Here is a 72,089-nt window from a genome sequence, read left to right on the forward strand (position 1 = left end):
CAAACGCTTCGACATTTTATAAGCCCCTTTTAATTCCCCTCTAGACATGTAACATCCGTATAGAAACTACAATGACCTAGATGTAATAACATTAGAGATTCTTATTTGGTACTTCCCTGCATTAATTCAAATAGTTTATTCAACCGTACATTTGATGCTCTCACACTTCCTAACCTCGGAAAATAAACATATATACTATAGGTATTTCTTAACCCATCGTTTGATTTACTCTAACCTCTTCTGAGAGAAAAGTTTAGTCTTTTATTTTTGAGAATCAAAAAAATCTATTTTTTAAGACAATGGTTTTCGAAATTATTCGCCCAAATTGCTTATGTTTCGTGTCTTCCACCAAATAACCTCCATTACCTCCTTAAAAATTATTTTCATCACTTCCCATGATTCTACTTTCTGAATATCGTTTTAAACCTATTCATCCCTTTTTAATTTTAATCATTCTTTAACAATTAATACCTCTATGGATTTTATATTTCAAAATAATTTTATATTATAACATTTCTACTTAAATATAGGAATTGTACTTTAAAGATTTATTACTTAAAATTTAAAAATAAAAATTATATTTATTAATTTATCTTAATTTAACAATTTTCAATTTAAAAATATGACCTATTCCCAACTTAGATGACTAATGATCTTCAATATAGAGTTTACTTAAAATTTTTTTAAAAAGTTCTTTTCATCCAAACAATAAATATTAAGTAACATAACATTGCATAATTCGCATCCTATTTTCGATGATTTCATTTCGATAATTTACCATAGTTTAATCTAGTATATAATTGAACAACATCTATGAAAGGGGGGAGGATATCTGGGATCGGTTTACCTCAAATATCTTAAGGGACAGATGGAAAATTATTTGTAGACTGAATGTATGCCTCAGCGTGTTGTCCAAAAATGGTTATCACTTATATTTACGACTTTTTACCTTTTTAAAATTTGCATTCCCTCTGTGATTATTTAATAATATTATTTTAAATTTTTAAAATAATTAAATAACAATTTAAATAAATATTTGATAATCTCTTTAACGATAATCTTATCTTATATTATAAAGCAATACTTTAAACTTGTTAAATATCTTTTTTAAACTTTTAAAGGATAATATTAACCATAATAAAATGTTTACTGCTAATTTTCCAAGAATTTTAAAATATTAGTACAAAATAATTCATCACATTTATTATGATATAATATTAATAATAAGTATTTTGACAAGCTAAAATGTAATAAATGGTTTTTGTTTACGCAGGCATCGTAATAACATTGCTGGGATTAGAAAGATTTCACAAAATATAGCCCTTGATTTTATTTTCCAAGTCCATGAGGGGAACTTTGATATATTATTTTAATATAATAATATTAACATATTTATAAGGTAAATCTCATGAGGTTTAACAAACTAAATATTATAATTAGTATCATTTAAAAACTTATGGTTTTTGTGGAATTTAGAAGAGCTAGAGAAGGCTCTCTGTCACTCTATCTTTCTTCTTTTTCTCTCTTCTTTCTGACCCTCTCTCTTTTTATATGCCCACTCTCTTTCGTTCTCTTTTACTTTTATCTCTCTTATCTTTATTTTCTTCTCTTCCTTTCTCATCTATCCCCTCCTCTTATCTTTATTCTCTTCTCTTCCTTTCTCATCTATCCCCTCCTTTTCATTGGTTGAAGTCATCCAAAGGAAAGTTTTAAAATTGTTGAAGGAGGTTCGGTTTTTCCGGTACGAGTGATGAATATGGATATTATCTTCAAGGATGGATATAAACTGATAAGTGATTGTATTTGTACTTTGAATTTAATTTAATCATATATTTATTTCTTATTTTAGTTAGGTTTTAAATTATATTTCTAGAGTACCTTCCCCGTCCCTTTTTTTAAAAATAAATAGGGCCGTAGGTTTTGGGTGTGGGCTGTTCTCTTGGTCCTCCCTATCTGTTCCAGCCCACAGACGTTTAAATAATAGTTTATGAACTATTAAGCGTACAAGTACGTGCGGCTTGCCCACAAACGTGTGAAGGGCTCCTCATATTTTACTTTATACCTAACTTAAATCTTCCAATTAGATGGAATTGAGGAAAACCTAGCGTAGCTCTGTTGTACCTACAACGTTGAGAGGGCGTATGCGCTTTATTCCGTATTCCGTAAGTCATCCAAAATTATTTTTAGATTTGTTACCAGTAACATCTTGTTCCACAAATACATGGGTAAGGACATTTGCCAGTACAAGAGGATCCTCGCCTAAGCATTAATCTGCCATATCGTTTCAAAATATTTTGCCTTTTAAATTTTTTTAAAATTGGAAATTAATCATAGACATGCATTAGTAATATCATATGCCTTATTTTCTCTAATATTTATGGTTTTCCAACAAATAAACCAGCTGTTTACACAATTATATAATTATTTTAAAATGGTTCTTGATTAATCTGATAAGAAAGTAGTGGTAGCAGTTATAGTAAGTGAAATGATATCTAGAAATTGCACGGTTGTGTTCTAATTATAAATTAAAATAAACAATGCAGTTGGTCCATCGTGAGAAGATGAGCCTGTGGTTTAGCCATGATTAGCTATTAAATGGCACAATTCTTAGTCAATAAAGTAGTAAGACTTCATCTGTTCATATAATTAAATCTTTATTCATTATTGAAATGAAATATGCAAAATTTAACTTATTCTGTTTAGCAAATATTTTTGGATGGTAATATTCTAAGCTCCTGACATTATCAATGGAATTTAAATGAGAATCTTTCATTAGAATCAGTATAAAAACTGCTATGCTAAGATTATATAAATACTTCACCATAAGATATATTTTTAAAATTATTAGAATACAAAATTTAAATTAATAAAATCAATTCTAGAATATAAATTATAAGAATAAAGATATATAACACCAAAAAATGGTTATCAAAATAAAATCTAAACTTTTTTTCATGTGTTTTGTCATTAATCGAAAATAAATAATTGAAATATGAACATTAATTTTTCTAATTAGCCTCCATGTATATTAAACAGGCGCGTAACCAATGGGGAGGGAGAAGGGGGAAATTCCCCCCCATCGTAAATTTGACTGTATTCATAAATATCATTTTGAGCTAATAAAAATTTTACCCCCACCCCTCCTTCACCCCCAATTAAAATTTTACCAGAATTTAATATCAATTATCCAACATATTATTCAAAAATATTAATAAAATGGAAAAATATTTAGTCAAAGAGATTGAAATCAAACGATAATTTATTTTATTATTATATATATTTATTCTATTAAATTTAAAATTATTAGTGAGTTAGAATTAATAAGTATTTTTAATAATATTTTAATTATTAATATATATCTATAATTTTTTAAATATTTTTCATTTTTACTTCCGAACAGAAGAAATAGAAATACAAAAGTTAAATAAGGCTGAGCATGAAAAAAAGTAATGTGTCGTCAGAAGCGATATCATTATTGAATTCAATTGATCCATCAGAGTTTATCATTGCTGCTAGTTGCATCAATAAATTATTTTTAGCTCACCACTTTGTAGAAATTTACAAAAACCAAATTTAGATTTGGTTCAGGTTATTGATTTGGCGGAAAATGTATATGAACAGGTATATACAATAAGAATGAATGTAGATAAATATTTTTAATTTATCTAGACGTTGAATCGAAGGCTAAATTTTATGATATAACACTAATTATAGGCCATTATTGAGATGTAAAATAAATATTGGCTCAACTGAAGAATATTATAAAATATCCATTTTCATCCCATTCTTAGATACTTATCGCAAATAAAAGTACGGTTTTTAGATAAAAAGCAAGTCTTTAGCAATCTTCAAGTTTTATTATCCAAAAATCCTTCTTCGTTTTCTACACTATTGGTAAAATTAAATATTTAGCAAAATTTTATTCCTATGAGATTGATACTGAAATAAATTTAATCAATGACTTCGAATTGTGGTATAAACATTTACTACGTTTAGCTATTTTACCTGAGCATGCTATTGATGCGCTCAATTGTTGTAAAGAAACCTTGGCTCAATTTCCTAATATTTTGAAGTTGTTTTATGTTCTTGCATGTTTGCCTATTACAACATGTACGAATGAAAGGACTTTTTCCAACTTGAGAAGGTTGAATTTTACGAAGCTAAATGGGTTAGCTCTGTTGAATATCCACAGAGATTTGGTTCCAACTACAAACGAAATTCTTGATGAATTGGCAACATTCCCAAGAAAATTAAAAATCACATTATAATTATAGAAAATATTTTGTATAATATTGCATTTAATAAGAAGTTAAAAAAAACTTGTTAGTTTAATTATTTTCTAGTCAATATTTTATACACACTACTATTAGTATTTTCAATAAAAAAAATTATATTCTACTTATATTGTATGAGAATTTAAGCTGAGGCTAGATTTTAAAGCAAATTTTTTATAAAAAAAATTACATTACACTTTAATTCAACTTTACATTAAAAAAACTTTATTAAATATAATATACCTAACTTGAAATAAGAAAAAATAGGCTTGTAATAACCATAAGCACGAATTAGTAAATAATAGTTAAAAATAGAAATATAATTATTATTAAATTATGAATAATTTAATAGAATAGCTAAAACATAAAACCCGGCCGAAGGCCAGGTAAAAGGGGTTTGGGAGCGAAGACCCCAAAAAAAATCCCCCCCTCTATAAGAAAATTCTGGATACGCCACTGATATTAAATTACTATTTAATCGTATGTTTAAATCCATGATTTTATAAAATATGTGGTTTCTAGTGGAATCTTTTTTGTCTCATATTTTTAAGCTCTGATTTATTAAATTTATCATCAAATGTAATATTATTTTTTAAAATAATAAAAATTAACGGAATTCGACCATTTAGATAAAATATTATTGGACACCGGTGGACGGTAAATATTCTACCGATTTTTATTAAAACAAGAATGTAAGAAATAGAAATAAAATAGAAATCAAATTTAGTTAAATTACTCCGTTCCCTCCTGACTTAGGAAATACTAAAAAGGGCGAGATTTGGTAAAATCTTTTTAATCAAAGCAATGTTATTATGAAGCCTGCGTAAAAAGAAAACCCTTTTCATTCAATTTTTGCTTGCCGAAATATTTGTCACTAATATTATATAAAAATAAATGTAACGGATTTATTTATTCTAATAATTTAAAATATGTGTATAATTGATATAGTAAACATTTCAGATGCTTAATATTAATCTTCAAGTTGGAGAATGATCAATTTTAAAATATTGGTTAATGAAGTAAAATGATAAAAGATAAGATTATCATAATAGATTATTCTAATTTTTTTTTTAAAGTTAGTATGTTATATTATTTTAAAAATTTACTATAATTTTATAAAATCAACATATACGGAATGGAAATGTTATAAGAGTTAATAGATGTTAACATAAAAGATAACGGGGAATACATATGCTCCCTAAAAAAAATTTATTTCTACTCTCTTGAGATATTTGGAGGCAAAACGCTATTAGACTCCCACCCTCAAAACCTTATTCATTTAGGTTAAACTAGATATAATATTGAAATTAAATTTGTATGCTGTGTTATTAAATTTTTAACAATTGTTTGAACGAAATGATTTCAAAAAAATTTTAAATCTACTTTATTGAAAATCATTAGTCCTCTAAGTTGGGTATCCCGTCAAAGTTTTAGATTGTAAAGTTAAAATTATTTATTTTACTATTATTATTTTTAGTATCTTTTCTTTATTTAAGTAAATATATATAATACTCAAATATATTATAAGAAGGAAGTGTATGCTTTAAGTTTTAAAGTATAAAATTAATAGAGGCATAAAATATTAAAGATTAATGATAGAATAAGGATAGAAGAAGGATAAAAGAAGAATATTTAAGAAGGTATCTGGAAAGTAGAAAAGAGAATCAAGGAAAGATGGAAGTAATGGAGATTACTCGATAGAAGATATAAAGAATAATTTTAGTGGTTAACATTTGAATTAAGAAGAAAAATTTTTTAGTTTGATCAAAAATTGAACTTTCTATTCAAAGAGGTTAGAAGAGAGGAGACGCGTATTTTTTAGAAGTATCAACGGAACTGTATATATTTATTTCCGATATTCGGCGAGTGCGAGATTCAAGAGGAAATCTTAAATTGATTGACCATAAAAACAAGGATGTTTCTCGTTAGTTCTAACAATTCTGATTGGTAAGGATGCTTGCTGATATATAGACTAGAGAAATATCGTAGCATTTGGTATGCCATGAGAAATTACCTAGGCAAAATAGACAATGGAGATATTTCTTGTCCTTGCAGTCAACACTGGTTTTACAGTGTTCTCATTGGCAGGACAAAATAATTTTGCAGTTAAGAGATAGTGCAATAGCGCCTCTTAGCTGCCCTGCATATTGGAGCTAATTGAGATTATAGGAGGGTATAGTTTCAAGAAACTCCTAAACATTGATCTCATGGTAAAAAACGTAAGATCGTCGTCATGAAGGCGTGATTTTAGGTATAACCTTATATGAGTGAAGTATCTCAATCTTTCATTAGAAAGGTCGTTGAGGTTTTAGGAATACAGAATTGTCCCAATATAATCTAGTTTTAACTAATAAGGGGCCATAAAAACTAATGAGTTTAACGTTTGACTGAGAGACAATAATTAATTAAACCGATGACCAATGTGCCACGCTTGAAAATATAAAACACACTCAGGCCGGGGCATTTAAATATTCCCTCAATAGGTCTCGGGTAATTATTAATTGAACGTCGTTAAAATCATGGCGAAATGGTCTCTTTTGAAAATAAAAATGCGCGAAGGATACATTTATATATTAGGTTCAGTGGCGTAGCTAGGAATTTTCCTTAGAGGGGGTCCATACATATAAAAGCCTCCTTCGGCCCTTTTCCCCGGCCTTCGGCCGGAGTTTATCTTACAAATCATAACCATATCTTGATAATATATAATAAATATATTTTTTAAATGCATCAATAATTTGTTTTATAATTTAGTAGATTATTCTCAATGACTTTATTATAATACTATCCATAATAATTTCAATAGTAATATAATATCCTTCCACAAACATCAAAACCAGAAAAATATAAATATTATTGGTATTTATTTGATATAAAGTCACCACTTATAAGTCTTTTGAACAGGGTTTAACATTTGCTCAAAATTCAAAAATCTTCACAGATCGTTGCTCTTTTGAAGATCAAAAAATGCGAAGATTTTTTCGCTAAAAAAAATTTTGAGCTTGCTCAAAGAAGATTTTTGAGCAAAATAAAAAATATTTTTTGTAAAAAAATCTTCTATAATTTTGAGAAAATATTTTGAGAATTTTATAATAAAATAAAATCTTTTGTAAGGAAATCTTTATTAAAATATTTTTGAAATTTTGATCTTAAAATTTTTTGGTAAATTCTTTAAAAATAAAATTTTTGATATATATATTTTTTTATTTTATTATGTTAATGAAAATATTTTTTTTGAATAGGTTGTAAATGTGAGAATTGGTCATAATACCGACTGCATTTTTTTTAATATTTGGAATAAGTAATAATGATTATTTTAAAAATGTAATGTCATAATTTTAATGTTTTATATTTAATGTAAACTATAAAAGTGACAATTGTCATAATACTCATCTCAGAACCTTTAAAAATAATTATAATTAAAAAAGGCTAGTTGAGCATGTTTTGAGATGGTTTCAGTGATTGTAAAGCATATAAAGGTGACAATTGTCATAATACTTATTTCACATATGTTTTAATTGGAAATAGAGAAAAATGATTATTTCAAACATGAATTAATATAATGTGTAAACTATAAAAGTGACAATTGTCATAATATTCATAACAGAACCTATAAAAATAATTTTATTTTTAGGTATTAAATAGGCGAGAAAAAATTTTTTGAGCATGTTTCGAGATGGTTTTAATGATTGTAAAAATTGTCACAATCGTTATTTTTGAACTTTTTTAAAGCAAGTAGATAAAAATTTATTAAATATAAAATTAAATGTGGATGTACCATAGAGCAGTGACAATTGTCATAATCGTTATTTTTGAACTTTTTTGAATTTTTTTGAAGCAACAGAGTAAAATAATAAATTGTAAACATGTTAAATTGAAATTTAAATGTGGATGTACCATAGAAAAGTGACAATTGTCATAATCGTTATTTTTAATCTTTTTTGAATTTTTTTGAAGCAAAAGGGTAAAATTATATATTGTAAACATGTTAAATAAAAATTTCAGTGAAGATGTACCATAGAAATGTGACAATTATCATAATTGTTATCTTTGAACTTTTTTGAATTTTTTTAAAGCAAATAGGTAAAAATATATATTGTAAACCTGTTAAATTAAAATTTCAGTGAATATGTACCATAGAAAAGTGACAATTGTCATAATCGTTATTTTTAATCTTTTTTGATTTTTTTTGAAGAAATTATATATTGTAAACTTATTAAATTAAAATTTCACTGAAGATCTACCATAGAAAAGTGAAAATTGTCTTAATCGTCATTTTTAATCCCTTTTAAATTTTTTTGAACTTACAGGGTAAAATAATAAATTGTAAACTTGTTAAATTTAAATGTGGATGTACTATAGATAAGTGACAATTGTCATAATGGCCATTTTTAATCTTTTTTGAATTTTTTTGAAGCAAAAGGGTAAAATAATAAATTATAAACATGATAAATTAAAATTTAAATGAGGATGTACCATAGAAATGTGACAATTGTCATAAACGTTTATTTTAATCTTTTTTGAATTTTTTTTAAGCAAAAGGGTAAAATTATATATTGTAAACATGTTAAATTAAAATTTCAGTGGAGATCTACCATAGAAAAGTGACAATTATCATTTTTAATTTTTTATTTAATTTTTTTGAACTTAAAGGGTAAAATAATAAATTGTACACATGTTAAATTAAAATTTCAGTGAATATGTACCATAGATAAGTGACATATCTAATTCTCAACTCCCTTTTGAAATTATTTTAATATATATATTTTGAAATTATCACATTACTCATAGTCATATCCATTATTTTTAAATTAGGTTAATATGATCTTGTTGGGAAACACTTAAACCTCTGGGCAGATGATAATAGTATCATATATGTTAAATTTTTAGAGCCAACCGGAACGGAGTTGAACTAGAAAGATGCATCAATATAAACATGATATTTTTGGGAACAACAAATTTAAAAATATTTTTTCTTTAATCTTTTAAATCAATTTTAGATCTTAGAAACTACTATTTGGATATATCTAGTAAAATACGCCCCCCTCTGATTATACTATTCATACAAAAAATCTAAATCAGTCATATATATGAATTTTTATTTATTAAAATTTCAATGTAAACAATAACTTTATAATGAAATAGGTTATATAAATAATTATTTAAAATATCACATTATTTAACAATGTACGATTAAGCTTTATAATTAAAATATCATCAAGTATATCTTTGTCTAATCTTGTCCTTAGAGAGGTTACAGTTAGTGCCAATGCACTAAATGCTCTCTCAACTGAGACCTGGGTGCAAGGAGCAGCAAGAATTATTTGAGATAATTTAAATAATTCTGCATCTTGGTGTTTTCTTGAAACCCAATATTGCAAAATATCTTGTGAGGATGGCAATCTTTTGTTGTATAATAACGATTTTATTTTTAGCTTGATATCGCTATTACATAATTCATAAAATATAGGTCCCTTCTTGCAATCACGCTCAATGTAAAGGTCAAGTTTTGTTTTTTTATAATCACTAGTGGAAGGCATAACTAGAGTTGTATTTTCTTCATGAGGGTCAATAGCTTGCAATTGTTTCCAAGTTGCAAATATATGTTCCTAAAATAAAAAGATGTATATTATAAATTTATTAATTTACCCTGGCCAATATTTTATCTTCTTCCAAAGGATATTTTCCATTTTCATAATGGAATCTAGGATCCATATATATCGCACTACGAAATGCGTCATTTTGAAAAAGATAGCTTTCTCTAATGTTTAAACATTCCAACATACTTTTAGATAAATTATTATCCATTTCCTCCAGCTCCATTTTGCATTCTAGCCATGAAGCAAAAAAATCACCTATTACAATATTACTTTTTTGTAATTTCATTGTGAATTTGTATAATGGGAAAAGGACTGATGTACCTAATAGGATAATATCCCATAAATCGAAACTAATAAAAGTTTCTGGGTATAATTCACCCATTTTAGTATAAAAGGTTTTATTATCCATTAGATTTTTCATCATTAGATAAGTACTATTCCACCTAGTAACAGTATCTAGCGTGGGTTTCGAAACTTTGTCCATTATAAATAATCTTTTATATTTGTGAGATTTTATCAATTTAATTATAATACGAATTTTCTCTAAGTCTAGTTTTAAATATTTTTTGATAAACATGTTTACAGCAAGTTGTATAGTATGTGCAGAACATCTAATGCAACTTAAGCCAAAGCTTTTGCTTATATCATCTGATATATTTTCCTCGTCAATACCCTCTGGTGTTTCTTCATCAGAATAAACGGAGACATTTTCATCATCAATACATACATTTTCCTGATAACTTACACTTGTATTAAATAATATCTGGCTTAAATTGTTTTCATTAGAATTAGATAGATCATTATCATTATTTAATTGATCTCTAGCCATAGTGTCAACCATTTTAAGCATATTGGCGCCGTTATCCACAGTAATGCTATATATTTGTTTTAAATCTATCTGGTATTTTTTTAAAATTGTTTGGATTTCTTCTTTTAGGTTTACACCTGTATGAATTTTTATTAGTTCTATCATTCCTAGTGTTCGTACTTGTATCTGGCCATCTTTTATATACTGAACATTAATACCTAATATTGATTTATTATATCTAGTAGCTGTATCAATTTTTAAAGAAATTAGCTTGTTTTTTAATTCATGTATAATTTGAAGTCTAATTTCGGATGCGGTATATTTTATTTTGTCGACCACTGACCGAGTATTTATTTTCATTTGAAGAGAATGACATATAGGGTCTAGTAAAATACGGAAACCCTCATAATTTACTAAATTTATGGGTAAATTATGGACTGTAATCAACCATACTATACATTCAAAAACCTAAAAAATAATTATTTATTCTTTATTTAAATATTAATTACTTTAGATTTATCGATCTTAATTTTTGGGAATTTTTCTTTTGCTGTATTTCTAGCATTGAAGGACGAATCACTATTAGATTCATCTGCTTTCATTATGTTTGGGTGTTGAGAGGTTATGTGTCTTTTAAGATTTGCTAGAAAAATATATTGAAAAATACATTAAATAATTTATTTTACATGGTATTGACTTCATCTTTTTGTCACACATGCTGCACGTCGCTAAATTTTCAGAAGAATCGATTAAAAAATGCTCCTTTAGAATATCTTTGAGATTTTTTTTATTTTGCATTATATATAAAAAAAAAATTTTGTAATTTTTAATTTTAACTTTCTTGTTTTTTCCTTTTATTTTTATTTTCACTTGTTTATTATATTTTGAAATAAAAAATCAGGAATTAATGTTATATAAAATAAAAAAAATGAATAAAATAATTGTTTTATTGAGGCCAAATAAAACCCCCATTTATAAATTTGGATGGGATACATTTATTTAATGTTTTTTTTATTTATATTTATAAAAAATCAAATGTTAAATGAAGATATAAAAAATGCATTTTCTTTTCTTTTCGTTTTTCCCATTGTCTCTCTCTCTCCCTCCTTTATTTATTTTTATTTAATGTTTTGCCTTATGAATTAAAGAAAATAAAAATCTCAAAAAAATGAAATTTGCTGGTGCCAGCGAGGCGGCACCAGATTGAAAAAAAGTATTATATAATTTTTTTTTTATAAAATTGAATTCAAATTTTTTTTTAATTTTCATTGCTGTAATGGTACCCAAAACCGATACGTTTTCCCCCTTGAAGGAGGGAGTTTGACGGATGGCCTCTTATTCTGTTTATGGCTATTGCAATTTTTTCCTGACTCCAATTGCTATATTTCTTTTGTGGTTTATGATAGGTATCAGAGTTTATTGTAGAAAAATTTATTTGATTGGGTTAAGAATTATTTGTTATACCAAATAAAACTGAATTTGAAATATTTTGAGAATAAGATGGTTCTTCCTGTGAGGAAAAATCTAAAAGATTATATATAATAAACAATATAATGTTAATTGGTACCAACATGTAGATGTAGAAAGATTTAAGAGACCTGGAGATAGTGACTATTTTACTAATTTTGTAATTTTTAATATCTTAAAAAATGGGAATTTTATTTCCTGGGAATTATATTCATAGATTCTTTTTAATGTTTACCTAATAGATTTTAAATAATAAACTAAAGTTAAAATTTTTTAGCCCGCTAATTGTTAAAATTTTGTAACCGATTCGCTCGCACTTTTTAAAATTATTAAGCTAGGCCGCCCATGGACGGGCTTCAGCTAAAAACCTGCTCGTTTCAGCAAATAAATTCTAAAATGATCATAATGATTATGACAATTGTCATTTTTCTATGGTACATCCTCATTTAAATTTTAATTTAACATGTTTACAATATATAATTTTATATTTTTGCTTCAAAATAATTTAAAAAAGATTAAAAATAACGATTATGACAATTGTCACTTTTCTATGGTAGATCTCCACTGAAATTTTAATTTATTATGTTTACAATATATAATTTTACCCATTTGCTTAAAAAAAATTCAAAAAAGATTAAAATAAACGTTTATGACAATTGTCACATTTCTATAGTACATCCTCATTTAAATTTTAATTTTACATGTTTATAATTTATTATTTTACCCTTTTGCTTCAAAAAAATTCCAAAAAGATTAAAAATGGCCATTATGACAATTGTCACTTATCTATGGTACATCCACATTTAAATTTAACAAGTTTACAATTTATTATTTTACCCTGTAAGTTCAAAAAAATTTAAAAAAGATTAAAAATGACGATTAAGACAATTTTACTTTTCTATGGTAGATCTTCAGTGAAATTTTAATTTAATAAGTTTACAATATATAATTTCTTCAAAAAAAATCAAAAAAGATTAAAAATAACGATTATGACAATTGTCACTTTTCTATGGTACATATTCACTGAAATTTTAATTTAACAGGTTTACAATATATATTTTTACCTATTTGCTTTAAAAAAATTCAAAAAAGTTCAAAGATAACAATTATGATAATTGTCACATTTCTATGGTACATCTTCACTGAAATTTTTATTTAACATGTTTACAATATATAATTTTACCCTTTTGCTTCAAAAAAATTCAAAAAAGATTAAAAATAACGATTATGACAATTGTCACTTTTCTATGGTACATCCACATTTAAATTTCAATTTAACATGTTTACAATTTATTATTTTACTCTGTTGCTTCAAAAAAATTCAAAAAAGTTCAAAAATAACGATTATGACAATTGTCACTGCTCTATGGTACATCCACATTTAATTTTATATTTAATAAATTTTTATCTACTTGCTTTAAAAAAGTTCAAAAATAACGATTGTGACAATTTTTACAATCATTAAAACCATCTCGAAACATGCTCAAAAAATTTTTTCTCGCCTATTTAATACCTAAAAATAAAATTATTTTTATAGGTTCTGTTATGAATATTATGACAATTGTCACTTTTATAGTTTACACATTATATTAATTCATGTTTGAAATAATCATTTTTCTCTATTTCCAATTAAAACATATGTGAAATAAGTATTATGACAATTGTCACCTTTATATGCTTTACAATCACTGAAACCATCTCAAAACATGCTCAACTAGCCTTTTTTAATTATAATTATTTTTAAAGGTTCTGAGATGAGTATTATGACAATTGTCACTTTTATAGTTTACATTAAATATAAAACATTAAAATTATGACATTACATTTTTAAAATAATCATTATTACTTATTCCAAATATTAAAAAAAATGCAGTCGGTATTATGACCAATTCTCACATTTACAACCTATTCAAAAAAAATATTTTCATTAACATAATAAAATAAAAAAAAATATATATCAAAAATTTTATTTTTATCCAAAAAATTTTAAGATCAAAATTTCAAAAATATTTTAATAAAGATTTCCTTACAAAAGATTTTATTTTATTATAAAATTCTCAAAATATTTTCTCAAAATTATAGAAGATTTTTTTACAAAAAATATTTTTTATTTTGCTCAAAAATCTTCTTTGAGCAAGCTCAAAATTTTTTTTAGCGAAAAAATCTTCGCAAAAAATTGATCTTCAAAGATTTTTTCCTCAAAATTTTGGGCGAAAAAAATCTTCAAATTTTTATTTGAAGATTTTTGTAAAACCCTGCTTTTGAACGTATAATCTAAAAATAAACTTTTGCTCTGGGAGGAGTCCAAACCCGAAAACCACCCCCGTAGCTACGCCACTGATTAGGTTAGATCATCACTATATAGCAAATTATTTGCTCTTTTGGGATATATTTTTTTTACCTTTATTGTATATATATAATTAAACTATGATGTGGAATCCTTAAAAAAAACAAGGGCTTTCTATCTTTAGTTACTTGGAATTTTTTTTCACACAAATTTCTCAATTTATTTCATGCTTTATAGCTAGGGGCAGTACATAAATAGTTTTCGAAATTTTCTTAATAAGCTGGAAATTTCTAGGAATGAGACTACTTGGTAATTTGTAATCTCTTAAATCAAATACTTAGGGCTATATTTATTCAAAAATCTGCTTTGACAAAAAATAAAGAGTGTTGGTATTTTATATAAATTGAAGAATGCCCAATTATTTCAATAGCAAAATTATCTAAACAGAGTCGTTATTGTCCACATTATCGATGTCTAACAAATTTAAAAATTGCTCTTTGTAAAATATATAAAATTAATAGATTGCGTACCCTATAACCATATATTTAAAATCAAACAATCTATCACTAATATTTATCTTTAATGATTACAATATGAATGATAGAAACTTTATCATTATGAGTCAATTTCCGATCAAATAACGCGTGATGATAGGCTATCATAATGCTTAATGAGTTTATCCATTTTAATTGCATCATAGACGAAGATAAAATCTAACTTATAGATTATTACAATATTCAACGTAAAAATATTGCAATTAAATATTCATTAATTTACATATAAATTTTTAGGATGACAATTTGCATATAAAAATATTTTAACAAAAAAAAAATCTAAATTTTATCACATTATAAAAATAGTCTTTAGCCATTCCCTGGAAAAATTCTGCCCTAGAATTGATAAATACAAAATAGGAAATTACACTTGTAAATAGATCATTTTATCCTCCAATTTTGGATAAGATAGTTGAAAAAAATCCTTAATAAATTTGGCATTGATTAATGTTTAATATCAATATTTACTTCTTTTTTTTTTACCGTATTCCTATACTTTTTCTAAAAAAAAGTAAAAATGATTTTCATAAGAATACTCCAATATTAAAGAGAAATTAAGATTATTTGCTAAATATATATTTTAAAAAAAATTGGCTAAGGACCAAAAAACTTATAGATATTTGCTAAATTAAATTTAGCCAAATGAACAAGCATTTTCATTAACAAATCGCGAAATTTATATATTCATTTTAAAAAAATTAACTATAAAACGATTAAAATATTTTTTTATTAACTTTTAAAAAATGAAAATATTACTCTTTCTTAGTTTCACATTAATGATTCTGGTTTCGATGGTGCATATGCGCGGACATGGGCGCAGATGATTAGGTATATGATCTCTATTACTCGTATTTTATCTTATTTATCTCATATTCATATATAATCATGTGTACAATATTTTATTAAATAGTTCAATCAATCCCCTGAACGTTCTTAGAAATATTTACCATATTTTAGAGAAACATGGGAACTTTATTTTTAATATAAAATATATATAGAATAGTTTGCAGAGAGTATGGTTCTAACACTTATTGGAGTTTTGGGAAAATATTCGGGCTTATCAGGAATGTTTTAAATTTGTTTAAAAATGGAAACTTTATTTAATCTGAAACGAAACGGGTACCAATAAATAAAATTATATTTTAAAAGGAACTGGAACGAAGCAGGAGAAGAAAAAACGCCTTTGCTCTTAATCCTTATATTTCATTTTTTTTTTATTCTGATAGATAATGATCGTAGTCACGATGGTCGACATGGTGGTAGACATGGCCGCGGCGGACATAATTCTACTTTAGGCGATAGAGTTCATGGTGCAAGTCACGATGGTCATCACCGAGTTGGCATTGATCATAATCAACGTGAAGGTCGTCGTCATGGCTCACATGATAGATTTGTTGCTTAATTAAAGGCGGATAGATTTAATAAAATTTAAATATATATGCCTTATAGTTTGTAGTTTACTTATACAAAAATTTAACAATATCATTATTGTAGATGATTAAAATGTTATATTAATTATTATTATTTTTTATTATATAATATTAATTCTTAACCAATCAAACGCAATTCAAATCATACATTTCGTAAATTATTATAGTTATAAAAATATTTCATATAGCATTTATAATATTGAATAATGTAAATATATTTCGCGCATATGCTTCATATTATTGTAAGGAAAATTAATTTGGCAAATTGAATCTTGCAAATATATCCTATATATTATTTTCCGATGGATTCTAATAAAATCTTAAATTGATTACATAATTTCTTATATATTTAAAAAATTGTAGAAAGGTATGATAATGAATATTTAAAAGGAGGAATAATTATTTCCTGTACTTTGATATAATATTTTATAATAAATAAATTGGTTTAAATTGGAAGAAATTAGTCAAATTAAATTATAGTAATTAGTTTTCAATAATATTAATTTTTAAAATGATGCGTATATACTTTTTACTTCTCATTTTTGATTAAAGGTTGAAGTTAAATTTTTTGAAAATTCTATAACCACCTATACGAGTGTCCAGCAGCATTTATATGATAGGATATTCACTGGATGAAAACCCTTCTCATAAATTTATACCTACCCCCCGAAAAATTTTTATTTGCCTTATCATTATAATAATACTTAATTTATTAATTTTAAAAAGAATTACCTTAATTATTAATTCTCTACAACCAACTATTAACATGGAACGTAAAAGAGTTATTTTTAAAACAGGAATTCAATCAATAACTCCCATCTTTACAATGATCACGTTATTATAGTATATATTTTTTGACATGTCAAATTATTTAAAAATTACATCTTTTTTTTTAACTAACATTATCTAAAATTACCTTTTTTTAACAAATATTATCCAAAATTACCATTTTTTTAATGGTATACAAAAGAATTTCGAAATTTTGAAGGAGCTCATATAATTTAGAATGGGGTTCGAGCCCCTGCGCACTCCCTCTAATGACTCTACTGAGTTTACCGATATAACCAAATAGCAGAAAGTGATCCATAAACGGTTTTTTATAATATTATCTATGATAATGCCCTATATATAGATTTGATTAATGTTTAGCAATACTATTGTATTATAATAGTCTATAATGAAAGTATTAATTTTTACAGCAATACATTTTGTTCTATTTCATCTAAAATTTAATAGATAACCCTCTAATCACTAACCTAGTCTAGCCCCCCCCCACCCTCTTCAAAAAAATTTGATGCAAACTGTTCCTATCTCCATCGCTCACGTAGATTGTGTCTGGCCTTGACCATTTTTAAAAATAAATGGACCATGGACATTATAATTATATATTATAATATATTTTCTTGAGCTTGATTTTAAACATGTCCATGTCCCACAATCATCTATATATAAATTTTTGATTTTATAATTGATAGAATTATTATTAAAAATTTAAAAAATACACACATATATTCTGTCTAATGAAGCCCTGGATTTATTGAAAAAATATAAATTAAGGCATTTTTGTAAAGTTAAATATAATGAAAATTACTAATTGCCTTGTCATAATTTTAGAGAGATTCTAATTATCTATTTAAATTTTAAAAAAGCGATAACATATTTCCTATAAATTCTAAAATTTTCGAATAATATTTTAAGCAAATCTTATTGTTATACTAGATATAATTGTACACTTGCATAAGATTAATTCCTGACCTTAAATTTTATTCTTAGTAGTTTTTTTAATTAAATATATAAAAATTTATTTTTCGTAGACTTTTATTCCTATAGATTTTTTTTTGCCGCAGTTTTTTATTCATAAGATTTTTATCTGGCAGTTTTTCCCTTGGGATTTTATTTCCACCGTTATTTTCCTTAACTTTTTTCCCCAAATTTTTTGGTCGTGTGTTTTTAACATATTTTCTCTCTAAGTATAAATAAATTAACAAATGTACTATTAAATGATATTTTTAGTCTAAGTTAAAAATTAAAAAAGAGAGTCGAAAACCATTATACCTTCTGTCGAATATATATTAAAAGAGAGGACGTTTCAGTAAGTTCACCCTTGTCTATTTCAATAAAATTACGTTTTATAAAAGATGAGAGATCCTCGGCAATTTCCTTATAGAAGGAAAGTATCTTCATTGAAATCATAAAAAAATATTTTCTATGTTTATTGCGATGATATAGACACAAGTTTTTATCTGTTGGTTTAATAGAAACTTTAAAGGTAAAGATTAAAAGATTTACCCATAGAATTTAGTTTGAAATCCTTGCCTTTATAATTATTATTTAAAAGTCGAAATTATATTTATCGAATTAAATGAGAGGTGGAGGAAGATTAATAGTTTATTCTGATTTAAGAATTCTTTATGAAAATTAGGATATTATAAATTATAACAGGTGATATTTCAATCTCAACATTATTGCTATATTAAATTTTATATAAAAGTGAATTATTTGAGATAACACCAATGATATATATAACTACATTAATTAACACTTGTTAAATCTACCCCTGGTAAAAAAAATTGAATTAAGGCTATATTCCTATGGCAAACGCTATAAATGCTTAATATTCCCACATAAAAAATAATTATATTTTAGTTATGAAAATTATTATTAAAATTTTATTGGAATTTGTGAGAAAGTGAGTTTAATGATTAGATATGGGTTTGAAGCAATGATATATATATATCATTGGTTTGAAGTCATGTATTTATTATAATTGTCTATTGTTAGGCTAATACTATATTAATTTAACTAGTAGATAGCCATTCAAAAATGACGGAGAATGAGAATTTTATTCGTTTTTTTAAGAAAGATGTTAACTTCTATTTAAAAATCATATCCAATTTATATGATTTTTAAACCCCCCCCCCCTCATATTAAGTTTCAAAACTTTTTCCCAAACCCGGAGATAGTTAAATTTCTAAATAATTTATCAACACATGAAGGGGAAATCTCGGATTTACCAATTAGTGGGTTAACTCCTTTTATCAAAAAATTTGATGAGGGCTATCTATATCTTTTGTTAAGTACAAAAAAATTCTATCTATTTAAATTACAAAAATGCCATTCAATACTAATGAAACTTATATGCAATTTATTTATATATTTTATAACTGAAATATTGAAAAAAAATTTAAAATTAAATATTTGTAGCTTTTTATTTTATATAATTGAAAATAATAAAATTGTTGAGAAGCCGACATGTGACGTTTAATTAATTTGAACAAAAAGTTTTATACATTGATTTTAATCTAATAGTTCTGATATATTTCTATTCCGGGTGATATATATATATATTAATAAATATTTATAAATTAAATTTTGATCGGAGATATTTAAATTATAAAATAGTTGATACAATGTATCATTGAGTTGATACCTTCCCTACATTTTAAACGATTCGGTCTTTTGACCAAAGGTTAATATAATCAAAATGCTGGAAACTGATCAAGAAATAAATTCAACTATTAAACCAAATTGCCTATTTTTTAAGAAGAATAAATCAATTAATACAAGAAAAAGACAAAAATCAATTTCCGGTAACATTATCTTTGTTATATATTAGATTTTATATTAATTATTATTCAGGAAGCAGTTCTTCTGATGGAGAAACACAAATATTCAAATCCAAAAAGATTGCATCTTTTAATCCCCTGAAACAAAGCGTAATTTAAAAAAAAATATTTGCTTGATATTTATTTGATAATAGACACAATCTGGCAAATCAGGACCAAAAAATTATGAATCTTCTGATGATGAACACAACTCAGAAAAGGAAGATTTAATTACTGTCTCTTTTAAATCAACCAAAAGTGAAGTAATATAAATCATATTATTATAATTTATAGGAAGATTCTAGCAAATCTTTTATATTGTATTAAATCATAATTTTATATATTGTGTTATAGAAAAGAGAGGGCCCTCAAGATATGGGCGCAACACTTGAATATCAAGTTGATACAGATCTTACTGTTGATGCACAAGCTATATATCAAAAATCTCTTGATATAAATAAGGTTCATATTCTTTTTATAGCTTAAAAAACAATTACATGTATATATGGCATATTACAAGTGCTGTTAATTTATACAATTAAAATACATCATCTATTTAAATAAAGGAAATGAAGGGTAAGAAAGATGACAAAATTTACAGAGGGATGAATAATTATGTACAATTTATTGAGAAAAAAGATACTGTACTAGGAAATGCAGCTAGCAATTTGGTCAGGTATACATATAAATGATACATGTTTTATATTTCACACAAGGTATTTAAATGTTTTATTATAAGGTATTTTTTTACAATATATATAACTATCTTACAATAATTATAAAAATACTACAAATGCTGAAGGTTGATTTAATTTTTCAGTGCAAAATCAGTCCATAAAATTTTAAAATAATGTAAGATAAGCTTAATAGGAAGCAAACATCAATAAATTTTTTACTATCTTTCTATAATTCTTACTGTGATTTTATATTTTTAAAATTAGAAAGGGACCAATGAGAGCACCTACATTTATCAGATCTACCACTAGATGGGATTATCAGCCTGATTTATGTAAAGATTACCAGGAGACAGGATATTGTGGATTTGGAGGTTTTTATATATTATTTTATAATATAAAGTAAAATAACATACCTGATGATATGACTAGTGTTGTTTAACAACAAAGGTCTAGACATATTATCGAAATCTCGAGGTTTAGGGAATATTTTCTGGCTAAAATATTGAGTTAGCCATTTTTAAAAATCGGCCCAAATCGAGTCGTTTAAGAACACTAGATATGACTTAGGCCTCATTTATTGTAAACATGTTTTGTTCAAGTGTTGCATTATTTAAGTATGATATAAGATCAAGCCAATAATAGGTATAACTTATATAAATAGAGCAAAACGATGAAAACGCTATGATAAAATTTGATAAACATATGTTGTGACATATATTTTAAAAATTATTGTCTTTGGGAAGAATCATTTGTGATTTTGATAGTGTTTACCACACCGCCTGAGCAAAATGCGTTAATAATAAAGGACACCTTATACATTTTTTCAATATTCAAATTCATTAATATACCACTTATTGATATATTTTTTTTAATATCTTTAATTTTGTTGCATTACTTTTCTGTCAATTAATTTAAATTTAAATGCGACATTTGTTTTATGTATTATATCTCATTATATATTGTAGTTTTAGAATATTTATATCAAAGGGATTTTTTTTGAATTTTTAGATAGCTGCAAATTTGGACATGATAGGACGGATTACAAATTTGGGTGGCAACTTGAACAAGAATGGAATGAAGGCAGATATGGACAAGAAGATATAGGTGATAACATATTTATTATATATGAATACAAATAGTCAAATTCTTTCCAATTGATAAACAATAGCCTTTTTTATTATTAGTAAATATTCGAAATATATTATATGTACAGAGTCGTTAAGGAGCACGCCACTACATTTTTTTAAAAACACCTGGAGTGCCCCCAGTATGACTAAATACTGAATTGCTAAAAAGCAATTAATCATAATCAATCAAAATTTTATTATGTATAATTTATTTAATGAAAATTTTTAAAACTTTTTTTAAAATATACTTAAATTATTTTTTTATTAAATGAAGGATACTGATTAAATATCATATAATATATAATTTTATTTTGAGTTAATATTATTATAAAAGAAATATTTTCATAGCTTATTAAAACATAAATAAATTTTTTTCAATTTTAAAAATTAACAAATGTAAGAGGGCGTTATATGCGTAAATATGTAAGTATCATTTTAGGAAACCGGAATGATGATTGGATAGCGCTTTTTTTTATTTGGGTATATATACATATGAAAAATCTAAAAATTAAAAAAAAAATTTAGGTTTCTTTGATGTTTAATTTATGAGTAGGTTTAGAATAGTAAAATAATAGAAATTTTCTAAGGTAAATATTGCTGGCGTTATTTATCAAAATCTCTTAATTTTTGTTTTATATGTGTATATTTACGTGCTAAGCATTATCCTAAAAAATTTTTTGAAAATATTATAATTTGACCAATTGCCGAGCTTAAAACCGACCACTTACTAAATATTCGATTGACCAAATTTACTAGTAATACAATTTGAAAAATGTTGATTTTCGTTTTATATATCTATAAATACGTATAAAACATAATCCCAAAAAATATTTTTAAAATATCGCTATTTGGCGGATAACCGACTCGTAGCCCACCCAATGACTAAATACTGAATTGCTGGCGTTTTAAATCAAAATATCTTAATTTTTGTTTTATACGTGTATATTTACGTGCTAAGCATTATCCTAAAAAATCTTTTGAAAATAATTTGATTTGACCGAATGCCAAGCTTAAAACCGACCACTTACTAAATATTCGATTGACCAAATTTACTAGTAATATAATTTGAAAAATGTTGATTTTCGTTTTATATATCTATAAATACGTATAAAACATAATCCCAAAAAATATTTTTAAAATATCTCTATTTGGCGGATAACCGACTCGTAACCGACCCAATGACTAAATACTGAATTGCTGGCGTTTTAAATCAAAATATCTTAATTTTTGTTTTATACGTGTATATTTACGTGCTAAGCATTATCCTAAAAAATCTTTTGAAAATAATTTGATTTGACCGATTGCCGAGCTTAAAACCGACCACTTACTAAATATTTGATTGACCAAATTTACTAGTAATATAATTTGAAAAATGTTGATTTTCGTTTTATATATCTATAAATACGTATAAAACATAATCCCAAAAAATATTTTTAAAATATCTCTATTTGGCGGATAACCGACTCGTAGCCCACCCAATGACTAAATACTGAATTGCTGGCGTTTTAAATCAAAATATCTTAATTTTTTTTTTATATGTGTATATTTACGTGCTAAGCATTATCCTAAAAAATTTTTTGAAAATAATTTGATTTGACCGATTGCCGAGCTCAAAACCGACCACTTACTAAATATTCGATTGACCAAATTTACTAGTAATATAATTTGAAAAATGTTGATTTTCGTTTTATATATCTATAAATACGTGTAAAACATAATCCCAAAAAATATTTTTAAAATATCGCTATTTGGCGGATAACCGTTTCCTTTAACCTATAATAAAATTTTAAAATATAATATTAAATATATATTTTACCAAAATAAAAACTTTGAGAACAGATCAGACATTTTAATAGCAAAAATATGATTTATAATTATAAAACAATTTTAAATTTTAACGGCTATTATTTAAAAGTATTTATTTATTTATTTGTTTATTATTTTTTATATACTTCTAACTCAAATTTTTTTATTTTTAAAATAATGCCAAATATTTTTAAAATATTCAGGAAAATATAATAATTTCGAATATAAATAATAAAGGAAAATAAAAAAATATTAGAAAGAATATAATCATGGGGAGGGGGTTTAAACGCCCCTTTTTTGAATCTCAATTGCTTATCTCTTAGACAATTAAAATTATCTGAAATATTTGCACATAACACATTTTTAGAGAGTATTATAGATTTTATTTATTATATAAAAATAAAAATACTTTAGCATATAGTATTGCATAAATTTTAAGTGTTAATACAAAAATTATATAAATTTATAACTAAGAATTTATAGTAAATTTGGTCAATCTAATATTTAGTAAGTGGTCGGTTTTAAGCTCGGCAATCGGTCAAATCAAATTATTTTCAAAAGATTTTTTATGATAATGCTTAGCACGTAAATATACACGTATAAAACAAAAATTAAGATATTTTGATTTAAAACGCCAGCAATTCAGTATTTAGTCATTGGGTGGGCTACGAGTCGGTTATCCGTCAAATCAAGATATTTTTAAAATATTTTTTGGGATTATGTTTTACACGTATTTATAGATATATAAAACGAAAATCAACATTTTTCAAATTATATTACTAGTAAATTTGGTCAATCGAATATTTAGTAAGTGGTCTGTTTTGAGCTCGGCAATCGGTCAAATCAAATTATTTTCAAAAGATTTTTTAGGATAATGCTAAGCACTTAAATATACACATATAAAATAAAAATTAAGATATTTTGATTTAAAACGCCAGCAATTCAGTATTTAGTCATTGGGTGGGCTACGAGTCGGTTATCCGCCAAATAGAGATATTTTAAAAATATTTTTTGGGATTATGTTTTATACGTATTTATAGATATATAAAACGAAAATCAACATTTTTCAAATTATATTACTAGTAAATTTGGTCAATCGAATATTTAGTAAGTGGTCGGTTTTGAGCTCGGCAATCGGTCAAATCAAATTATTTTCAAAAGATTTTTTAGGATAATGCTAAGCACGTAAATATACACATATAAAACAAAAATTAAGATATTTTGATTTAAAACGCCAGCAATTCAGTATTTAGTCATTGGGTGGGCTACGAGTCGGTTATCTGCCAAATAGAGATATTTTAAAAATATTTTTTGGGATTATGTTTTATACGTATTTATAGATATATAAAACGAAAATCAACATTTTTCAAATTATATTACTAATAAATTTGGTCAATCGAATATTTAGTAAGTGGTCGGTTTTGAGCTCGGCAATCGGTCAAATCAAATTATTTTCAAAAGATTTTTTAGGATAATGCTTAGCACGTAAATATACACGTATAAAACAAAAATTAAGATATTTTGATTTAAAACGCCAGCAATTCAGTATTTAGTCATTGGGTCGGTTATCCGCCAAATAGAGATATTTTAAAAATATTTTTTGGGATTATGTTTTATACGTATTTATAGATATATAAAACGAAAATCAACATTTTTCAAATTATATTACTAGTAAATTTGGTCAATCGAATATTTAGTAAGTGGTCGGTTTTGAGCTCGGCAATCGGTCAAATCAAATTATTTTCAAAAGATTTTTTAGGATAATGCTAAGCACGTAAATATACACATATAAAACAAAAATTAAGATATTTTGATTTAAAACGCCAGCAATTCAGTATTTAGTCATTGGGTGGGCTACGAGTCGGTTATCTGCCAAATAGAGATATTTTAAAAATATTTTTTGGGATTATGTTTTATACGTATTTATAGATATATAAAACGAAAATCAACATTTTTCAAATTATATTACTAGTAAATTTGGTCAATCGAATATTTAGTAAGTGGTCGGTTTTAAGCTCGGCATTCGGTCAAATCATAATATTTTCAAAATTTTTTTAGGATAATGCTTAGCGCGTAAATATACACATATAAAACAAAAATTAAGAGATTTTGATAAATAACGCCAGCAATATTTACCTTAGAAAATTTCCATTATTTTACTATTCTAAACCTACTCATAAATTAAACATCAAAGAAACCTAAAAAATTTTTTTAATTTTTAGGTTTTTCATATGTATATATACCCAAATATAAAAAAAGCGCTATCCAATCATCATTCCGGTTTCCTAAAATGATACTTACATATTTACGCATATAACGCCCTCTTACATTTGTTAATTTTTAAAATTGAAAAAAATTTATTTATGTTTTAATAAGCTATGAAAATATTTCTTTTATAATAATATTAACTCAAAATAAAATTATATATTATATGATATTTAATCTGTATCCTTCATTTAATAAAAAAATAATTTAAGTATATTTTAAAAAAAGTTTTAAAAATTTTCATTAAATAAAATATACATAATAAAATTTTGATTGATTATGATTAATTGCTTTTTAGCAATTCAGTATTTAGTCATACCCGGAGTGCCCCTCCTTTTTAAAAATGAAGGGCGGGAGCGGGAACTAGCTCCTTTTAGGGCTGGAATGGATTAGCGGCGCTCCATTGCTCCTTTAAATTTATGGTATAAATTAAATTATAATATTAATAATATTTATTAGTATTTTATTTATTATCCATTACTAAATGTTGAATTGGTTTTTCTTCTAATCTTTTAATTATTAAACATCAAGTTTTTTATTTTTATATTGAAAATTTTGTGGAAATTTGTAAGTCATATTAATATTCATTTTATAGATATATAATAAAAAATAGTTTTCGATATTATGGATTTAGAGATCATGGAAGAAGAAATCTAATTTCCATTTCCGTCATACAAAAAATATTTTAAACTTCTAAAAGATGTTGATCCAAATGCATCAAACAAATTTAAGGGCAAAATGCCTTTTGTGTTTATGTAAAAGTATTTCATTTTCAAAAATGAGCAGCTCCAATCTAAAAGCATCTAAAAGTAAAAAATCTTTCTTTACGAAATGATAACTATATTTTTTTTATTTTGGAATAATTTTTTTTTAAATGATTATAATTATTTTTGGGCAATTCATTATAGCTGAGCTTGGGTTGTTAAATATGATACTTTTTTAAATATATTTTAATATTTATTTTAATTTTCTCGTTCAACCTCCTTTTTTATACCTGAATTAAAAAATATCTTTATAAAATACAATACCCTGCTTCCCTCTAGTGCTTCTATGGAGCACTTTTTTAGTATTGTAAGGTTTTAGGGGAGAGGCATGGCAGTTTGTTAGATTATATAGAAAATTTATTTCTTTTAAAGGCTAATAAAAGATTATAAATATTTTGATAGATCATATAATATAAATAAAACTTTTTCATAACAAAATATGATTTTGTTACGTGTACTTTCTAAAAAAATGAAAATCAAAGGAGCGGTTATGGAGTGGCACTCCATTATTTGGAGCGGGAGCTAGCTCCTTTTAAAAATGTAGTAGCGGGAGAGGGGGCTAGCTCCTTTTGTGAAGGTAGAAGCAGGAGCTAGCTACTTTTAAAAAGGAGCGTTAACAACTCTGTATATGTATCTAATATGTCCTTTTTTAAACTTTATTTTAATGTTGTTTAAACTTTATTTTAGTGTAAAAATCTCGATTAAAATTTTTTTTAATGATCTTGATCTGTACATATTACAGTAAATTATTTGATCACCTCACCTGGCCCTATCAAATTATTAATCTACGCAGAATTTAATGCGATAATATTTTTAAAAAAAACTTATTATAAAAATGAAAATTAACATTTTCATCTATATTTAGATATTTAAAAAACCTATAAATCATCCTAAATAAATTTTTAATAGTATTTAATTCTTAATCTTTTATTTAGAATCCAGAAAATATGAAATCCTCGCCGAAATTCTAACCAATGACAACGATGATGATAAGCGAGAAACAGATGATAATGATGACTTGCCTTTCAAATGTGCCATCTGCCGGCAATCCTTCGAATCCCCAATTGTGACTAAATGTCGCCATTATTTTTGCGAATCCTGCGCCCTCAAAAGGTTCAGAACTAATGCAAGGTGCTTCGTATGTGGGGCACAAACCTTTGGAATATTCGCGCCAGCTAACGGTAACTTTATTTTATATATAAACGCGTCCTTAAAAATTAGTACAATTACAAAACTATCGGTAATGGGATATAAAAAAATTATCATTAGCTCTAAATAAAACCATTAGCCTTGGCGTTGATCTATAAAGTTTTTTAAAATTTATTTGAGAAAAAGGAATATTAATTTTTTTGTACATTCACGTAACTCATTATTTCTTAATTATTGCAAAACAATCATTTTAACCAAAAATCCAGATATAACGGCTAAATTAGCTAAAAAGTCGACCAAAAAAAATGGTAGCTCTTCTTTGGATGATTCATCGGAGGAAGAAGGCGAAACAAATAAACACGAAATTTCGGGAAAATAAAATATTTGATACTTTATTATTTAATTAAATTTATAAAATATTTATATTAGTGTAAATAAATAATATAAAATTATATATATAATAAATATTATTCTATTTTTATGTTTAATTTATTCAAAATTACGCTAAATTTTGATAATTTTAGGTAGATTGTTTTCTCGATTAAATTTGCTCACAATTATTTTTTTTTTAATTTTATACATAGTTTTAAAATTTTTACAAAAAATTCTTTTATCCTGTTGTCAGTATTACACAAAAAAAAATTAATTCAATATCATTATCTTAAAATTTACAAAAAGTTACAGAAAAAAATATAAAAATCTATGCATAAAAAAACCAAAATATATTTTAAAAAAATTATATTCATTTATGTGTTTAAAAAGAAAAATACAATTTAAAAATCGTCGGCTTAGATATATCCATGCCATTTTCTCGATAAATCTATTCCCCAATACTGTAAAACTTTCATTTAACAATAAAAATATTTAAAAAAATTTTTTTAAAATAATCCTTTATTTATATTCTTATTTGGTTCTTCAATTTATAATGCGGAAATCGTTTTCTTTTGAAGCTCTTCGACCCTCTTCTTTACTTGGCCACTGGCACACACCTTCCCCTTCAAACTGATTAACCATATTAATATTCCACACCCCTTTCCTATTTTTTTTTTATCTCGCCATAAAATCTGTTCTTTGCTCCAATTGAAACTTTATATTCTCGTGCATTCCAGATACTAACCCGTTTATTTGCGGTTTTATTGCATCCAGTGACGCTATTCTCAGGAAATGTTCTAATGGTGTTAGACCTTCACATATTGAAACATCCTCTTGGCCTGACCATTCGAGCTAAGGATACGGTGATGCTAGTATATGCATCAATTCAGAATTTTTTTAAACTCACTTATGACAGTGGTCTCTGTGTGTATGATTTTGGCAATCCCAAATTTAACCCATAAATCTTCTAATTTTATTGTTTCCGTTAATCCATGGAAATTCTTCGAATTTGATCCTTTTATAATTCCTTTTATCAAAATATAAAATTTATCCAACTTGTTTTCATCACATTTTTTCAATTTGTTTATTCATATCGGCCAACCAAACATTCACACCCCCATCCTTCAATCCTCCCACTCATTATTCAACAAAGTTAACACCTTCCTTCATTTCCAAAAGAATAATAGCACGGTTTTCTCACATTACACAGATATCGGCCACTATCATTCTTTTTCAATACTTTTAATTTTCTCGCTCCATCTATCCATGGCTTCTTTTCCCCGTGATCATTCTTTTAAAATGTTAAACACCCTTTTTCAATGTATTATCTTTAATCCTTCCCAAGTAGTTGTTTCACCTTTTAAACTTCTATTTAATTTATGTATTAATGTATTTTCTCGCTTTTATAGGTACGTTATGTCTGTATAAAATATTTGCTAAATACTTTTTTCTTTAAATATTCAATGGTGTCATTAATATTGATCTTTCTCGCCCCACCCTGTTACGTTATTCGTCTTACCTGGCCTCATAGCAACCCTCTTATGAGTAATACTCCCATCATTTTTCCATATTAACTGAGTCTTAATTTTTAGGATTATTGTAATTAATTATATTAAAAAACAAGGTTGAGTGCTATCAGGTTATTAGTTATATATAGCAATTAAATCTTTAATAGTTGTATAAGCAATATTTTTTTTACTGCCCATATACTCGATAAATAAAATTTAAAAATAATATACATACCATTACTAAAAAAAATGAATGCATACCTTCATTTCTTCCTTGAAAGAAAAAAAATTTGTACATAATTTTACTTGTTTAAAATAGTTTCTCCAATTATTTTAAATTTATTCTTTCGTTGTGTTTAATTGCACCTATCGCTATGGGATTTTTTTTTAAAGAGGAAATTTATTTAATTTACATAAAATTTATCTAAATTAATTTTTAAGATTTTCACCTAAATTATATTTAATCCATTTAGTTTACTATACAATAACTTATATTTAGGGCTCAATTTCAAAAATTAGTTTTAAAAGATTTTTACGCAATTTTTTTTATTCAGGTTCAATCAATATTATACAAAAAAAAATTAATACAATATCGTTATACAAAATTATAGAAAAAAATATAAGTAATTGTTATATTTTTATTAAACATGATTATATATATAAAAAAATTACATTTAATTTTACTACAAAAATAATCAAAGCATGGCATATGCTTTATAAAAGTTAAAAATGGATTTAATATCGTATCAGTGAAAAATTTAATTGAGAATTTGTGGATCGGAACAGCCATTTTATATACTTTGTTCCGATAACACCTGTTTGCAAACCTGTAAATTTATGATTTAAAAAAACAACAAATATCATTTATATCACAAAATGGTGAATACTCAAAAACTGTAATATAATGTGTAGTACACTCATATTGATATAATAAATCATGTATAAGGATTATAAAAATAAAAATTTGATTTTATATTTCCCTTTAAAAATGAAGTATTATATAATATTATTGTGCATTGATTTTTATATATAGTATTACTTTTTTTGCATCATGATTTATGTTATTTAATTAAAATTCTTAGATATCAAAATCAAAAAAAATTTTTTTTGGTCATTTCTAAAAAACAAAATAAAATTTCGTCTCTAAATAATTTCATAAATGAACCTTAAAAAACAGGTTATAAATAATTTGTATTAAATGTCGGTTGTCAATTTTATCACATTTATTTTAATAAGTTTTGTGCTGAAGCGCATGTCCTAATTGATAATTTAATATTGAGCAAGAAAATATTACTTTAAGCGGCCTTAAATTTCAAAAATAAAAAGGTGGATAAACGATTTTTAAAAAAAATTATAGAGTATTTTATTTTAAATGTTTGATCAGCTGATAATTTTAATCTTGGTATATATCTTGCAAGCCTTCCCAGTAAAGGGATCTTCTAACAGCTTTTTTCCACATGGTGTATTTCTCTTGGCGTTCTTTAATATTTATTTTTTATTGAAGATGAAATTAATAATTAATTTTTAAATAAATAAAATAACAAATTGTGTGTGACAGTTTTAAAAATAATGATAAGTAAAAAAAAATACCTGGCAAGGATATGTTAGGTTGGAATTTGGTGAACTCAAAGTAATGAGCTTGAGCTCCTTCTATGTCATACAAATCGATTCCTTTGGCGTTGGCTGCAGCCATGGCGGCGCCCAAGGCAGTATTTTCTAACATTTCGTGTCTAACTATATCATTTTTTAGGTGTAGGAAAACAATACCACAAGCAAAAACAATTTTAAAGATAAATTTACTTTGAACCCATTTTTATTTATAAGTTTTTGTAGTGATAAAAAAAATGAATAGCAAAAAGTCTATATTTCCTATTTTCCTCTCTGATTATTTTGATTTTTTCAAATTGCATTATTTATAAATCGTTGAATGTGTTATGGTGTGGTTTATGAGCTTGATGATTCATCAGCTTGAGATTATAACCAAAAAAATTTCTTATTCCTACCCTTTTATAGAGGCCAATCTTACCCCTTCGGTTATCGGAAGTCCCTAAGGAGAGTCCTTGGCAAAAGTATGAACCCCCCCCCCCCCGAATAATAAGAAAATCTAAATATCTTTATTTACCAAGAAATTTTATGAGGGTAGTGTATAAAAAAGTCAATCATTCCTAATATTAACATTATATTCTTCTTGTAGTTCTACCTATTAAAGCTATATATGAGGGAAGGAGTTATAATATTCTACTCTACCATTATTTATATTCCCTACAAGTCCTAGTAAGCAACACACTTTATTTTATTCTTTAAATTAAAATAATTATAGTTTAGATAAAATATAAACGAACTTATATCTATCCCAGCTATATCGGACTGTATCTGCATCAGCGTTTTGTTAGTGGCCATTCCCCCGTCAACGTGAAGAGATTTTATATCGTGAGAATTAAGAGTGTCTTTGTTCATAGCGTCTAAAATCTTTGAGACATTTTAAAAAATTTTATTGGATTTAATAAAATAAGTATTTTTTTACAATGTAAGTGAATACCAAGTAAAGCGATACTTTTTTGTATCGGTGATACTTTTACTATGTGTTGGCATGTATTATCTGGGTTTTGATTCTGAAATTTTTATTAATCATATTTCTCCCGTTATTCAAAAATAAGACAGGTTCGGTTCGTATTTTGTTTTTCTTAGATAGGAAAGCATCCACTTATAGGTTAGATTAAAAGTTCCGAACTTTAAAAAGCGCATTATATGTATCAGATATAATAGATTACTTTTTTAAAGAACATAATTTTAAAAGGTTTTGGATGGAAGATAAAATATATAGATTACCGCTTTTGGGATTTGGATTTTGGAATTTAAAAGAATTGGCAGGTCCTTGTTGTAGGGATTGACGAAAAATATTTTAAGTTATAAGTCAAACATGAGATAATTTTGTCTCCGACTCTTTATCATGAATAATTTATTTCGCTCGCCACAAATACACTCTTCTTATAGTTAGCTCTTAGTCCCTTGTGTAATGATTCTTTCTAACAGAGCTATCAATCATTGATTATGATCGTCTCCAATTTATTTCCAACAATCAGTACATTATCTAGATAATAGAAAATCGAATCTACCTTGAAAATCCTCAGCCATACCTTTGAAACACGGGCGCCGGCAACCTTAAACCAAATGGTAACCTTAAAAAACATGTTTTACCATCTCAATTAGCTAAAATCCCTTCCCCTCTGGGCAAAGGGTACTTCATCTGAACCAAATCTGGTTGGGAATGCCTCCAAAATCTTGGTAAAGAGTTATTTACGATCCGCCTTGCTCATGGTTAGCAATTTAAACCACTCGCTAGGTGTTACTGATACCATTATTCCGGTTTTTTGCCACCGATCCATATTTACTTCATCCCTCCATTGAAACGTGATATGTCTTACCCTGATTATAGTTAGAGCGAATTCGCGCTAACTCTAAATTCAGGGTTACGGGTAGTAAATACGGCTTTATAATTTTCTTTTATTTTAATATTTACTTCAAAGTCTTTTAAGAGATACATAATAAATGTATCGTCACTTTAACTTTGATAATTACTTAATTGCATATTATTTCGTGAATTCAATATTTGACGTTTCTAATAAATTATATTATAATTATGGTTTAATAAAACAATCATAATTAATATTCATCAATATAATTTTAGTTTCGAATATATATATATGTTTAGTATCTTTATAAGAGCTTTTCGTACTTCTTTGGTTTGGAAGGATATCGCCTCGAGTGTAGCTCTAACGATGTGGCCCTTATTCGTAGCATGAGAGAGCCCACATATTATTCTGTATTTTGATGTTAAAAATATAGAACACAAAATCAACAAAATAGAACACAATTAATCAGCAAAATACTCAGTATATGGAAAATGAAAATAATATATACCCACGAGCGTTGGGGTCCCAATAAGGAGCGTAAAGGCCCGAGAATGCCGGAACGAAATAACACCCGTTAGTGTTCGGCACCGATTTAGCTAAAGATTCTTTAAAAATATTTTTGGTTACAAAAAGCGTTTGTTTTTAATAATGTATAGATTAAAGGACGGACGATAGTTCCTTGGAAATATTTTAATGGATTATTTCACCCCGGTCCATTATAAAATTTTTGTATGGAAAAAAAACAAAAAAAATGATTAATAATCATCTTTTAAAACATTTTCAAAACTTCGGCCTGGCCCGTAAAATAATATTTCGCGCAATTTGTCAGACCCGGCCCGAAAATTATTTTAACCCGGCTCAGCTCGTGGGCCGCGGAACGGAGTGCATTGACACCTCTTGTATACAGACCACTAAAAATTTAAGGCCTTTTAAAAACAAAAGCAAATAATTTCCTTCAAGGGTTAAATAATTGTCAGGACCTAAAAAGATCTCAATGCAACTCCTATCAATCTTACTAAATCATTCATTCACCCGTTTCGTGTTCATCCTTCATGAGGTTCAAGCTTTTGACGAGCCAAGTTATAGCAGCACCGGCTATAGCGACAGAACCCTCTAGAGCGTAATGAGTTACTCCCCCTGGTCCGAGTTTGTAGGCTACAGTTGTTAAAAGACCGTGTTTCGAGTATATCAACTTGATAGAAAAAAATTAATTTAAAAAATATTAATAAAATGCTTCTTTGGAGTTCGTATACAAAAATTGCGTAACTGGATAAAATATTGAGTTAGCAAAAATTTGGCTCAAATTGAGCCGCTTAATAACACTAATCGCAATAAAATATATTTTTTTAAATACTTTGGTGCCTGTATTGTAAAGCAAGAAGCACCCGGTGCCATACGTATTCTTGACAGAGCCCGGGAGGAGGCATCTTTGACCGACTAAAGCGGCTTGCTGGTCACCTAATATCTTTTGTTTTTTTTTAAATAACACATTTTATTTAGAGTTTATTATTTTGAGCAAAAATCTTTGAAAGAAAATTGTGATTTTACCTTGAAAGATTTTTTTTTAAAGCATGAAAATAACAAAATATTTTATTTATAAAAGATTAATTTTTACAAAAAAATATTTGAGCAATTTTTAAGGTAAAATTTTAAATATGTTTTTTTTGTAACTTTAAAAAAAAAGAGAAATAAGTTATATGTAAAAATAAAAGCGACCTAAATCATTTTTTTCGAATTTAAGAAAGTTTATCAATTTTTTAAATTTCGAGAAATTATAAAAAAATTTATTAAATCCTAGCTCAAAATTTTATAAGGTTGTGAAATTTTTACGAAAAAAAAATAAATAAGCACTGCTAATTTATATTTATCAAATTCTAATAAGAAATATCCAGTTATATTAATCAAGAAGTTAAATACTTAAATTATATGGGAGGTATAAAAATAATTTGATAAGAATTATAGATTTCAAAATTTACACTTTAAAAAAAAATTTTAATGGAAGATTTTTGGAACATGTTTCATAATTTTATAAAGTTACAAAATTTTTGAAATTTCGATATTTTTTTTAAAAAAATATATAGATAGGACATGCCTAAAAAAAAATATTTTATAGCTTCACATTCGGTATTCCTCATCAAATTTTTTTTTAAAAAATTCCAAACATAATATCAAGGATCAGCAAACAAAGCCAAGTAATAAACTAACAAAATCATCTGTTTCTGTTCAACTTTGGCTAATTTTCATATTTAAAAAGTATTTATTCTAAAAAAGAGAGATAATTTAATTAGCTCAAGACCCGACTTAATAATAGTGAAAAAAGGTCAGTATATATTTCTCTTTCTTTTTTTTCCTTCTTACATTCTATCTTTCTTTCCTTCTTTCTTTTTTATGGGATTCTTACTAAGGCCATCATGAATATATCAGAGCTTTCGAGGGCATAATGTTAAAAAATAGCAAGCCAAAAAATCGAGTGCTTCGAAATAAATTTATCGTCTGTTTACTAGTTGTATTTGATTCCGAAATAATTTCCATATTTAAAGATAGTAGATAAATACGATAATATATTTTTAACATTTAAATGCTTGATTTCCCACGCTCGGGTATGTCAACGCGTTCTCGCGTTTGGAAATCAATTAGAAAAATAATAAAAAGAATGGTGGTTTCTATACACCTATTACTTTAAAAACAAGGGCATTATTAAAATAGCAGACGATACAATTCCTAATATGTAAAGGTAAACACTCAAAATATTCAAATTATTAGCAAATGATATTTTACAAAGCTCAATTTATGGCTTGCTATCTTTTAATATTAAGCGTTAAAAGGTTCGAGTATCTTCTTAACCCACGAAAAACGAGTCCAAATGAATTGAATAAAGTTTGCCTAGAATTTCAAAAAGTTGTGACCATATGATTTCAAACGGGATTCAATATTATTCATTTTAAAAAAATTTTATATATTACGCCAGATATAGGAACGTCCTTGAGATGAGGCGATAAACTGATGCGGCTATAAATCTCCGAAGAACTCCTTATCTCGGGAAGCGTGTGCATAGGAATGCCGAAAAATCTTGCAAATAGTGGTAAATAGAATTAATTTAATGAAAGAAAGGGAAAATAAGTTATCACGTGGGGGAGGAGCTAAAGCGCAAATTTGAGCGTTAAAATTTAATTCGAGCGCCGTATATTTTGCATATTTGTTGAGTAAAACCTTCCTATTTCTAAGCTCAGATCTAAATAATCCTTAAAAGTTAGCAAGCGAGAGACACATTCTCTTAGCAAGAAAAAAATGAAGAAAAAAATGAAAGAAAAAAATAATAAACTTGCAAAGATCTTCATCCCATTCCAAGGTGGCTATATTCATGAGCATGGTTCTGCTGGCGTTAGTGACATCGGTTATGTGCAAATCACCCTTGCCTACACCGTTATTCCTATTGAAATTCTGAACGATTTCGATAATTTTATAATTGTTTTAAAAATAAATAATAAAATTAGTGTGCGCAGAATCAGACAATGGCTGCTAAAATATCCTATAAAAAATACACCAACAAATGTTTTGTGATAAATAATTAAAATTCTAGGAGAAGGTTTGGGAAGATTATAATTTATGCCAATTAGTACTTTCATTTTTTTTCCATCATTCATTTTTTTTTATATTTCTTTCTTTTCTTTTATATTCCTTTCTTCTTTCTTTTCTTTTATATTTCCTTTCTTTATTCTTTACCCCTTATAGGGCTTAAATAATTTACGATTTGACATAATTTTATTTAACATTCACTCTCATGAATACTTCCAAATTTAGACGAAAAAAAAATATTTCTGAAACCCAAATAATCCATGAATCGACCGTTCCGAATAGGCATCTTTCATCCTGGACGGCTTCACTGACCTGGGGTACGTTGGTGATGAGCCATTTGATTTTACCGGCGCTGAAATAAGTCGATAAGGGTAACCCACATTTATCCTTCCAAATCATGGATTTTTGAAAAAAAAAGGCGTATATATATAATGTTTTACTATATTATATTTTCTTTTACTATCATTTTTAAAAAAGATTTCATTTCCAAGTCCTGCCCCTTCCCTCGCCTTTTGCCTTCTATTTTTTTTATAGTGTTTCTAAAAAGAGATTATTCTTGCCCCGGTTTAAAACAGTATTTTAATACGAATTTATTTTGCACTATTTTCGGGTAGGACGGGTTCCGGTTTCTGATATATATACAAAACTTTTAATTTAGAAATGGCAATTAATTTCGTAAAATCTATTTATTTTTAATATTTTTTTAAAAACAAACAAACCTTGAGGCATTCTTTATCCTTATCTTTTACGCCGTTGGCTTTCATCAAGCCTTCCAGTAATTCCGACGTGCGGTTGTCCTGCCATACTAATTTTATTTTTTGGGGTGGATGAAAAGATTAATCCTGTTTTCATTTTTTATCCTTTTCATTTATTTATTTTTTTCTTTCTCTTTTCTCCCTTATTTTTCTTGTTATTGTTAAAAAAAAACCTCTCGAAATTCGCCCGAGAGAGGGTAAAACTTTTCTGCCCATCTCTTACGGAAATCTCTATCATTGGCTAATCTCTTGATTTCTTGGCCTTTTTAATCGACTTTTCTGTTGCGTCCATGATCTGTTTCAGAAAATTCCATAAAAAGTCTTTCAAAAGATTTACAACTGTTAAGAAATCACAAGATAAAGTTTTGCTAATTTCATCGAACATGTTTTGGCCATATTGAAAAAAAAAACATAACCAAATTTTACAAAAATTACAAATTTGAATAGTTTTTCGAATTAATTTTTTATTGTTGTTTTTGGACACCACGCCCTCAAACAACCAAAATTTTCGTAAATTAAAACACGCCCCACCAATCGTTAATAAATCTTTGATTAAGGTTATATCTAAAACATTTTTTTTTAAAAAATAATTAAATTTACAAACTTTCGGAAATTTAAATGAAAATAAATGAAAAATATGTCTTTAAAAAACCATAATTTCTGGAAAATTTTTTATAAATTTCAAAAAATAAAAAGGATTTAACACACGGGATTTCATTAAAAAATTTTAAAATTTGCGAATTTTTAAAAACATCTCAAACATTATTTGAATTTTATATAGGAAATACAGACTTGTGATAATAATGAAAACTATGATATGTCGGGTTAATTTTCTTTAACACTCCTCCTCACCTATATATATATATTTAGTATTTATATAGTTTTTCTTTTAGTTAATTATTTTATTTAGTCATTAATGGTTAATGAAATTTTTCTTTTTTTTTAAAAAAAATGGTTTTGGACATAAAGCCTTATAAAAATGTTGTTTATTCATAAGACTGACTATGGTTATATCAACACGCATAAAAAAATAAATATAAACTATGTATTTAGTTACCTATATGTAAAACAAATATACCTCGAAGCAAGATTTACGAAAATAAATTAAACAAATTCCTATATCTTTCACGCAATGAAATAAATGAAAAATAAATTACAAAAATATCTGTGACATATTATAGAGAAACGTATTCATTTTTTTAAGAATAAAAAAAAATCTACGGTGGCTGTGCTAAAGTTTAAATTTGTTAGACAAATTTATAAAGACTTTTTAATGAATCAAATTAACCTATTGCGGGGTAGAGTGGTTCTCCTGTGATTTTATCCCACGAGATGGTTGTCTCTCTTTGATTCGTAATGCCGATCGCTAGCAAAATTGATAAAATCGAAATTAGAAAATGAAGAGATCGGAAAAAGAAATAAGAAATTATATAGAAATGAAAATCACTCAAGAATAGAAATCGATAAGGAGAATTAATTTTAAAGTGAAAATAAACCTTTAATATCGTTGGGATCTCTACCCATATCGACCAATTTTTCGACTGCCCTTGTGATGCACAGTAAAGACGTCGACAATATCTGCTTTGGGTCTTGTTCTACCCAACTTACATAAATTTAAATTTCATAATTTCTAAATTCCATAGTAATCAAAAACTACAAATAAATTATTTTTTTTTTGGCATTTAAATTTTTTTTAAAATTTAATTATATTTTATCGCGATAAAAAAAATTTTTCTAAAAAAAATGGCAAACAGGACGCTATTTAAAAACGTTTGTTATAAAATTATTTTATTTCAAATTAAATTATATCAAGGCCATTATGTGGTAATGAATAATTAATTTTATATTGTATTGTATTATTACATATATATTTCTTCTTACTTTCTTTCTTTCTTTCTTTCTTTCTTTCTTTCTTTCTTTCTTTCTTTCTTTCTTTCTTTCTTTCTTCCTTTCAACCTTTTAAGATGTTTTTTTAGGATATCTAATACACAATAGGTTTATAATAAGTTATAATGGTTTTTTATTCGTACCCTTCCTGGGGATAGGTGGATTCCATAGGTGTTTGATGCATGGTCACAATCTCCCAGGTATCAGTCGAAAAAATCTTGATAATAAGGGGAAAAAAATAGAAATAATTGTTCGAAGAAGCAAAATCAGATGGTGGTAATAATCATCAATTAACAAAATAAATCTACTTGCTATATCGTAATATTTAGTAGGAGTTTAGAAAATTCAGGGTGAGCTTTAATGACTCAGGTTTTTTAGCAAAAAAAATTTAAAGGATTTGATTTAATAGAAAAAAATGCGCATGGCAAAAAAAAAGTGGATTTAGAACACTATAATACTTAGGTGATGAATTAAAAATTAAGGATGGTTCAAGAGACCGAGGCATAATAGTCCGAAATTGAATAGCTGATAGAAAACTCTATACATGTGGAATACGATTCCGTTAAAATCAAGTTCTTTTGTAAAAAAAAAATTTAAGGCGATGCGTTGAATTGATTTGGGATTTTTTTTTAATAAAAAAATTTGCTATAAAAATCTCACTCGCTAAACTCTTATCTATACAACATATATGAAACAAGAACTATTATTCTATAAACTCCTACCATGATCGATTTAAAAAGCCAAAAAAATTATTAATGTCATCAAAGTTATTTTTCGTTATAGTTATAAGATACTTCATTAACATTAAATAGCTCCAGTTACTTGCTATATTTTATTTTTAAAATAATAACCGTATTTGGGTAACTTGTAAAAGTAGCTAGTTACATTTGGATTTATAAATTACATTGAAAATTTAAAGGGTTGAATGTAAACGAGATGGAGTTACTTCTTACCTAAAAATTAACTTATCTTGGTTAAATATTATAAGTAACTATTAGTTATCTGTTAAAAATATAACTACTACAATTAAAGTTACAGCTCCTCTAAAAATTAACTAGTATTTAACATTATAAAAAATGTATCATTTATTAGATAAAATTTATGGTTATTTCATAATGAATATTTAAAAAAAATTTAAGTTGCATAAAAAATCTATGAAAGAGTAAGAAAATGTAATGACTGAAAAAAATTGTTAAATATGATAAATTAAAATTAAATATTTTTTGGAGGATTCCAAAACTCAAAGGTATAAAATATATAAAAAATAATTTTGCACAGGGTTGGGGGGAGTAACTGGAAGTTTTAACAAGGTGGGTATGGTTGTCATAAATAAAGTGGCTTATTTGAAAATTAATTTAAAATGTTATGTATAAAATTATGAGGAAGAATAGTCCTCTGGATTCATTAATAAATTTCAACTCATCTAAGAACTTCAATAAATAAATATTCAGAATTTTATCAAAATTAAAGTTCACTCCTTTCATTTCTTATATATATATTGGGATAACTTGGTCCAAAATTTGAATGTTTTTTAAAATAAATAGGTCAATAACTAAAAATCCTATGAAATTAGGCTAATTATATTTTATATTTTAAACAAAAATATCAACTTATAGAATAAGGTTTTTATTTTATTTTATGTTAATTTTCATATAATTTTATTTGATAGATTATAATAAAGAAGTTCAACATTATTTAAACATATGTTTTCGGATTTTATTTCATCTACCACATTCGAGATATTTTCATAAATAATAAGTATACTCATCAATTTTTATATGATGGTATTATATTTTTATAATATTTTATACATTTAGTTCTATATATATATTTATAAAACAAAATTTGTAATATTAAATTGAATCAAAAATTTACGAGGAATCTTGAGCTACTGGTTCCTTGATCTAACGCCCCTATAAGTGTCATGTTATTATAATTATCGTAATCCATAAAAATAAATTCAAAATTTTGATTTCATATGGTTTAAATGAATGAAGATTCTGAAGATCACATTTTATATTACAAATATTTTTTTTTATAATATATGGATAAAAAAATATACTTAATATATTTGTACCTTTTTTATCCAATTTAATATATTATAAATAATAAATGATAAAAATGAGTGCTATTATTAAATAAATTTAATAAGTCTAATTGAAAATAAATATATGGAAAAAAAATATTTCTAAAAATATATAAAGAAATGAAAATATGATATATATTGGCGAATTGGTTGTTAAATACATGCAAATTATATATGTATCTAAACATTTAATACATATAAATTTTGGATTTGGTGCATATTAGTTTAAAAGATTTTTTAATTAGGAAATTTTAATCGCATTCATTTTTCATATAAATATTTTGCCTTTTATTTGTTTATTAAATATGTGAAAAGAATAAATAAGAAAATTAATCTTTGCAATAGAGGAACATCCATCTAATATTTTTTAAAGAGTGAAAAGATATGTGATAGCCTTTATAAAGGCAAATTTATTGAATTCTGAAAGATTAACAAAGGAAAATTTTCCATTTGAAATTTAAGATTTGGGAAAAGAATAAATATAGCTTTCATAAAAACCGTAAAGGATTTACAGATTTCAATTTAAAAAAATAGATAGACGCTATATTTACATGTGTTCTTGGCTCTGCGCAATTATTTTTTAGATTCTATTATACCGCTCCATACCATGGGGATCAATTATCTCCTAACGATATTTAAAGGATAGATTCCATATTGACATATGCCGACAAAATCAACTTCAAGTACTCCTATTTTTTTGATTTCTCCATCTATTGAGGATGGTCAAAACTACTCCTAATAATCAAAGCCCAGAGCTAGTCTGCACGTCTTAATATTGTTACAAAAAATACTGTCTATATTTGATTTTACAATTATCTTTTTATTTAATGCTAAATCATGTTTATACAGACATTATTCTAAGTCTCATAGGTAATGTTAATTGCATTTTGACAAAAGCTCATAGTATCGTGTTGTGAAATATAGATTAATTTTTCTTTTTTCTTTAGGTTATTATCATGTTTTTCTAAATAATTTTTTTTATAATTGCGTCATGATGCAAGGGTTTAGAAGATACATCAAAAAATTATTTAGGTATATTATTATTAAAATTGCATTTTAATTTTGTTTCTAATATAAATTGCTATTATGTTTTTACCATTAATTTTAGAAACAAGAAGGGCTAAATTTGTCATTTTTCATAATTTTAATTTAGGTTTATATTGATATAAGATCATGCGAATTAGTTTGGCTTAATATTGTATTCTAAATATAAGATTAACAAAAATCAAAATTTCCTCTGAATATTTATATATCAAAAATCTCAATGACATAATAATTAAGATTTATATAAAAGATATAAGACATAATTTTTTATTTGATTCTAACTAGCATTTATATTATATAAGTAGAACTTCATCATATCCAAACAAGGATTACCTATAGATATGATAAATAAATGATTATACTTCAGTACCACTTTCTATCATCATGTTCTTTTGAAAGTGATTGATTTTCATTTAATTTAGGAAGAAAACGGATAAAAATAAATATTAAATAAAAATAATATTTATTTATTAGATTTTATTTACAACATTTTGATTACAAAAGTAAAATATCTAGTTTCTTTGATTTCTCTTATAATTGATGAAATTATATTGAAATCAAAATAGAGATTAATAAAATGTTTTTAGGACATATTCGTACTTCATAATTATGTATATAATATTCTTAAAAAATTAGGTATACAATGATTAACATCCTATATAATATTCTGATACATTATTTTATGAAATTTAACATGGGAAATAATAGATATTTAGATTAAGTTATCAAAATGTAATAATAAGTAAAAAGAACACAAAGACTTTGAAATTAACTTATCTTTTGTTTTTTATCTACAAAGCCCAAGTTTAATATCTTACATTTAAATAAAATTTTAATAAATGAAGTATTTTTTATTTAATTCTATTCAGATTTTTAAAATAAATTTATTTAACTATATAATATGGATTAAAAAAATATAATGTTTATACAAATAAAGGTAAAAATCTATAAAAAGTTTTATATAAATATTATTAAAAAATAATCTTGTAAATAATATATAAAAAATTAGGCAATTATATTTGTGTTTTATATATTTTCTCTTCTACCCAATATAGGTTAAATATAGATCTATGATTCCTTTCGATATAAGTTTTTTTTATATTTTTTAAATTATTGTTTAATTTTGCTTCTTTGTTTAAAATGGCTTTATCGTATATATTATTGAATAAATCTTCAGCGTCACTCATTTCATTAATTCTATTTCAGTAATATTATTGTTATCAATATATTAGAAAAGATTTAAATTTCATGCAAGCTATTAAAATTTTTATTATAATGATTGCTTACAATTAAATTAGGAAACTTAAAATTATTATCAATATTTTCCAACAGTAGAGAAAATCTAGGGCTAGGGAAACATTTGCTAACCTAAAGGGGAAAGTTTATATTTATCTGTCTTGTGCAATAATAAACATTTCTTTGAATTCTATTGATATATGCCTAAATAAAAATATTTATCAAATATATTACTAACATATCTACCAGACGCTGGGATAGTTTAGAAGGAAGGAAGGAAGTTTGTACATTTTGAATGTTCTTAGAATTATCTCCAGCATTTTATTTTGGACAGTAATATTCTATTTTTCTATGAGATTTTTCAGTAATGTAATTATAAAAATGAATAAATTCTTCATTTTGTGTCAACTCTCTAGATTGCATTATAAATGTCTAATATTACATTTAAGTGATTTACTTGAATGTTCAAATATATTAAAGTATAAAATAAATAATTTGCAAAATTCATTCATTCATTCATTACCACGCCTAGAAATTGCACGAAGTGCAATTTCATCACCCACCAGGAGTTGGGCGTGCACCAAGTATATTCACTAGTATATAGATCCTATACATGATGTATATCCGTTTTATTATAGTAGACGGTACAACTATATAGCCAGCTAGCAAAGTGAAGAAGGGAGAAGTACGAAAGTGGTGATGTATTAGTTCCGTTACGGCAGAATAGTGATAAGAAATATAATGTCATGTAATAATGTACCTGAATTCTGATATGGTTATTCAGTGTGGCAACAAAAAAAACAATAATAACTCTTATATCTTGGTGAGTATTGAGAGTTTAAGTTAAGTTTGCATGATGAGTCACTTCTTTGTTAGTTATTCGGTGTGTCGATATCGCGTGTCCTGTAGACCTTGTACGCGCTGTGCAAAAGATATTTGGGTTCGTCGGTGTTATTGCGTTATTATCATAACCAGTGTTTGTTGTCATTATCCATTATTCTATTTGTTGTTGTAGCTGTTGTCGTTATTGTCGCCGATGTCGTGTGTCCAGAAGAAAAAGTCGTGGGTTCATATGAGGAAAGTTGTATTGTCCAGATTATTATCATCATCAAACATGCTTTGTTCTAATTGCAAGAAAAGAAAAAGAAGAGAAACGGTTCCTATTTTAATTTAGGCATTTTAGCATGTATTTTAGATGTTCTTTTAGGTGTTTCTTGTTCTTGCTGAGTGCCATGAAATATGCAAACTAGAGGTTGATCAGGTCCATATCCTTCAAACATTTCGCCAACCAATAGTATTTAGGGGCTTCCTACCGTCAGGGGACCATTTCATGGACGAGAATATCATATTTTCCTGCGAGTGTCTTAAGCTATGGCCTAGTAATTCTAATCTCCTCATGGAAATGAGTCGATTGATTGATAGGATGTCGCATCTATTCCAGAGCGTTGAATTTGAGGTGTTGTATGGGTAATATCTTTTGGTGATTCTTCTTAGGCATTTGTTTATAAATGTTTGAGTTGCGTTGATGTTACTTTTAGTGTCCTGCCAAGTCTCCAGTCCGTAGGTAAGAATGGGTACAATTAGGGACTTTAAGAGACTTATTTTTAAATTAATTTTTTGTATCGTTAAAGTTCTTATCTTATCTTATTTAGCACGTTAGTCATAGACCTGCCCAAAATGAGCGAACGTGAATTTTATGAAGGCCCACCCTTCATAAAATTATGCCAATTTTTTTTCTCAAGGATACCAACAAACCTTGTACCCAGTTGTAGTTTATCTAAATAAGTGGAACTTACCCTTACGATATTGTAATAGTGAGATTTATTAATTATTATTACAAAGAAATATAAATCTTATCTCTTTTTGAGTCTTGAATCACCATTTTCATGATAAAGAGTGAGTTAAGAATATTTGAATCCATAGACATTATAATTCCAAAAAAAAATTATTTAAGAAAACATATGAAAATAAATTAACAAGGGCATAATATTTCTTAACACGATAAGCTTTGGTAAAAAATATTTCTCAAAATTAAGCCTATATTAGGATTTTTAATGTTAAATGTTAATCTTATGTTATTATTTTTATAAAGTATTATATTTTACCTGTAGACTAATTGGTATATCAGATATTTCCCCTTCATTAATTATAAATTTATTATCTCTGGGCTTGGTTTGAAAATTATTAGGGAATATTAAGATCTTGGATGCTTGGATATTTTTTCCAGATATTGTAGGCTTGAACCTATATTGGGATTTTTTAATGTTAAATGTTAGTCTTATGTTAATATTTTTATAAAGATATATATTTTAACTCAAAGAATATTTTTCAGTAACATACAAAATGTATACTGATTATGCTATGCCGACAACATATGTAGCCCTACTAAAGATATCATTAACATTTTTAACAATAGTCAAATAATATGGGAAAAATCAAAATTTAAAAAATACTAAAATTCTCTTTTCCTTTCTTTCCTTTTTAATTTCTTTTATTATCTTCCCTTTTCATCATTTCCCTTTCATATCTTGACTTTTTAATTTTCTTTTTCTTTATCTTTACCTTCCTTTCCCTTTTAATTTCCCTCATTTAATTTTCTCTTATTTCCCTACCTCAGGCTACACACTCCAGCTGAAAGCTGTTCAACTCATATTCAAGCAAAAAAATTATACTGGGTCATATGACGTGAATCCCAATAAAATCTACCAAATGCAAAATAAAGTTATTCATCTATTACTTATCATTTTATAATATATCTATTTTAGCTTCTGATGGATGATATTCCCACTTTTTCTAGAGAGGTTAATATTGACTCCTCTTCAGGTTTAATACATTAATATATTTTTTATTTATTCTTTTTTTTTTATTTTAGATAACAAACCATGTCCTAACCTCATTTAATGAATGTACAGGTGGTGATTTATCCGTCATTAATAAAAGAAAAAGATGGCAGGTCAATCAAAAAAATAAACACACTAGGGATAAAGAGGTCTTACAAAATCTACTAACAACGCAAAATAAAGTTAGCCTTATATATATATTTTTTTATACTCTTTTATATTATAGAATACATCTATTTTAGCTTCTGATAATGTTCCCACTATATCTAGGGAGTTGAACCTAATATTGACTCCTCTTCAGGTTCATTGCATTTATATTTTTTATATTATTCTTTGTTTTTATTTTAGATAACAAACCCTGTCTTACCCTCATTTTGAAATTTAATATGGTATGGACTGGGTTTGAAAAATATTCCTCAAGATTAATATTTGCTTGCACCTGACTTGGGAATATCTTATACAAATTATTATGGGCCGGGCTAGGAAAAAATTTTCAAAATTATTATGGGTTGAGCTAGGCTTGAGAATTTTTTTTATAAATTATAAGGTCTTGAACGCTTGGAAATTTTTTCCAAATATTATGAGCTTGGACCTGGCTTGAAATTTTTTAATGTTAAATGTTAGTCTTATGTAACCAGTAATATATTTACAAAGAATTTTGGTATTGGGTACAAGCTCATTTAAATATATTTTGACTCAAATAATAGTTTCCACTCTTAGTCCTAATGGGTTGGACTCAATGACATTGCTTGGACTTGACCTAAATGGGGAGGGGGGGGGTTTAAAAATTATATAAATTGGATATGATTTTTAAATAAAAGTTAACATTTTTCTTAAAAAACGAATAAAATTCTCATTTTCCGTCATTTTTGACGGGCTATCCACTAGTGAAAATAAATTAACAAGGGCATAATATTTCTTAACACGATAAGCTTTGGTAAATGCCAATTGATATATTTCGTGATTGATGTCTTATCATATCAATCAAAATTATATGTATTATTCCCGGATATGATTGATTTCTTATATTATTAACATCGATTATTATTATTTTAACTTATCCGAATATTTTTACCCTATATTATTTGGTGATGGGATTGCAAGCCATCACGAACAGTTTAGTATTGTGTTATATACATATATTACTACATATCCTGTATATTAATATAAATACCTAAAAAAATTATCAAGAAAAAAATAATAAAAGAGAGCAAAATATTTAAAAAAAGGAACAAAATTATATTATTTAAAAAAATGGTACAAAATGATATTTATAAGGTATGAGCAAGCTATACATGTTCTGTAAGAGAAATTAACTGGAGCCTACAGATATCAAAGCGGGGGTGGTTATGCTTAGTTTTGGAAGAAAAAGAAAGTGGTAATTGTGATGTATTATGAAATGCTTTATAATCATGTGGGGTGTGGGGCTTAAATGTTATATGCTTATCGAGAGTTTGTTATGAGTCAGTCATGGCATTTTATTAGTTTATAGGGTTAGTAAAGGTAAAAGATATGGTGATAATGGAGCTAAGTATTTTGATTATAAGCTATTATTAATAGGCAAGGGCATCATTAGCCTTTACGATCTTAGGGGGCCCAAAAAACAGTTTTAAAATTGCCTTTTTTTTAAACTAACAACTTTTTTAGTGGTAAAAAAAATTAAAATTTTGAGGGAGCTCTTCAATTTTTTAAAGGGTCCGAGGCCCTAAGCGATCTCCCCTCCCCGCCCCCTAGTCGCTAATATCAACAGCAGTCATATGGTCTTGGTATAGCAATTTGTTAATTAAGAACCAAATTTGCTAAATAACAATCAAATTATATTAAAGTGCGATTGCATAATATTACCCAGTTTTATTTTAATATATACTAGAAACTTCATTGATTTTGTATATTATACCTCGTAGCACGGAATCACCTATTTGCTTCAGAAAACACATCTATTTTTTAGCTGTATTCGGACCAATGATAGATTCGGACTCAGGTCAGGTTTATAAAGTGGTTTCAATCAATATCTGTATCAATTAAGCCATAGGTACTACTTGGAGAAGACATTTATCTTGTATATAAGGATAAAATTATGACGCTATTTAATATTTTAATAAATGGAAAATATTAATTCCAAAGCGCTATACATCACTTAATACCTTAATACATATTCATTCACATATTGAAAACATATGGTTAAAAAGATACGAAAAAAGCTGAAACCTAGATTTTCAATTATCCGATGGAGCATATACAAATTACTAAAGTATGATTTATTACTTTAAAAACAAATATAATTGTATTTAGATTGAAGATGTGATGCTTTTTAAAAATGCTCTGTATGATCAAGCGAATTATAACAAAGTTAATCTATATATCACTGCCACACATCTAATTATATCAGAAGTAAATAATAAAGAGGAATTTTGGGTAATTAAAAGGTAAATTTCCTATTTTATATGTTTTTTCTTAGATATTGCACACTATGATAGACACTATTGAACTATTACCACTGGATATTAAAGGATGCCCTATTTTGTTGAAATGCAAAGATTTCCAGACTTTGATTCTCATTATACAAAGAGACAGTGATAGATATGCATTTAATCAAACTCTTTTAAATTTATCTAGACCAAGTGATTTATTATCCACATAATTTTTTTGAATTCAAATTAGTTTATTTAGAAGATTTACCAGTATTTCATAATCAAAGCAAAATAATTCATGCCTCTAATCCTGAGAATGGTATTCCCAGATTTAATTTACAATATTATTCATTAATTTAATTAGAATATATATTTGATTTAAATTCTGAATTTAAAAGAATGGGTCTGCCAAATAATAAATGGATTTTGTGTTATCTCAATACTAATTACCAAGTTTATATATTATTTAAATATACATAATTATTTTTAAAATAAAAATCATATTTAATTATAATTTATTATTTTATATATTTGATCAAATTACTCATGAATCTTTAATCTTGATATATATATTTTTCATATTGTAGATATGTGAAACATACCCAGAGATATTGTATGTCCCAGCTAGCAGTCAGCCCCAAACATTGGTGGCAGCTAGTAAATTTAGAAGTAAAAATCGCATCCCCGTTCTCACGTACCTCGATAAAAATGGGGTTAAAAAATTATTTTATAAAACTATTCCTTCCCTCCCTACATTTTTTTTTAAAGTTACCTGATCAAAAAATTGGCAAGGTATTAATGAGTTTTTTAGACCAAAGTTGTCAAATAGATTATATTAAAAAAAAGGGACTTTAATATTTGTCAACCCAAACTGTCCTATGGGGATTTGTTTGCTTCAATCATAATATAAAGCTTTAAAATACTTTTGGCCAAACCAATAAAAAAATATTTTACTATGAGTCACTAGATATTTGGTCAAGCCTGAAAATATTTTTGCCCAGCTTACCAGTTAGGTTGGTCCCAAATTTTTTTTCACCAATCTAATTCAACATCAACATAGTGGGATATGACGATTTATTTATTTAAATTCTTATCAATAAAAAACAACTGGTGTCATGCCATTTTGGTTTCCCATATAAACAATATGAAACCCTTTTTTTTAAAAAAGGCAGTTCAAGAGCTGATTTGTATTCAAGGACACTTGAAACCGAATTTTAATGAATGAATGAAAAATGCATTCTAAATTTTTTTATATTTAAATTCTAAAATGATATCTTTTTTTAAAAAATATTAATTGATCAAGGTTTATATGTTAGAAGAAAGTAAATATTTTTTTTGGTTGTTATTTCATTTCATGCAATCTAAAATCTTTTTGCAATCAATGTTCAAATGAATTATTAAAAATTAATATTCATATGATCCAATTTTTATAAAAATAGCCAATACCAGTTCCATTCGTATTAATCTGACAGTCCTAGGAGGCTAAATAAAGATTTTATGGTGCCAGCCAGACGCAGCCTTGTGGCTAATTTTTTTAAGATCTAGCCTTGGCGCGTAAGAAAATATAATATTATTACGGATCTTGGGGCCTATATTTTATTGATGATGTTACCACTAGTCCACAGGTTGGTCCCGTAGGACCAACATCCCTAATTTAAACACAATTTCAATTAAAAAAAAATTTTTTTTTTCTCATTTAAAATACAAGCTTTATATTTATGAATATCAAATAAAATAGGTAGCCCTGTGCCGGTCCAGCCAACCCCTATCAGGTCTCAACGCCAGGTCCATGGAAGACGAGACCCTTTTAAACGACATCGTTTACACAAACCCTAATTACGACCCAAAACTTTCCACAGAGAACAACGACAAATTGAATGCCGAGAATCCTTTCGCAAAATCTTCCAATCTCACTCCAATCAACAATGGCGCTGAGAATTTTCGCGACATTTTGGTTCCTCAGCTTTGCATAGTTGATACTAGGCCTAAAGTATTTTTATTTTGGATCTATCTCCTTTTTTTTTTAAAAAAAATGAAAAATCCCCCAAAAATGTTATATGAAAATCCGGTCCTGAATGGGCGAAAAAATGTTCGGATTTTAAAGAACCGGTTATTAATATTTTTTAAAAAAATATCTATTCTAGACTGATTTTAAAAAATTTTTAAATATAATAAATGTCAAAAGAAATCAGTTAGAAAAGGCTTGAAGTTCGTATAATTGAGGCGTTTAATATATTACTGCTTATAATTTCAATCATCTCTTTGAAATAATTCTCAAAATACTGCTTAAATTATTCAAAATAGCGAAATTTTTAAAAAAAATCTTTTGCCAAGCCTAAAATTCCGGGTTTTCTGATAATTTTTTTGGAAATTTTCTGAGAATATGTTTTTTCAATCCATTATTTCAGATTGCTATATTCACGATTTTAAGAAAAAAGTAATGGGAATTGTTTGGATCCATTTTATAAATGATTATTTTTAAGATCTTTTTAATTCAAAATGACATGAAATATTATAATTCACTAAAACATAATGACAAATCAATCCACTAAAAACGGAACAAATTGGATTACAACGGTAAAAGGATTTTGAGATTTATATCTCCCAATTTCTTTTTTTTTGTTTTCGTTTTCCACAAGGAATATTATTTTTAAAACAAAATATAATTGTATGCTTGATTTTCATATATATATTTTACTTTATTAACAAATATATTCGTGATAGAAATAGCGTTTATAAATTAGTCTCCTTTAATTCAAAATTTCGTAATAACATTTGCGTAATTATGCTATAGTGTTACCATATTTCATGTCTTTATCTTCCTCATATCCCACTCTAAGTCAATCTTATTTAGCTTATAATACTCCCTTTTCTTCTAGAGTTCAAATTCTTGGGATCTCCTATTGTGTTTTGCCTTTCTCTGTTAGTTTTTAAAAAAAAATCAACCACATCATTAACTAATCTTCCTTCTAATTTACGGATACACTATTTAACCGATTTAAAAAGAACTCTGCTAAATAAATGTTTTAGCCAAAAAAAAATATCACTTTCCCCTTAAGATTTCTCTAAACGACGATAGCAGAATGGTTTGAATCTGGCAAAATCTAGTTATTTTTTTGGCTCTCTTGATTTACCATTTTTTTAAATCGGCAAAAGCAACATTGTTAACAATACAATGTATAGTATTCGTTTACATTGTACTAAGTATAAAATCAAAATTAAAATCAAGAAAATTTTCAAAAAATAAAAAAAAAATTTATTATTAGTTCCACTAAAAACATATTAAATACAAATAATTACCTTTTATCAAAATTTTTTTTTAAAAAACGAAAATGATATACTTTAAAAAAAATAGATAAACGCCATTGCTAATAGAGCTAAAGGTGCGGGTGGTTACGAAAACCCTAATTTTTACGCTGGCGTTAAATTTCTGTTCTGTGGCGTCGAAAATATTCACGTGATGAGAAATTCGCTGAACAAATTGATTACAGGTTATTCGAAAATCACGATTTTTATTGAAAACGAAATTTAGCGCTTCGTCTTATTCATATATTGGATAAAAATAGAGAGAAAGAAAATAAAAAAAAATAAAAGGAAAGAAAGAATGGAAACAAATAAAAAAAAATATACATCAAATGTTAGATAATAATTGAGAAGAAAAAGTTTAAATATTTTTGTCTACACTACAAAATATAATTGTAATTATTTTTTTAAGACACATGCAATGTTGATAACCCACTCCCATTTTTTTTTAGCTTCTATCTAACTCATACTATATTCTACGCTGAAAATTAGATGAATCTTGAAATTAAGCATTAAATAGTGTTCAAGCTTCTCCCCCCCATCCCATATCTTATATATACCATCTTTACTAGGTGCACATCAGGGCATGGCCCGATTGTAATTAATCCTCATATTTGAACCTAGTTATTGCAAAACACTCCATTCGAGCCGATTTTAAAAAACGGCTAACTCACTATATTTATCCAGAAAGATAATGCGCAAATCTGAAAATTTTGCTTATGTATAGCACAAAGGTTTTTGGCATCTAATAGCGAAATTTTGAGGTTTCGGCGATATTTTTCTGGTTAAAATAAGGAGTTATCCGCTTTTAAAAATCGGCTCAAAAATGGAGAGACACCAAATATGAATTATAATTTTTTACGTATGAGGCTATTTAGCAACACTGATTATACTCATACGTAACGGGTTAGGTTTCTAAATCGCTAAAAATATCTTGCTTAGATCTCCTACAAATTTTTTTAAAAGTGATATTGGAAAGAATATTAATAAAATGCTAAGGAAGCAAACACTCGCATTAAAATTGAGTCTTTTTTTTAAAAAAAATAGATAATGGGGAAAATATATTTTTTTAAATAAATTTCCAAATTTAGAAAACATTAAACGATATTTCCCCCATTTTATTCCAGTTTTCCTTTTCTAATATAAGGATATGAACATTTTAAATTACTTATAACAGTGTGCCAATCCAAATGGGAAAACATGCCGGCATATTTGAACGCTTTGCAGTCATGCGGCTGGCTAAAACACATACGGGCGATTCTTAATTCCGCTTTATTAGTTGCGCAAGTATTTAAAAATATATCGAATTTTTTTTTATTAATTTACTTATTTTTTTAAAATAAATAGATAAGGTTTGTCAAACAACAAAATAATGCTAATTTTTTAAATTTTTTAGGAATTCAAAAATAAAAATAAAACACTATTTTTTCGAAAGGAAAACTATAATTTTAAAACTTTTTATCAGACATTTATGAAAATCTTAGTATATTTTTTAAAAAAAAAGAATAAAATTAATGGCTAGATTTTATAATTATCCATATGATGCATGCACCTACGGGTAGAGCTCTGGATGGGATGTCCGAAGCCCGATCAAAAACAATTTTTAAATAATTAAAACTTGTTTTCAAATATAATATATATTTTTTTAAAAAAATTATAAAATTAAAATGCGAGGTTTAAATAATATGTTCACATCTTAAATAACGTGACCTTATAAATTAATGAAAAAAAATTTGCGGAAACAGTTAAAAATACAAATTAGTAAGCTACTGTGAAAAAAAACTAGGCAAATATTGGCGGTTTTTTTTGTAGTAACAATTTTTTTTAAAATCTTATATAATGCTGCGCCAAATTACCACTCAAAGGGTTAAATGATAAAAAACAAACATTCATTTATTTTATTTTTTTTAAAAATATTTAGATGTTAAGAGAAGAGAAAGTTAATGTATTGGTGCATTGTTCGGATGGGTGGGACCGAACCTCTCAAACGTGCTCTTTGGCTCAGATCATGCTGGATCCTTACTACAGAACTATCAAGGGATATTTTGTAATATAAAGTTTATTATGATAAATTATAAGAGAGAGAAGAAAAGGGGCTATTGTTATTGAACGCGGGTGTTGGTTAATAGTCCCAAAAATTTATTTTAAGCCCCATAGATATATTATATACACACTATTTTCTTTTTTATTTCGAAGATATCCCTTACCCCATATATGCATTTTCGTTAGAAATTGAGTAGATGAGATAAATAATAATAATATATAATATATCTCAAAGCGAATTTAAAATTTAACGAAATTCAGCATTATACCTTTTAAAGCAAACCATTGGCCAAAATCAGGCATTGGCCTATACATATAGATACTTTTATTTTAACCATTTTTAAATATTAACTTTAATATGGAACCATTTACCGACATGGTGTTCCGTTAACAATAATCGGGGGGAAAAAATGAATAGAAAAGTGGATTAGAAAAATGGAGAAAATATAAAGAATAGAAATAGTTGGTGGAAATTAAAGATGGAAAAAGAAAAATTAGATACTATAAGGGGTGAAATTGGTTAGATTATTAAAATCGGCAGTTAATAAACCATAATTTCGAGTCTTGTTTATCATGGTGATCTTTTCTCCATTTTTTTTTATTTAAAAATGTTTACTTATCAGGGTAGATATTTAATTTTTAAAGTTTTACCCCGAATTCACAGTTGGCTAGTGTTGTTAAACGGCTCGTTTTGAGCCGATTCTTAAAAACGGCTAACTCAATATTTTAGCCAGAAAAATATTCCCTAAGCCTCGAGATTTCGCTAATAGATGTCCAAACCTTTATTCCTTCTACAAACAAAATCTTCAGGCTTGCGTAATACTATTCTGGATGAAATATTGAGTTAGCCGTTTTAAAAATCGGCTCAAAACGAGCCGTTTAACAACACTACAGTTGGCGCCAATTCACAGTTGAGAATACAAAAATTCAAGCCGAATTCGGGGTTATTTGTAATATTCATAGCTTTAAATTTTAAAAAAACTATTTTGATCATCTTTTTATCTCAAATTTATGATTTTTGGAAGATTTCTTTTTTTGTGTAATATTTTGGACAATAAAAATATTTTAACTAGAGGATTGAAAAGATGGTTATTTAAAAAAATAAAATCGTTTGGTTAGATATATTTTTTTTTTGAACTTTTGATTTGAAAGCTTGTAGTTCAGATAAACATATTTAATTTTATTTATAAATGGAAAAAAAAATTTGGGGAGAAGGGTGGTTGTAGTCAGATACCCAATTTACCCCCCCCCCCACCCCACCTCTTTTAAATACTCGAACACGCTATGTTATTACGAAAGAAGGTAATTTTAACTATCCATTACTTTTATATAAAACCTATTATATACCAGGCATTAATCGAAAAAGATTGGTTAGCGTTCGGCCACAAATTCAACGACAGGTGCGGCCATTTAAACGGGGACAAGAAAGAAGTTTATTTCTCCTTTATTATAAGTTAGGGAACCAGAAGAGAAGAGAAAAAAAATGAGAGGTCACGTGATTTTTTATAAATAATTTTTTTTTTACATAATTTTATAAAACATGGCGCACGATTTTAAAGATCTTAATAAAATGTATATATAATGAAAGTCACGTGTGAGTTATCTCTTATTTTGGTCAATTTTTATTTTAGCATAAAATGATTAATAGAATTTTTTTTTAAAATTCCCTCGGTTCTAAGTATATTAAAATGGAAGCACTTTTATCCGATGCCTGTATTTTTGTCTAATATTACCTCGCATGGTTAACGCGAATTTGTGGCAGAAATTTTTTTTTCTTTTAGATATAATCTATAATCAGGTTAATAGTTAGTGTTGTTAAACGGCTCGTTTTGAGCCGATTTTTAAAAGTGGCAACTCAATAGCCAGAAAAATATTGCCTAAGCCTCAAGATATTGATAATATATGTCTAGACCTTTGTTCCTTCTATGAGCAAAATATTCAGGCTAATATTTTTCTGGATGAAGTATTGAGTTAGCCATTAATAACACCGGTACACGCCTAAATAAATCTGCTGGAACATTGAGGTGCGAGTTAAGTTATGAGCTGTGTATTTTTAAAAATAAATCGAATTTAAAAGGCTGATGTCATAGTTCTCAGCAAAAAATAACCTTTTTTTAATCTACTAAATATTCGTTAAAACGGCAGAAAATATAAAATGATTACCCAATCATAATGTTGAGGTATGCGAAATATTAGAAAAAAAATTTAATAAAATTATGTTTCTATGATTGGAAGATTATTATTTTTTTTAAAAACAAAACAACAAATTGGGAGAGTGTTCAGATTTCTTTTTTCTATTTCATTTATGAGTTCTTGCCTGGAAGTTTTCGTTCACGGCATGTGCTTATAGCCAGGTTAAGTCGATTTTTTTCCAGAACCAAATGGTCGGTATTAAAGCAAACTATCTACGTTTTAAAATTAGGTTAAGATAAAAAAAAAGAAAGTAAGAATGAATGGAAGAAAGTAAAATCAACAAAATACAAGATTTTATAGTCTTCATCTAAAAAACTCGCTGATAACATTTTCGACGGATCACAAATTTAAATAGTTTTTAAAAACCCTGGTTTATTTAATCGATCGGATAAAGTCCGTTTAAACAAATCAAATCCTTTAATTATTATATTTATCGAGTTGGGATGAGTCATAGAAATTATATTAATGGGTTTCAATTCTCATTCGTTTATATTGTTATTTTTCAGGAAATATTAAATATTGGAAGGATAGTTGCAACAATTAAATAATTAATCGTCCACCATATCCAATAGCATATGATAAATTACCTCAGGCTGACTTCATTTGAAATGCATTTTGAAGTGCCTCGTCGTTACGACAGGTGACACGCCATTTTTTGGTTCTGCGTGTAATTTAATTTATTTATAAATGAAACCCTGGCTTAATGTAAATGGGTTCATACGGGAATCCAAAACACCAGCTGTTTTGTATAATGTTGCATATTTTAAATGAATGAATCGTCAATCTATGTATAATGATATACAGGCGATAATATCGAATAATTTTTAACCCCCCCCCCTCCCACTCCCACCCCCAAAAGGTATCGCCAGTGTTTCTACAATTTCTGGATTGCACATGGCAACTATTGATCCAATTCCCTCGTAGCTTCGAATTCAATTCTCGATTTTTGGAATTTCTGGGGGTCCGAGTTTATTCCTGCGATTATCTGACTTTTTTAGGGAACAGCGAAAAATGGCGCCACCAGCTTATCCCTCCCGCGGCCCAATATGGCGCCAATCGAAATGCCCTTTGGAACCATATTTTGAACGACGGTAGCGGCCAGTTTTTAAACCCTTTCTACGTTAAGAACATTGGGACGACCTGCCACGATAGTTTATTTTTGAAGCCCAACATTTGTGCTCAGAATATTAGGTTATTTTGATTTATTATATTATTTTTGAAACAATTTTTGAAATATAAAAACGCGAAGGTTATTTAGAATGGTTTTTATTTGGGTAGTTGCTTTGTTTCCTCGTGTTAATTAACATCACGAATTTGTTTATAGGATTAAGATATTTTAAAAAATACCATCAATTTAAAAAAAAAGGACATATACTTAACCTTAAAAAAAAATGTATATATGTAAAGAGATTATTATTGATCCATAAAAATTATTGGGAATTCGCACATTTATTGAGTCCTATTAAACTGGTAGATCAAATCTAATGCCGATGACCATTACCTTTAAAAATGAATATTATAGATATTTTGTAAATTCAGTTTTATTTTAAAATATCGCTTTCAATCAATATTCTTTTTTAGCTATAATTTTGTTTTTTTTTATGTACGAATATGTCTAATAAGGTTGTGGCTAAATGTCTATGCCAAATTCGACGCCAATATGCACCCGAAAGTTGACTTGTTGGACATCCTCACGGAAAGGCAAATAAGAATCCAGGAGCTCAGAGAAGAACTCAAAATATTGCAGAAAGTTTGCCTTATGTCTTTTTTTTTGATATTTATTAAAATTCTTCTTCTTGGTGAATCTTATATCAATGTTAATTTGATAGGATTCGGTAAGATTGGCTTTTTTTTTAAAAAAAAGTGAATGAATGAAACTTATTTTTAGGGATTACAAATACAATTTCTATTCTTTAAGAACAAAATAAGATAAAACATTTTAACTCTTGAGTAGATTAAATTTCTAAAAATATCAGCTTAATATAGAAATTTGAATGAGATATAAGAGTTTTAAAATAGGGGTTAAGATGAGCTATGCCATTCACTCAACAACTCGCGTTATTATTATTTTATTAATTTTTTTATCTTACTTATACATGGATTAAATATAGTATAATCATTAAATTATTTGTTATTATATCTTGTATAACAAGAACTACGAAAATTTCCAGAATTTAGCAATATCGCAAGCCGAAAATTCAAATTCTCATGGCGCCATTATTCCTTCTAAAGCAACTCTCCCCGAGCCTAATATTACCGTGCAAAATGACATCTCAGATTTTGTTACGATCCCACAAACTCGCGACTATTCTGTAGCATCGTTTATCACGGAACCCCTCTTGACCAATAGTCATAGTGACGCAAGTACCGTTCCCAACAATAAAATTATTATAGACCAATCTTCTCATTCTACCTATGACCCTTTATTCAATAATTCTTAAATATATATATATATATCAACAATCGTAAATCATAAAATCTTTCGAAATGTGGGCCTTGCGTGTGTGGAATAATAATCAAATTATACTTGACGATGCTTAATACTCAATCAAAAAGACGACGAAATATTAATCAAAAAACAAAGGGTCAAATTTGTGACATCTTAAAATATTCCAATTTTCCTTACCTTTTGGAAATGTTTGAACATTAATTTTTACCGCGATTTAAACAAAAAAAAATGAATTAAAATAATTACAAGGAATATTAATAACAATACACGTGTTACTGAAAATTCTAATTGAGAATATTAGAGATTTAGATAATATTCAATCTGTTATGATCACACTAAATTTTTTAAAAGAAACCTTAAAATTTAACGATAACAGGAAGTTTTTTTCTTAGTTAGAATTTATTTGAACCATCCTATTTTAAATTTTTGAACCCAACGGGTTGCGAAAACGTGTTAACTTCAGAAATCATATAATCTTTTGTCTTTTTATATATTTATTAAAAAATATATTTAATATATATTTTTTATTTTTAAAATTAAAGTATTTATTTGTTTCAAATATTTAAGAATGTGTTTGTTTTTATAACTAGTGATAAATTTATATCCATCTGGAGAATTGTTAAAAAGATACTTTTCAAAGATTATTACCTACAAAAGTGTCAAGATACAGACAGAGGTTCTGACAATATATCTACGTGCAGATACAATTTACGCCAGATATATTTAAGTTTTTTTTATTATACATAATATATTATTGTTAGCTTTTAATAATAAAAAAAACCTTTTCAAATTTTTTACCACTTGAAGTTTCTCCCATTTATTGATAAAAGAAATTTTTACCCACACTAAAAAAAATGTTTCAACTGGTAAGCTTGAATGTAATGTAGTATTATATTTTATGAATACATCTTTATATTAAAGATAATCTTTTAAATATAATAAAGTCACTACATTTATTTTTAAAGTAATCGTTCAAAGTTTGATAGGCTAAAATTAAAACCCTTCCCTTTATAAGAATATTTGACTGTCCAGTCTCGCCCGTTAAAATTTTACGAAGAGTAAGGCCCGGCCCGCTAAAAGTTTGCCCGGTTCGTTAAATTACGAATTTATCAGCCTACATTTTTTTAATTTCTATATTTAATTATTTGAAATTTTTTTGGTTGATAATCTTGAGTTATACTTTGTCAAATTATACCATATCTTATTTAAATTTTCTTTTTTAGATTTCTAATTTAATAGTTAAAATCTAAAAATAATTTAAATTTAAAAAAAACATCTAGTATATAGCTGTGGTATTTCTTATGTGTATTGCTTCATAATATTTTTACCATAAAAATATATTCTATTATTTAAGTATAAACATTTTTGGGGAAGTCCTATTCCTATGTACTCCAATGTGAAATGTTTTTAATAAATATTAAGATTCGAAATACTTTTAAGTGATGAATAGAAGGCCTAAAAATAAACACATTTTTTACAATGAAACAGATGATATTACCATTTTTCTTATACAAAAATATTTGACATTGTTCTTTTAAATTTTTATTTAGTTAATTATTTTATAAAATCTCATTAAGCTATCTCCTATAGTGGGAAATAATAATATTGACATAATAATTTAAAAGAGAATATTTTGGTTTGTATACATAGATCATTTAGTCTTCAATAAACGTTTTTTATATGGGATAATGTTAACCTTATATTTACCAGGTCCCGCGAGCGTATTCGTTTTTGTTTTATAACCCTTGAGTCTATAAAATAAAATTAAAATGTAATTTTATTAATAAAATAATTTTCCTTACCCAAAATATTAGCGGGAAGTTTTCGACACGTGGAAATAATTTATAGATTACCACGTTATAAAGAGTAGAATTGAGGAATTCTCCCCATTCTAGAGAATATTTTATTCCATAGCCATGATTAATTAGGTGGATTTTGTTACTTTTCTTGCAATCACTCTTTGCCGTTGATATCAAATTTATCGAGGAAAAGCATAGAGCTATGGAGACGAAAAATGAATTCTACATTTAGGTAAACTCATTTTAGTTTTTTAGAAAATTTATTTTTAAAAATATATTAAATTATCTAACTTCTCCGTTAGATCAAAGGATTCTAATCATGATTATTTGTATAAGAAAGAAAGAAAGAGTAAAATCCCGGACTGGGAACCATTTCTCTTTCCATGAGATATTGGTGATCTGGTCTGGGTAGGCGCCTCTCGTTAAATATACCGCATTTTATAATTAATAATTGAGAAGTAGCGATCTACTATAGCTATTTTCAAATGGATCGCATTACTTTATGAGTCTGAAAAGAATCAACTCTTACTATATTATATTGCTATATTCAATATTAGATTAAAGATGGATATTATAGTTAGAAAAATATTTTTGATAAATCCATGGTTTTTATGGAACTTCAATAATTTACCATTGATAATTTATAGTTATATTTTCTTTAATTCTTTCCGGCAAAAATAAATATTGATAAATTTCTTACCTAATTCCGCCAAAATACAAAATATGGTTATATGGGTTTTGATATTTAAAAAAAGAGAAGATTATTCGTTTATTTTTAAAAAAATTTGGACTTGAATTTTAAAAAATAAGAAGTGAATTATATATTTCTTGTTATATCTCTCCCATCCCATGTAATAAATAATTTCGATATCGATTTAACATCTCCAGTTGGAAAGACTTTTAGATGAAGGCGTTATCAAAAAGGTATATCCGACAACAACTCCAATTACTCGAGCTACGCCATCAAGTTAAACCTAGTAATTACAATAATAGCTTAAAAATAAGCGAATATGTATAATTCAGAATTTCTAATAATACAAATCCATTTAGACTGGTGGAAATTAAATCAAAATAGATATCTATATCGAAAATTTCGAGAGATTATTTGAAAATTCTCCTCATCTAGCACTGAAAGGGCTTTTTTTAGAAGGATGGTATGTTACAGACTAACGCTGTTCACTATTGGATTGCGCATGCAGGATTCTTCTTAAAAACATAAAATTATTTTCTCTTATATTAAATTTATATCTATTTTCCACTGTATTTTATATAAAATAGACAGTTATGTTATATTTTAGTGCACTCATTTTGCTTTATTTTTTGTGCTAAATAAAAAGTTTCAAAATCAATACGTTTATTATTTGATTGGTTTCATAGGCGTAGCCAGGATTTTCCTAAAGGGGGAGGGAATTAAAAAAATTACTGGGGGCTTAACCCCCAGACCCCATTTTGGGCTAGCTTTCGACCCGCTATTGCCCGGACTTCGGCCGGGTTACCTTAGTCTATATATAGTCAAATTTAAATAAGCCTGGAACAAATATGAAATATATTTTTATTAGTTTATATAAAATATAATAAATTATACATTAATATAAAAGCATGGTAATAATTTATTCCAAACAAGTATAAGAAATTTATTTATAAAAAGTAAGTAGACATATAGTTTATATTCCTCTATTATATAGAATTAGTTACAAAATACTAGGTAAAATTCCACTTTCATATTTGACAATTAGAGAATATATTACAGTTAATATTTTAACAACTTTTACTAATCTATGCTCTTGATGAGAGATTATTTATTAAGGAAACTTATACTTTCTGATCGTCGCTCTAGACTTGGGTGTGATAGTATAGAAATTATTTTATTATTAAGAAGCAAAAAAATAAATAAACATGAATATTACCACATAAATAGCTATTTTTATTATACAAATTATATATTAATTTTTTATATTAAAACTAACTTTATTTAAATATTTATGAATGAGGATTTTATGTATCATTATACTATGCAATTAATTACATTATAAGCAAAAAATAATAAAAAGTAGCCAAAGCTATTTTTAAAAAATAGTAGCTAATAGCGCGCTACTTTTAAAAGTAAGGTTTAACACGGTTTTCGTCTAACTCGTTCAAAATGGAGATTAACAGTTTTAAAATGGTAAAAATGTTATTAATTCTATTCGAATGGTAAAAATTTAATTTTTAATGTATTATTTCTTATGTTATTGGGATTCAAAATATACAGCAAATTTTGAAGCCTCATAAACTATACTAATTTAAGTTAAATATAATATATTCCAATATTAATAATTCTTTTGGAATGGTAAAAATTAATTTTTTTATGAATTCTTATATTATTAACTTAGTTTTTACAAAATATTAAAAGAACGAATAAGGGGATTCAGTGATGAAATATATTTTCTAGATATTGATACATATTTAAATTTTAATATAGTTGTTAATTAGATAATTTTTTGAAAAAAAATTTTATATTTCTTTTACTTTTGTAATTTAATGACCTTTAATTATATTTTCCTAATGAAATTTTCGTAAATTTACTTTTACTTTTTATAAAATATAAGGACGAACTTGTCGAAATTCTTTTTTTATATAACCTAAAAAACTTATTATTTCAATATGTAAAAAGTGTAAAAATTAAATTGCATATATATAGAACACTAAATGTAAAATATTTTAGTGATTAATAATTAAATTTTTATATTCTTTCCGTGCCTTCCGATAATCTAAAAATTGTGTAACAAAATTAACTTCTTAATTTGATAAATTTTTAAATTTAATTAGTTTCTCAATTTGATACTACAAATTTCAAAAGTTCCCCTATTACATACAACTCATATTTTATTTTTCAAATTTAAAATATAATAAATATATCTCCAAAAGAGGGCGTTAAATACATAAATATAAAATTTTTATATGGAAACCCAAATTTGGCTAATGTTTTTTTATATTTGATTGTTGTAGATATATGTGAAATATTTAAAAATTAAAGAAAGGATTTCTTTGACATTTAATTTATAAGTATAAAAATTGAAAAATACGCAAACTTGTACGAGTGGGCAGTCTGTCAAATCACAACATATTAAAATATATTTTGGGATAATGTTTTATAAAAATATAAACATTGAAAACAAAAATGAAGAGATTTTGATCAGTAACGCCGGAAATATGTAGCTTACAAATTTGCGGTTATTTTTTGATTTTAAACTAAATTTAATGTCAAAGAAGTCTATATCTACACCCAAGTATTAAAAAATGGCTAAGGAATAATCATACAGCCTAATATGATAATTAACGCGTTTTTGAAGATATTTATTAAATTTTAAAATTGAAAAATAAAATTTGAGTTTGTAATAAGCTAGTAAATATATAATTTTTTCCACTGATATTAAATAAAAATATTTATATATAAATAGATATGTAGACTCTAATTTTTATATAATAAAAAAAATTGATTAAAATATATTTTAAAAAGATGTTCCTGTAAATTATTTTTTAAAAAAAGAAAAGATTATATAATAAAATTTTGATTAATTATGATAAATTTTTATTAGCAATGCAATATTTAGTTATCCCGATATAAACTGACTTGTTTCATATTCCGCCTACTTTCCTGTGGTTTGCTCATAAGTTAAGTAAGGCTAGATATAAACTAACTTGTGTCAAATTCCGTCTTCAACCACTACAGTCTATCTTGGTTAAAGCTACTCCCTCCTTATTTGAACCCTGAGCTAGCCGGCACACCTAATCTGATAACTCAACCCGTCCCCTATATGTACCTTACTCACAATAAAACTAATATCTATAAGATAACAGTTGGGCAAGTAGTTATCGGAGAATTTAGTTGGATCGGGTATCGTTATAATATAATGAGGGGATTGAGGGGGGGGGGGGGTTTAAAAATTTGAATCATTTAAAACATCTACATTTTAAATTTACAAAGATTTGATTTTGCGGAAATCGTATTGGCTGTTATTTATTTTTAAAATTTTTAGGTACAAAAAATATGAATATATATAAATTAATTTTATAATTTTGATTTTCGGGTCGAGCCACATATGGAATTAATTTTATGTCAGGGCTGAATCCAGAAAATGCTTTTCTTTCTTAAGGTCGGATCGGATATGGTTGGTGTCTCTTGCGGGCCTCTAAAATAAGCATTGATAGAAATTTAACAAATTTTTTAACTATAAATAATTTTGTATTGGAGAACGAAATTGAAGTGGGAAAGAATATTTTCAGCCTTATAAATTATAGAAAAATATTAGTTATACCTTTAACAATTACAAACAAAGCAAACCCCACTCGTAATGCGACAATCCCTTGGACATAGTGGTCTGATGGGTTGGCAATCGGTAGAAAGAGGTCTGGTTCCTTGAGTATTTTTATCAGGAATAGGTCTAATGTCTTCTGTAGTTCTATCTGGAAGGAGGCTAATTCCTTGAGTAGTTTTACCAAGAAGAGATCTAGTGACTAGTGTAGTTTTACCTGGAAGGAGACTAATTCCTTGAATTGTTCTACCAGGAAGGGGTCTACCCCCTCGTGTAGTACTTGTAGGAGATATTGGCCCCTCTGTATCTATAATAGGTGGGACGTGTTCTGGTTTACCTTAAATAATTTTGTTTTATATATTAATTCATTTGAAGAGGGGGACGGGCTTTTTAAGTTAGATTTTCCCACATTAATTTTATAGGAAATCTTTAAAATCACTTTTTTAGGCCGTTGACTCTGTTATATTTTTTTAAATAATATTTATTTGTACAATTTATTAATGTCTTTTCCATATTTAAACAGATAGAGAGCCATTATTTCATTTCGATTAATCTCTAAGCTCATTATATCATTTATAACCTTTATCTCTAAGTGTCAGTTTAAACTTAAAGTGTATGGTTAGAACCTACTCAAAACGTTTCAAGCGATCGAGCGATTCAATGTTAATTTTTACTAATTTCCATATATTTACCTAGAACGGAGCTTATCATTTGAAACATGTAAAGCATGATTTCAAATGTTGTTTGGAGGCCTCCAAATTTTGTTTATAATAAATTTAAAAGTTAATTGTAAATTTTATTACCCAAATTATGTTTCAAAGGTTCAGTTATTATAAAATAATTAGAATTTATCATAATAAATATTGGTGCAAATATTACGGCTACTTATTCACGAATCCCATTTTGAAAATGAAGAAACCCACCTACTTAGTTTTTTTTTTATCTACTTTGCACTGTTAAATGATCGCTTTATGAGATAAAATCGCTAAAACAATATCAATTTATAATATATAATTATGATTTTTATTTTTCGACTCGATTATATACTGTAGAAAAAAAGGTAAATTAATGAACATACCTCCTTTGCATTCACATTTAGGACATTTCCTCTCATTAGTTAAGAATCCATTCGGACAATACATTCTGCATTGGAAAAGAGAACAATTCCCTAAAACGCATAATTTAAAAATATCTAATTTAATGAGTCTCAGAGGGAGAATGTTGGTTTAAAAAAATAATTTTTGTTTCACAAGAATATACTATTTTTTGTTTTATTTATTCTTCGTTGTTTTTTTCTTCTTCAAATTATTCTAGAGCAAAGATCAAGTCTCTCAAAACTGGGAAAACTTGCTAAAAACTCTGGTCGATCATCCTTTTTTAAAAATTCCTATTACATGTGTAATTGAAAATTAGGGAGGGAGAAAGAAAACAAGTTAATCCATGGTAAATGTAATATCCAAAAAAAAGAACAAAAATTATAATTATATCATATATTTTGCATCATCCTCTACTTCCTTCTTCCCCTCTTCCTTCGCCTTCTCCTCCTACACCTCCTCCTTCATCACCTCTTCTCCTGCATTCGCATTGCGAGCAACCCCTGGGATCATTTTCAAATCCATGCGGGCATGTTTTTGAGCATCGAATATTGGGACAATCTCGATATATAGATAATTTGAAAATTAGAAAAAGAAAAGAATAAGAAATAAATGAAGGATCACGATAAAAGGATATTAGAGATATACTTGCTTGCACTCTGAATGCTTCTTGACCTACCACGTTCAGCATGTAACTTGATAGCAATAAGATCATCAAATATATCTTCATTTTAAAAAAATTAATAAATGATAATTGTTATTTAACTTTTCACCCAAATTCAAATTGAATGTGTTTTGATTGAAGGTTAAAGTAATCTTCTTTAATTTAATTAATTCTAATAAAATCTAATTAATTGTAAAATAAAATCTCAAAAATAAACCGATTTTTGGCACTTCCTTTTCATAATTTATATATAAATTTTATTTACGTAATTCAATAATAAATGGATTAATTTTTATTTCATATATATATATATATATATAGGAATTTAGATCTCTTAAATGTTATACAAATCATTTCGAAAACATATTTTATTAACATTATTAAAATGATTAGACTTTATTTAAACCCCCCCCCCCCCCCACCATTATTAATTGCATATTTATGTGAATAGATATAATCTTAACAGAAACTACTCTCCCTTTCTGGGTGAAAAATTTTTTAGAGAACAATTTAAAAAATATACAAAAACATATAGCTAACATGTTAGCGCTCCTTTTTAAAAGAAGATAGCTCACGCTCCCGCTACTAGGTTTTTTGAAAGAATGCCCTTTCAGCTCAAATTTTTAATCTGAAAAGCAGCCATGCTCCTCAAATATTTTTGGCAATACTAGACAAGTGCTTAATAGGAGGACAAGAGGAAAGAGGGATATTGTTTAATTCTCAAGCGACCCGTATATTAACTTTTATTGTATTCAACAAAATAAATTAATTAAGATTCTTTTCTCTTTTTTAAAAAAAAAAACTATATATTCAATAAAATTAAAAGAGTGAAGATGCCCCACTTCTCCCGCCCCATCACAAAAAGGAGCTGGCTCCCACATTCGCTCCCGAGTTTTGAAGAATAACGTCGCTCCAGGTATATCTGAGAAAAAAATGTAGCGGCACCTCTTCAACAACCCTTGTTAACATTAATTGGGAGATGTAAGTTTTATCACTTGCATGAAATAAAAATGGGCACCAAAGTTGCTTTAAAAATTGCTTCTCTTTGGCTAAAAACAACCCGTTTACCTTAAGAAATTTGGCCGTTTTCTTAATATGTTTTATAGCTCATACAAAAAATATTCCTTACATTCTTCATAACCTTTTTTGATAAATAAATATACAGTAGAATTATATATGTGTATGCTATATTTCATAAGAATATTTTTGTGTATTTATCTATGCTAATATTCAATATTTGAATCTTGTTTTTTTAAAAAAATATAATAGCTTATTATTACAGTTTTAACCATTTTTTTAAGTAATTCATTTTTAAATGCTGAAAAAATTAAATAAATATATATTTTGAACGAATTATTTTAGCATATATTTATTTTATAGTGAAATCATAATAGATCATCTTTAACTCCATTATTAGCCTTTTCAACCCGATTATAGAAAGAACGAAACCTAGTTTTAAGCCAAATACTCGGGATTATGCCGTTTATACACATTGTATATTTTATAACAATATGGATGGATAAATTTTTATTTGATTATTTTACAGGGTAATGTCTGAAAATTTTATTTTTAGACAGGGTAGGACAAAAAAATTATAAGGCTATATTATTGATGAATGGTATATGATAGAAGCGATTATCCAAAAAGTGCAAATTTAACCACTCCCCGCTCGGGTTAGGTCTTGTATTTTAGAAAAAGCAAGCCGGTAAATCTTAGTAAAAAAGTTTTAACCGGGCCGGGCCTAAAGATTTGTCTATTTGAAGACCTCTAATAGCAATCTTCGAAAGTCCATCAAGTCAATTAAATTACTAAGGGAGAAAAAGTATTTAAACGTAAAACTTAATATTCCAAAATTTTACAAGTAAAATATGTATTTTTTAAAATTGGCTATTATTTATAATTGGTATATTCACTTGTAACTAATGGTGCAAAATTCGCTCCATTTGAGCCTATTATTTTTCAAAACGGCTAATTTAATATTTTAGCCAGCAAAATATTGCCTAAGTTTCAAGATTTTGCTAATAGATGTCCACAAACTTTTATGCGATCTATAAGAAAAATCTGCAGGCTTCTTGCATAATATTTTTCGGGATAGATTTACTGAGTTAGCCATTTTAAAAAAATGGGCTTATATGGAGGGTTTTTTGCATCACTACTTGTAACACTAACCCATAACTAGGTTAGGGCAGACTAGAGTTAGCTTGGCTTATATATATTTTTATATTGTTGTATATACAATTTAGTTTTAGATTTTGAGGGTCATATTACCTTATTTATTTTATAATCCAGATTGCTTTATCCCGCAGTCCCTTTTCACCTAGAATTCGTGTTAATCGTGAATGCAGGAAAACATTTCATATTAATTTAATAACCCTAAAAATATTTAGAGTAAAATAGAAATGAATTTAAAATATTTCTAAAAAAAGATTTTTTTTTTTTTATAGAAGGTTCTAGCATGGTGGCTACATTTTTAAGCATTATAACTACTGTAAAATACTCCTGATTATATATAACTAATTTTACACTTTAATAGTTCTGATGAGATCGCTAGTAGTCGGTAGTAGTGCTTGAAATATAAGAATTTGGAAGTTAGTATTGATTGAGAATGTATATTTTAACGTATGTTTTATTATTAACCATTTAACTAAACAGAATTCTATCACATAATACATAATTTAACCATTAATGTTTATAATGAACAAGATTTTATTTGTTTGAATACTAGAGATCTGCAAAAGTAAGCCCGGCCCAAACCCGGACCGGCCCGAAGTCATAATATTTTTTTTTTAAAATCGGGCCTAGATCGGGCCTTAGAAATTTTTTTAAAATATATCTATAAATTTATCAATTTTTATGTTGAATTTTTTTTATGTAAAATAAAAATATGTGATTTTATTTATAGAAAATAGACGCCAAATAACATATAAACGTTTATTTTGAGTTATTATAAAAATTAATTTCTATATTTAAATAAATTCGAGCCGGGCTGGGTAAAACTTTATAAATTCGGGCCGGAAGACAATAATAAATAAAGATATTTAAATTGAATTGTTACCAACATGTAACAAGTTCTTAATTTGTGTATATCTATATTTTCCCAGATTAGAAACTCCATATTTTTGTTAAGATTAAATCGCAATATAATTAATAACAAGAGGAATTCCAAAATCAATCCCTAATTTCTCAGAATAATAAAGATTGACGTAATATTAATCTTCGACATCTATAGATGATTTGATTGCCATTTGATATTAGATAAAATTACATATAAGTATATCTAAGAATAATCTTTGTTTTAGAATCAAAATGAACATCTAATATTTTTGTAAATTTATTAGGACAAGTGACTAAAAAAAAATGACAATTTAAAATATCAAAATAATCCCGGCCTGGGCATTGCAGATTCTCTAATTGCTACAATAGTTAGAAAAAAAAATAATATTAATTAATAAATTTTCCATGGATTTTTTTTCCTTAGGGTAATTAACTTTATAAAATCATGTGATTTGGTATTGGTAAAATTATTTTTTATATATAAAAATCAAGAGTTTAAATATTTAGGATTCAATTTTCATGCTTGTGGGGAAAAAAAAGATGATTATTTATTATAAATTAATGAAAGAAAGTAATTATTCCATTTACTCGCCAAAGGTTAATAGAAGATAATTTCCAAGTCCATGAAAATTAAAAATATTAAAGCAATTACAATATTAGTAATTAAATAAACTTCCTAAAATGCCTAAAATACTATTTTAGCTGTAACATCTTAATTTAAAATTAACTAAATAGAGCCATTTAGCAACACTTAGAAGGGAAATAAATGTTATCTTTATTCTTTTACAATTTGAACTTATAAAAAATATAGGTATAAATTTGTATATTAATTATTATTCTTAATTAAATTCTGGTATAATATATAACGTATTGTTATATTTATAAATTATTATATTTGATAATGAAAATTACAATTTTTGATATAGTTTTGTCATGTATGAATAAAAGATTCTAATTTTGAATAGCGCGATAATTGGTATTTGTTGATTCCCTAGTTTGTTTTTTTTAAAAAAAAATATAATATGAAAATTTAATGCATGCGGGCTAAATAAAATATGTTGCAAATTGCGATTAAATTCTAGGAACTAAGATTTAGACTCTTTTACTGGTATCTTTTTAGATTGCAAATCTTATATTGCTGACGAATTCAGCAGATAGCCCCCCTTAATTTATGTATAAAAATAACTATAGACTACATCAACAATTATCATTAATCATATGACAGAACTTGTAGAATTTGTGACACCGTTGGTAACCAAGATTTTTTTCCCCCAAGTTAGAGAAAGTAGCAAGGCATTTTCTAATACATAGTAAGTTTAATAGGAATTTGATTGAGACTCAAGAATTTGGTCAAATTAGGCAATTGCCCGAATTATCAAGAGCCCAAATTAGAAAAGTTTTTAACTGTATGTATATGGCAAGATACTCAGGAATAAGGACTTACGCAAAATCCTCCCGTTGTGATTCCGAACCTAACAATTTTAAATATCATTCAATGGGAAGGATCTTTAAATTAAAAAAAAAAAATAAAGTTTTTTACCGGAAATAAAGTATTTCAGCGTTGTAGAGAACTACCTTATAAATTTTTTTTAAAAATAATTATACCATTTAAAAACCGTACTTATTAAAGTGTTTAAAAAATCGGTCATTGTTCCAGATTTACTTTGCGACATATTTTGTGGTGGCAGAGTAACACTCCTCATTCACAGTTAGCGCGCATATGGAAGAGAATATGCAAAAATACAGCACATTTCAGGGTTGGGTGGGGTAGGGAGGGGGCGGGTGTTACCAAGAAAATTTTTTAATAAATTGGGGGGGGGGGTGTGGATCTTTAAAATATAATTTATAAAATGTTTCTTTATATTATAGAAAGTGAAACCTCAAAATTATTTTTATAAAAATCAGCCAACGTTTCTAATAGTGCTTCCCCCCTCTATATAGGAAAATTCTGGATATGCGTGTGCATAATAGTATGCCAGTATGTATCTTAGGGTTTAATATATATATATATTTTTTGTTAATTATATATATTTTTATTAGCGACTTCATAGGTCAACCAAATATATTTATATTCTTTCTTCCCCAGTATTTTTAAAAAAATAAGTCTAAATTTTTAGATTTTTCACGTTAAAATATCGAGGACATTCGATGACCTGACCTCCTATCACTAGCCAATATCAAAAGAGACATATTTATAATTTTCACTAATTGGATGATTCTATCGATCAATATTGAATTTAACACCGATAATTTATTC

The 72,089-nt window shown here is 26.5% G+C and overlaps 4 protein-coding genes and 1 long non-coding RNA gene across 10 annotated transcripts; 2 read left to right on the forward strand and 3 right to left on the reverse strand.

Moving 5' to 3' along the window:
* Positions 1 to 9,315: 9,315 nt before the first annotated feature.
* LOC135929509 (uncharacterized) lies at positions 9,316 to 12,633 on the reverse strand. The gene is made up of 4 exons (XM_065466121.1): positions 11,366 to 12,633; positions 11,189 to 11,322; positions 9,921 to 11,147; positions 9,316 to 9,880 (listed from the first exon to the last, which is right to left on the reverse strand). Exons 1-4 carry the CDS (start codon positions 11,475 to 11,477, stop codon positions 9,434 to 9,436), a joined length of 1,920 nt encoding a protein of 639 aa, XP_065322193.1. The 5' UTR covers positions 11,478 to 12,633; the 3' UTR covers positions 9,316 to 9,433.
* A 7,247-nt stretch (positions 12,634 to 19,880) lies between these two features.
* LOC135929571 (E3 ubiquitin-protein ligase RNF113A-like) lies at positions 19,881 to 28,246 on the forward strand. The gene is made up of 9 exons (XM_065466219.1): positions 19,881 to 20,007; positions 20,057 to 20,133; positions 20,178 to 20,285; positions 20,377 to 20,484; positions 20,589 to 20,698; positions 20,964 to 21,070; positions 21,708 to 21,803; positions 27,597 to 27,842; positions 28,077 to 28,246. The coding sequence occupies exons 1-9, from the start codon at positions 19,902 to 19,904 to the stop codon at positions 28,187 to 28,189; spliced, it is 1,071 nt and encodes a 356-aa protein (XP_065322291.1). The 5' UTR covers positions 19,881 to 19,901; the 3' UTR covers positions 28,190 to 28,246.
* A 2,062-nt stretch (positions 28,247 to 30,308) lies between these two features.
* LOC135929926 (glycerol kinase-like) lies at positions 30,309 to 41,338 on the reverse strand. 4 transcript variants are annotated; one of them, XM_065466671.1, is made up of 15 exons: positions 41,197 to 41,338; positions 39,465 to 39,538; positions 38,931 to 39,037; positions 38,723 to 38,800; positions 37,399 to 37,484; positions 36,929 to 37,066; positions 36,426 to 36,544; positions 36,067 to 36,172; positions 34,458 to 34,568; positions 34,136 to 34,295; positions 33,612 to 33,708; positions 33,427 to 33,511; positions 32,033 to 32,159; positions 31,281 to 31,424; positions 30,538 to 31,169 (listed from the first exon to the last, which is right to left on the reverse strand). In XM_065466671.1, exons 1-15 carry the CDS (start codon positions 41,269 to 41,271, stop codon positions 31,084 to 31,086), a joined length of 1,593 nt encoding a protein of 530 aa, XP_065322743.1. In that variant the 5' UTR covers positions 41,272 to 41,338; the 3' UTR covers positions 30,538 to 31,083. The 4 variants fall into 4 exon arrangements, with proteins under 4 accessions (XP_065322747.1, XP_065322743.1, XP_065322744.1 ...); XM_065466675.1 differs by lacking the exons at positions 30,538 to 31,169; positions 31,281 to 31,424; positions 32,033 to 32,159 and adding an exon at positions 30,309 to 30,517; XM_065466674.1 differs by lacking the exons at positions 30,538 to 31,169; positions 31,281 to 31,424; positions 32,033 to 32,159 and adding an exon at positions 32,544 to 33,309.
* A 1,815-nt stretch (positions 41,339 to 43,153) lies between these two features.
* LOC135929967 (uncharacterized) lies at positions 43,154 to 44,201 on the reverse strand. Its single transcript, XR_010572681.1, has 4 exons — positions 44,145 to 44,201; positions 43,934 to 44,099; positions 43,739 to 43,891; positions 43,154 to 43,648 (listed from the first exon to the last, which is right to left on the reverse strand). It is a non-coding gene; the product is annotated as an uncharacterized LOC135929967 (long non-coding RNA).
* Positions 44,202 to 48,697: 4,496 nt separating this feature from the next.
* LOC135929411 (myotubularin-related protein 6-like) lies at positions 48,698 to 59,686 on the forward strand. Of its 3 annotated transcripts, none has more exons than XM_065465973.1 (14): positions 48,698 to 48,778; positions 48,820 to 48,942; positions 48,986 to 49,148; positions 49,189 to 49,257; positions 49,303 to 49,391; positions 49,526 to 49,651; positions 50,677 to 50,928; positions 52,294 to 52,429; positions 53,419 to 53,528; positions 54,163 to 54,288; positions 55,635 to 55,715; positions 57,337 to 57,668; positions 58,101 to 58,227; positions 58,631 to 59,686. In XM_065465973.1, exons 1-14 carry the CDS (start codon positions 48,755 to 48,757, stop codon positions 58,916 to 58,918), a joined length of 2,046 nt encoding a protein of 681 aa, XP_065322045.1. In that variant the 5' UTR covers positions 48,698 to 48,754; the 3' UTR covers positions 58,919 to 59,686. The 3 variants fall into 3 exon arrangements, with proteins under 3 accessions (XP_065322045.1, XP_065322046.1, XP_065322047.1); XM_065465974.1 differs by having other exon boundaries at positions 49,198 to 49,257; XM_065465975.1 differs by lacking the exon at positions 49,526 to 49,651.
* Positions 59,687 to 72,089: the final 12,403 nt, after the last annotated feature.

Source organism: Gordionus sp. m RMFG-2023, chromosome 5, assembly GCF_954871325.1.
Source record: "Gordionus sp. m RMFG-2023 chromosome 5, tfGorSpeb1-WG-v2, whole genome shotgun sequence".
Classification (NCBI taxonomy): domain Eukaryota; kingdom Metazoa; phylum Nematomorpha; class Gordioida; order Chordodea; family Parachordodidae; genus Gordionus; species Gordionus sp. m RMFG-2023.

What these genes read in the sequence shown, in the direction of transcription:
- LOC135929571 (XM_065466219.1), top strand. Translation starts at nt 19,902, where the DNA reads ATGCTGGAAACTGATCAAGAAATAAATTCAACTATTAAACCAAATTGC. An exon ending in TTAAATCAACCAAAAGTGAA is followed by an intron (nt 20,286 to 20,376) that starts GTAATATAAATC and finishes ATTGTGTTATAG; the next exon opens with AAAAGAGAGGGCCCTCAAGA. An exon ending in GCAGCTAGCAATTTGGTCAG is followed by an intron (nt 20,699 to 20,963) that starts GTATACATATAA and finishes TTTTAAAATTAG; the next exon opens with AAAGGGACCAATGAGAGCAC.
- LOC135929411 (XM_065465973.1), top strand. Translation starts at nt 48,755, where the DNA reads ATGGAGCATATACAAATTACTAAA. An exon ending in TGCCTCTAATCCTGAGAATG is followed by an intron (nt 49,258 to 49,302) that starts GTATTCCCAGAT and finishes TAATTTAATTAG; the next exon opens with AATATATATTTGATTTAAAT. An exon ending in ATCTCAATACTAATTACCAA is followed by an intron (nt 49,392 to 49,525) that starts GTTTATATATTA and finishes TTCATATTGTAG; the next exon opens with ATATGTGAAACATACCCAGA.
- LOC135929509 (XM_065466121.1), bottom strand. Translation starts at nt 11,477, where the DNA reads ATGCAAAATAAAAAAAATCTCAAAGATATTCTAAAGGAGCATTTTTTA. An exon ending in AAAGATGAAGTCAATACCAT is followed by an intron (nt 11,323 to 11,365) that starts GTAAAATAAATT and finishes ATATTTTTCTAG; the next exon opens with CAAATCTTAAAAGACACATA. An exon ending in TTAAGATCGATAAATCTAAA is followed by an intron (nt 11,148 to 11,188) that starts GTAATTAATATT and finishes ATTATTTTTTAG; the next exon opens with GTTTTTGAATGTATAGTATG.
- LOC135929926 (XM_065466671.1), bottom strand. Translation starts at nt 41,271, where the DNA reads ATGGATTACGATAATTATAATAACATGACACTTATAGGGGCGTTAGAT. An exon ending in AGGATAAAGAATGCCTCAAG is followed by an intron (nt 37,067 to 37,398) that starts GTTTGTTTGTTT and finishes ATGATTTGGAAG; the next exon opens with GATAAATGTGGGTTACCCTT. An exon ending in TATAGCTGGGATAGATATAA is followed by an intron (nt 31,425 to 32,032) that starts GTTCGTTTATAT and finishes AAAATGATATAG; the next exon opens with TTAGACACGAAATGTTAGAA.